At 36.0% G+C, this 72089-nt stretch overlaps 3 protein-coding genes across 3 annotated transcripts; all 3 read left to right on the top strand.

The window, feature by feature from the left end:
* Positions 1–29581: 29581 nt before the first annotated feature.
* LOC131857623 (replication protein A 70 kDa DNA-binding subunit C-like) lies at positions 29582–30784 on the top strand. The gene is made up of 2 exons (XM_059210310.1): positions 29582–30313; positions 30476–30784. The coding sequence occupies exons 1-2, from the start codon at positions 29582–29584 to the stop codon at positions 30782–30784; spliced, it is 1041 nt and encodes a 346-aa protein (XP_059066293.1).
* Positions 30785–33539: 2755 nt separating this feature from the next.
* On the top strand, positions 33540–34781 carry LOC131857622 (uncharacterized). The gene has a single exon (XM_059210309.1). It carries the CDS (start codon positions 33540–33542, stop codon positions 34779–34781), a length of 1242 nt encoding a protein of 413 aa, XP_059066292.1.
* Positions 34782–35727: 946 nt separating this feature from the next.
* LOC131857621 (uncharacterized) lies at positions 35728–36951 on the top strand. The gene is made up of 2 exons (XM_059210308.1): positions 35728–36051; positions 36247–36951. Exons 1-2 carry the CDS (start codon positions 35728–35730, stop codon positions 36949–36951), a joined length of 1029 nt encoding a protein of 342 aa, XP_059066291.1.
* Positions 36952–72089: the final 35138 nt, after the last annotated feature.

Below are 72089 nucleotides of genomic sequence, written 5' to 3'. Positions count from 1 at the left end.
AATTTGAATAGCATTGCAGAAATAGGGAGGAAAGCCAAAAGATTGGAGCATCATAATGATAAAATTCCACTCGACCCTATCGTAAGCTTTTTTGAAGTCAAGAAGCAGAAGAGCCACATTTTGATGAGAGCATTTAGCCCAATCCATGGCTTCCCAGGCAGTAATAAGATTCTCTAATATATACCTGCCTTTAATGAAGCCCGTTTGAGTAGCACTAACAATTTTAGGGAGAATGTGCACCAATCTAATAGCAAGAATTTTAGCCAAAATTTTATAAGACACATTAAGGAGGGTAATAGGCCTCCAATTCCTAATAAGAGTCTTATCTCCATCCTTAGGAAGAAGCTTAATAATACCCCTGTTAATCTCAGAACTGAGAGTACCAACCCTCATGGCTTCATTATAAATATCCAAAAGGTCTTTACTAATCCAACTAATATTAGCTTTGTAGAACTCAACAGAAAAGCCATCAGGCCCAGGGGCCTTATCGTCCTTAAGGGACTTTATAGCCCCAATAATCTCATCAACAGAAATCGGCTTAGAAAGGGAAAGAGAATCAGCCGAATCCAATTTATTAGGTATAAGAGCCTTGCATTGCATTCTAACAGCTTCATCTTCCTTAGTCTCTTAAGAAGAAAACAGGTTACTATAATAATCAACAAAAGCCAAGGTAATACACACAGGATCAGAAATCTCCTGATTGTTAAAAACCAATCTATCTATGGACTCTTTAATTTGCTTTTGTTTAAGAATATTAAAAAAGAATTTAGATCCTCTATCCCCATGCTGGAGCGAATTAGCTCTAGAATGAACTTTAGCTCCTTGAATTTTAACATACTGATGCCTACTCAGAGCGTCCTTAGCAGCAAGGACCTGCTCAAAAGCTCCGGGTTAGAAGAGTCAGACTAAACCTCAAGCTCAGCTTGCTGAAGATAAGAATTTAAGCGTTTTTCAGTGAACCTAAAGTCTTTGGCAAACTTCTGACCTATAGTCTGAAGGAAAGATTTCCAAGACATAAGGTTAGCCTTCCATATATTAATCAGGGAGGAGTCCTTGAGATTAATATGATTAAAATTTCTGATAATTTGAATAGCACACAACACATCCTCATCCTGAAGAAGCTTGGCATTCAAAATGAACTTATTACAAGCAGACCTTTGTTTACTAGGAATAGAATGGAAGCTAATACGAGTGAAAATGGGATGATGATCAGATAAAGTGGTAGCAGTAACCAAAACAACATTACCATTTTGATCAGGGAGAAATGAGAAGTAGTCTTTATTACCATAAAAACGATCAAGCCTAGAATAAATCCTATCAGAGCCTTGCTGGAAATTGCACCAAGTGTGCCAAATTCCAGGATTGCAGTCTTTATTGTTGGCAAGAGGGTCAAAAAGATTCTTAGAATATATAAATTTAGACCAGTGCATATTTTCACTGTCTTTCCATCTAAAGGGATTGCCCCCAACTTTATCAGTTTGAGACTCTACCATGTTAAAATCTCCTCCAAAAAACCAAGGAATATCAGGAAGGGTGCTAAGCCAATCCCACAGAGCGATTCTCTCTTTAGGATCATTAGGAGCATAAATAGAACAGAATCCCATGTGGGTATTATTAATGTTCATAGTAAACCAAACAGCCCTTTGACAGGGAGAAACACCGTGATCAGTAATGAGAGGTCCCCATTTAGGGTTAACAAGAACAACAATACCTCCCTTACCTCTGCTATGGTTAGAGCAAAACTTAATAGCATCATTCCAAATATAATTAAGATTGGTTTCGAGAGTGAAACTAGTAGATTTGATTTCTTGCATCATAAAAATATCAACATAATTAAAAGAATTTAACACACGTTTAACCACAAATTTTCTGTCAGGAGACTCAAGTCCCCTAATATTCCAAGATAAACAATTCATTGAGAACCAAAAATAGGAGTACTGCACGCATTATTTGCAGAGATAGTGAGGCTATTGGAAATTTCACCATTCTTCTTAGTCACAGGTTTGTTTTTGGAACCAGGAGGCCTCCCATGCCTCTTAAAAGCGGGGTCCTCGGGTTTAGGATCCTCATCAAAATCTGAGGACTCCATATCCACATTCTGAGAAGCACCCATAGCAGGAATAACCTCTAAATAGTAATCATCCTCAATTTCTTGAAACACCTTAGGTGGAAGCTTTCGAGTAAGCACAACTGGCTTAATGGAGTTAACAATAGGGGAAGGGCCATCAATAATGTCGACATTCTGCGACACAGAAATGGGAAGAGGAGGGACAAAAATAATGCTAGGGTTAACAATAAGGGAAGAGCCATCAGTAATAGCGGTAATCTGCGATCTAGAAATGGGAGGAGGAGGGACAGAAGAAACACTAGGGTTTTTAGATTTTGGCTTAGGTTTACCCGCAATATTCCCCTTTCATTTCTTTCTGTCCCTAACCAAGGTAAAACCATCATCACTATCTTGATCAACAACCATCGGGGGAGGAGGCAAGGACAAAATGTTGGCCGGCGGCGTATTGCGGAAAGCAATAGATGGTTCAGGTAAAGTCTTAGAAGGTTTATCAACAGATGAAGAGAAAACATGCATTTAGGCCACCTAAAATTTCGATAGGGCAAACAAAGCTTTCATTCAAAACATTGACATTGATTTCAAACGGCAATTCTTTACCAGGGAGGAGAGAAATAAGAACCCTAGCGTCCATATGTGGGACGAGCCTAACAGTGTCATCCATTCTGATAGTTTTACCCAGAGGCTCTAATAATTGGGGTAAAAAATGCCACAGAAAGGGAGGGACGTTTTTAACAAGAATCCATTTGGGAGCGGATAAAGCCAACACTTCTTCATGGATGGCTTCAGGCGTCCAAGCCAGCGCCCGAAAAGAGGTCGACCCAACCGCCCAGAACTATTTTTTTAAAACCTCTTTTTACGCTTCATGATTCGCAAAAAATATGACAAATAACCCTTTTTGAATTTGTCTGCAGAAAGAGATGTGAAAACCTAACTTAATGTTCCAAAAATTATGGAACCAGTCATCCAAGAATTTTCGAGGAGGACATTTATCTATTTCCACAGCACCAAAGAAGATGGTAGTGTCTTTCAACCTATTCTTTTCTTTAACAATTTCAACAATCATTTCCGAATTGGGATTTAAGGAAAATGAAACCGAGGAAGCCAAGGAGGTCTTACCAGTTGGGGCGGCCTCATCTTGCTTGAGACCGGCGACAACAAACCTAGCTTTGGCATCAACAATACCAGCGGATTGAGCGACCGCCTTCGAGAAGGTTTTAGGCTTGAAGGCGGTAGGGTTAGCAGGAAGATTAATTCCATCAGAAACGATGTGAGATCGAGGTTTTGAAGCAGCCGAAGCGGATACGGAGGACGTCGAGCCATTAATTGCAGCCCCTGCCGAAAATGCAAATTGAAGGTTTGGTTGAACAGGAGAAATACCACCTGTTTCGCTCGCACGCGTGGGGACACCCAGCTGTCCGCCGCCGACGTCATCTTTCCCTTCCGGCGACGCCACAATGTCGGACGAAGACCACAACAGACAGTGAAAAAAGATGAGAAAAAGACCTTGCGAAAATTTGCAGAGCAATTTACACTATTTGCCTTCTCATCTAAAAATCTATCAAACACCTAAAATTGATAATAAAAAAATTAAAAAAAAATTATATTAATGAAAGTATAAATTCATTATATTTGAAGTATATATTAAACCCTTGGAGTAGTATGACTAAGTTGAAGTATTTATCAACCTTTTAGTAAACTAGACTAAAGTTGAAATAATTAATGCATATCAAGTATATTCATCTAGAAAATGATGTACAAGGTAAAGACCCAAGAGCACAAACATTAGAAAGATTTTACCTAAAATTAGGAATGATGTTTAAAGATGAAATCTATTTAGTAATGCCAATATTTGAAAGTACTAATTTAAAAACTTTCATAAGTGAACAAAATTAATCATAATAATGTGTCTATAAGTATATGAAGAGTATGTAAAATATACATAGACATATTGCATATACAGGAAGGATGAGGAGGTGAGAAGTTGGAGTGAAACTATCATTCCCAAAATATTTAAACAAGGACACAACACAAAATGCTATTAACAATCACAATTACTTGACTAACTCACAAAAAAAATGATAGCATTGCATGCACAACGTTATAACATAGAAACCATTAACCACATGATCCTTAATTCATCTCATAAAATTTACTTAGATTAAAAAAAAATTATACATTATAGATAAATTCTAAATAGAAGTATAGACATAACATAGAAAATTTCATTCATGATAGAATAAATAAATATTCTTCAATGCTTGTTATAACCTAATCATAATTGTGATTCCTATCATGCAAAATTTATTCTAACAAGATAGATTGATAGTTTGAATCTACTTGAAATAATATTTTAATTTGTTTCCATATCAAATATAAAATATAATAACTCATTATATCTATCTATTTAGCATAACATAATGTATCTTTCTTCCATTACAATAAGTACTCCACACTAACACATTTGGGGTCGATTTCCAACAAACTGTCATCGTAATTTCGACATATTATTGTCGTAGATCCGACGAAACGGAGAAAATATTTTCGTCACTCAAATTTCGTCAGGTTATTCGACGGATAGGTGTTCGTCAGAATTTCGACACCTTCTTCATCGGAATTCCAACGCCTTCTTTGTTGGAAGTTGACACATAATGTGGTGGTCTAATTCATTGGATTTCCAATGAAATTGCCAATCTTCCGATGAACCATGCACTGGCTAGCAATGGTGCACCCGCAACGAAATGTTTCATCATAGGTACAACGTTCTTGTCGAAACATAGTGTCCTTTTTTGTCAGAATTAGGACGACAAATGCAAGGAAGCTCCGACGAGAGTGTTGTGCCTGCGATGAAATATTTTGTCGCAGATACAACACTCTCGTCGGGGCCTATGTTGGACATGTCCATCGGAATTCCGACGAACAAGCTATATTTTAAAAAAAAACAATTGCCATCAGGGAATATAAAGCATTGCAAATATGGAATATGATTTGGTAAGCTTTCTCAAATATTGAACTACCCCTATATAACTCCTTACCTCAATGACTAACTAACTATGGTAAATTATATATTCTAACAATATACCAAATCAACAATCCCATATATTCTAACAATATACAAACACAACCAAGAGGGACTATTTGGGTAATGAAGAAATTGATAAAGCATGGATATGAGAGTGAGATGTAAAGATTACAATCATAGCAACACACTAAGATTATAAAGATCTCAAACCACAAAGTGACCTCTCATAGTCCATAAGAAAAGATGTTCATATACAAGGATTGGATCAGAAAAAATTGTAGCAAGTTAATGACAGAGAGTAGAAGCAGTTAACAACTTTACCCAAGTAAGGATTTGATCCAATGCCAAAAGGGCCAAAGGCAGTTACAATGATTTAGGGTTAAAGGGGTATAAGGTTTAGATGAATGAGAACATGATAGTATCATAGCAGCAATATGAATAAATCTTTGATAGTCTCAAAGTCTGATAGACCTACAATACACAGTCAAAATAGTAACATCATTTAAACAAAAGGACAATTCACAGTTATATAGACTATTAAGAGTACCAGTCACAACAAAATGCAACCATTGTCACAAAATGTCAAAGATCAAGCTACATTTATAGTTTGTAAAGACGTAAAATATTCTAAATTCAATAATAAAACGAAATACTCTTTATTCTTAAATAAACTCATAAGTCCTTTAATAAGTCTATTTACTTCCACTATTCCATCCTTAGCTCTAAATGTTCATTCCATTGATATCATAATAAACACGAGATTTCTATAAAGAGATAAAGATTATTTATTCAATTAGAAAATATAGTAGTATCTCAATCATATCTACATACAATACTTAGGCCTTTCTAATGCCTTAAGTTCAAATAACAAGAAAAATATAAAGTAAAGGATGAGATGTGTCCATTGATCTGCAATCCAAGCTATCTTCAATGCAATCTTTAGAATGAAGATGAGAACAAGATTCAGGTACTGCTTTTTCCACCCAACCTTGAAGCTTACACTTCCTCGAAATTCTTGGTCAATCAAGAATACCCGACCTTGCACGAATTGCTTAGCAAAAAGAGTTCGATAGACAAGATGGAATCTGGTGCGTGCCTAGAATGATACATGCATTTTTGAATTTTCTAATTCCATAAAGAAACAAGAAAGATCAATCAAGGATATGGTAGAGAGCGCAAATAATTATATCCATCTATTTCAATGGTCAATAAGTTACTCAGCCAAGTATAATGCCATGCATAGCAATAAAATATAGTATGGAAAAGCAAACTATTCTCTCTATAATTCCACATTCGGCACCCGTCCCGAAAGGTAATTTTCTCAAAAACACAAACATATCTAGCTTTCCTATTGTTTGTATGGTATCCATAAATGAATATAAAAGAAGACAATCTTTTGCTAAATAGATATAAAAGAAACAATCTTTTGTTTACAAACAATACATCTATTAAGAATACAATCTTTCACTCCTATCTTTTGAAATAAATCAAGGATAAGAATTAAGAATAAGGTGTAACACATGTATGCATATTTAGCATATAAACAAAAACAAAATTCAAAAATAGAAATTATGAGTACACATTCTTTTATCTATTTCTCATAAAATCCAAATAGCGTAGTCATACATCTTATGGTTTCAAATTTCCAAGTTTAGAATGCATAAGTTCTCTATCTTTCCACTTGTTTTTTACTATCTATTTATTTTATCGAATAACATATTTAGTTCGATACTAACAGGTATTTTATGAATTCAACTAGCTAATTTTAGTAATTTACCAAAAATGATAATTCAAATTGCACATACCTATATGGCTTTTTCAAACGAAATTTCAAATAATCATCATGACTTCTATTGCAAGAAACTAATTCAGAAATTAAACTCTTTTCTTCACTAATGATCTAAACAAACAAATCTCAAGATAATTATGTTCTTATACTATAATTATAAAATAAACTATTGCTCGTTTAAGAGCATACCTCTGAAAATTTGAGCCAAGTCTGATATGATCAATGCCAATCTTCTCCAATTCCGATTGCAATACTCCTAGATTTCCAATGCTTTTCTTCCTCTATGTTGTTTAATCCTTTGAGTTCTTTTCTCTTTATTCTCTAACCTCTCTTCTCTATTCAATATTCTTTATTCTTTTTGTTCTATTCTCACCATTCTCTGCATATACTTACTGTCTTTTCCCAATACCATCTCCTCCTTTGTTCTCCTAATAATCTATATTTATGCAAGTCGCATGCTATGTTTTCTACTATAATTTAGCATTACTCCTATTTCTATTATTGTTTTACCGTGCCACCCATGCATATCCATTGGCACGTCGAGTAGTTCACATGGCCCATGGCCAGCGTATCATACCACGCAGTGCCTATTCCTATGGTTTTACCACATCTAACAGTCCGTCTGCAGTCCATTTTCAACACAAACACTAAGTGTTTGTTCAGTTGCATGGTCGATATACTTATCGACCTCCCTTTGCAAATCGTATTCTATGAGCCTTTGTGACATTAAAGACCATGCTAAGATGAGTTCAGTCATATCGACTACTCCTTGCAAACATGCAATATGCTTTATTAAGCATGACATGGCATTAATAAGTCTGCCAAACCATATCGGTTAATATGCCATTTAAATAAATTACTTTTCATATATATATAAACAATGAATTTTCATAAAACAAAATAATCAAATATATTTACATATATTATAATTACATATGGATATACATGTATATGATCGAGTTATTATTCAAACTCATATACATATATAATGTGTATCAGTATATATATAAATATAACTACAGTAATAAATCAAGTCAAGTTTAATTATCTTTTCTTTTTCAATACATTATATAAATCATAGTATATATATTTGTATATACTTATATATGTATATCGAATTCATATACACATATACATACATTATATATATATATATATATATATATATATATATATATATATATATATATATATATATATATATATATATATATATATATATATATATATATATATATGTATGTATGTATTTCATTATCTAGAAATCAAAAAGTGGAAATATAAGCACGATATTTCATCCATTTCATTATGAAATTTATTCATTATTTGCATACAAAATGCACATACAATCATCAAAATACACGTATAATCATTTAAAAACATTAAAATCAATCTTTCTTCGAATTAAAGAAATGTCAATTAAGACTACTCATACCAAATTCATCATTCTAATTTAAACAAACACACAAATAAAGTCATTTAAATCATCTATCTTTGCATGATACAAATTATGAAAAAATGTGGTGTGTGAGATTCCATCTATTCTAGCGAAGTCCAAGGGCTAAAACAACTCTACCTGAACCATGTTCTCGCCTTCATCCACGTTCACCTGTTTTTGCATTCACTTGCACTCAATTGCTCTTTAGCAATGACAATCCCAATTTCATAATAAAAATAATACTGATCATTCAATTGCATTTAAATCATTTCATTGCATTTGAATCTCCTATTTCATTATTATCTTATTTCACTAAAAATTCCATTTCCATTTCATTTCAATTTCATAAATGAAAAATAAGCTTTATTTTTCTAATAAAATAATTATAGATAAATATAGTTTGTGGCATAGTTTAAAGCCTCAACATAGAACCAAGATAAGCATTAAAGTAATTAAGAGGTGTATGAGCAACTATGGTAGTTAGGAAAGAAAAAACACAAGACAATGTATAGCATCACAGAATCCAATCATATGATAAAGGTATTAGGTGCAGATTTGAACGTCAATGAAGAAAATGCCTTATCAAGGGACAATGATATTCATAAGATTGAAAGTAGTCACTAGGATGAAAAGGTGACCCTTGGAGTTACCAACTGAGTTGAACATCTAGTGAATGTGATGGAACCAGGTTCCTAAACAAGATAGACTAAAACCTAAGATTGAACCTAATACCACCTTACCCAAAGTGGTAACTCAAAGCATACACCTGATGGACCAATATGCATTACTGCTATAACTAATTACACACCCACATGTAGGGTTCTTATTGATCCACTACATATGGCTAATATGAATACAAAAGAATATATTTTCACATATGCTTTATATCGAGACAATTATGATAAATCCTAAGTCTTGATTAAGGTGCATGATGGTTTCACTTGTCCCACCATTGGTTCCACCACCCTCAAGTTAAAGTTGAATTTAAAAGCTTAGATGTTCATTTTACCGTTATTTCTACCTTAGACCAATTTCATGTGAAGTCGGCTCATTTTTTAAGGCAGTGCCCTATGTAGTCCATTAAAATATTAAAGCTCTCAATTGAAGGACAAGTGTAAACTATATTTCATATTGGGTTCTAGCCCTGGTTTAGACAACTATTTGGTGTATTTGGTGACTCCTAATTGCTAATCTTTGATCTCAGACTTAGACAACTATTTGGTGTATTTGGTGAATGCCCTTTTAAAAAGTTAAATGAATATTTACCTATGTAATCAGCAATATGAATATAAACAACAAAATCTATTATTTGTAATCAGCAATATGAATATAAAAAATAAAGTCTTAATCAAGGACCTTACCTTTAATGGTCTCCACTATGTAAGTTCTTGTGTTGTTGTTCTTGTTGGCTCTGTTGGACCCTGCAATTAAGATTCAATACATATTATTCAATAAGATTAACAGTGGAGCATAATGAAATATTGAAAAGTGTGTTGCCTTATTGAGCTTCTCTTTGTTTCAAGAATAGTTTAATATTCTCTACTTAACAAGGCCAACCACGAAGGTGAAAGCTCATTTGGCCCTTCCCAAACCCCCCCCCCCCCCCCAACATCACTCTAAATTCTCCATTAACATATAATATTCATTCATTCTTTCATCCATTGATAAAATATAACATTAATTCATTATCACATAACATTCATTAACACATAACATTCATTAACACGTAACATTCATCAACATTTATTAACACATATCATTCATTAACATTCATTAACACATAAAATTCATTATGATGCTCTGCAAAAAGGATTAGATAATCTGTTTGATGGCAACACACACAAGAGCACAAGAAACAAACGTTAGTGTTAGCAACAAAAGATTATCCTAAACAGGCATATCAAGAGAGATGTTAAGCATAAAATATAAAGCATACAAAAATAGAATATATAAACTATACTCCTCCAAATGCTAATCAAGATGCTCATAGTTGCTCCTCCCTTGTTCCTCTCCTCTCCAAGTTCCACATGAGTGTAGCTCTCAGCTTTTAGCACTAGCCATGGATGCCATATGGAGATTCAAGATGGTTGAATATGATAAGCAAATGCTATGCAAGTGTAGATAGTGATGCTATGAAAAAGCTCTATGCTAATACCAGTATAACAACTATACTCTAATGCTTCCTCCTTTGCTTGAGGAGAAGGGTTCTATTTATAGAAGAAATAGGGAAATGAAGGGTTAAGATTGAGCAATCTTGACAAAGGTTAGGATTGAAAGATATTCAATCCATATGAGACTTTCAACCCAATCCCATGTTGATAAGTGTCGCCATGAGGAGGCTTGAGAGGAGAGATAAGGAGCATTAAATGCTTGAGGGGACATGATGGTTACCCTAGGGGGTTGGGTTAGGGTTAGGTTAATGGATATTCCTTTTATCCAAGGGATAAATGAATGTGCAAGGGTTAAATGGTTACCTTAGTCAAAGAAATAAATGCTTTGAAGAGACCCATGAGTCAAAAGGATGGTTAAGTTAGAGGAAAGTCTCTAACCAAAAGTAAAAAGGTGAGTTAACCATAAATGGTTATGTAAGAGCCTTAAGTGGTTTGGAAGACTTTAGAGGTTAATTTGTTGAACACACAAAACATTTAATGATTTTCAAAGACTTTGAAGTCTTTGAGAAGTGACTCTAAGTTGCTTAGGAATGTGACAATAATTAGGGGATGGATTAGGCTAATTAGAAGGAGTTAGAAGAATCTAGAAGGGATTTAGGCATGCAAGTGGATTTTGTAGGAGAATGCAAGTGGGAGGAATTTTGGGATTTTCAATTGAAATAAAATCATTTATTTCAATTAAATGGTGTAATTTGCATTTGAATAGATATTTAAATAAATATTAATTTATTTAAATGTGAATGTGAATTTTGGATTTTATTTAAATAAATCTTAATTTATTTATATGAGAAAAAGGAAGATAAAGCATTAAATGCTTGAAGACTTTGAGGGAAACCATTAAAGGCTTGAGAAGACTCGAGAAGGAAGCCATTAAGTTTGAATACTTTAAGGGAAACCATTAAAGGCTTAAGAAGACTATAGAAGGAAGCCATTAAGTTTGAAGACTTTAAGGGAAACCATTAAAGGCTTGAGAAGACTCTAGAAGGAAGCCATTAAGTTTGAAGACTTTAAGGGAAACCATTAAAAGTTTCAAGTGGGTGAGGATAAATAGGATTTTAAATAAATAATTTATTTATTTAAAATAGTTGTGCAACTTGCATTTGCGGGAAAATGCAAGTGGGTGGAGGATAAAGGTGATTTAAATAAATGTTAATTTATTTAAATGTGAGAAATGAGATTTTGGGGGATTTAAATAAATATTAATTTATTTAAATGTGAGAGAAGATTTAGTTAAACAAATATGATTTATTTATTTAATTAATGGTCTGAATTTGGTTAAGTGAATTAAATCAAATAAATTGAATAATTTATTTAATTAATAGGAGAAGAGGGTTAAGATGAATTAATTAAATATTAATTTAATTAATTATTGATTGATGGTTAAATAATCAAATAAATACTAAATAGTCATTTAATTAAGTGGACAGATTTATGTGACTACATTTGCCCCTCTTTGAGACGGTGTGATTTTATTGCATCGTTTCAAAGAAAGAAATAGGTGCAAAGAAATACGCCCCATAAATGTTAATTTAGTGGGTGGTATGCCCCCTCGAGAGATGGGCCGAATTTTTTTTGAAAAATTGGGCGATCTCTCGTAAAAGAACGACAAGTGGAGGGGAGGTAGAATAGAAGAAATTAGCAATAACGGTGAAATAATGGAAGAAAACAGAGTGAATATGGAGAAATGGCAAGCCAGTGAGTACCCGTAGGTTATGCAGGAGATACAGTGCAAATGTGGTGTTGTGGTTTTGATTGATGCTATACAATTGATCAAAATGGTTGGACAATCTGGTGCAATTGGTTAAACTGCCCCGGTCGAGTCAAAGCGTGACAGTTGATGTCAGTTATTCGCTTGGACAGGATAAAGTCTGAGTAAGTGAATCAAAGTGAGTTGTTGTGACTTAGATAATTGATGTAATTGCCTGATGAAGTCAAGGTATATGAAGCAAAATAATCGTTGAGACTTAGACAATTGATGTAATTGTCCATTGGATTGTGTTTGATTGGTTGATCAATTGATAGTGTGTGCATGTGATGGATGGTTGTGGTGAATCATTGCAGCCCCGTTGAGACTAGGTCATTATGATAAATTCCTGTTGTAGTCTAGGTTTTCCATAATCAATTACCTGTTGAGACCTAAAGATACTTGATCAGAGTATCTATTGATAGTCTAGGTGTGTGTGAGTTGATGTACCTATGCAAATAGAGTAACTTGCTTGATTGCATGGATGACTTAGGATGGGAAGCGCAATCCCTTCTATTAGAGAATGGATGGTGATGAATTTAGCTTGATTGAGTTGATGGGAAACGATGAAGGGATTATGATGATGTTGATTACCAAGATGGGGAGGGGGAGGGTGAGGGTGGCGTTTGATGTTAGATAGAAGAAATGGAGGACCTATGACACATTCCTATGGAAGAAGAGGAAAATAGAGTATCCATTGTCATTACTATGTATGCATGATATGCATCTATTATGAATGTATGGATGGATGGAATGCAACGTAATGCAATATATACAGATGAGATGGAATGACAAGTGCTTTATTTTTCATCATTGAGCATGGTAGTATGAATCTTGGATGAGGCAGTAGGAACCAAGGATGGAGCATTGTACTTGTAAGCAAACATCATATATAAAGAATAAAGAATATGGACCCTCGATAATGGTTCATGCTCATATGGTCGAGGTATACGATGTAGTCAGCAAGCCATACTGATCCATGACTTTATTTTGTATATGATCACGTAGCTTAGTGAACTTCCCACGTAGACACCATTAGTGCATGCCCCAGACATCATTGGAATAATTTGCAGAAGACATACAAACAATGCTTAGGAACCATCCCGACCACTCTAATCACTTGTGGATATCACGGAGTAGCGTAGGAACTTGATATAAATAAATAACTCACAAATCAAACCAAGTACTTGATAGCTTTAAACAAAAATTTCTTGTCAAAGAAAATGTCATCTTGTCTTTGTTTTGGTAAGGAAGGATGCATCCTTGTTCAAGACAGTTTGAGTGTTGATGTTGATTGTTTGGTCGATTTGATAAGTGATCATCATGTGAGTATTTTTCAAAATGTTTGTTTAGTATCTACTTGGATGAGGATGCATAAGGTGTTGCCATGTTTTTGTGTGATTTTCGATGTTTTCTGATGTTTTTGGATTTTGTGAGATAGTTTTGAATGTTTTGGTATTTTTTGAGACAATTTTTCCAATGTTTTTGGTATTGTGATGATTGTTTTCAATGTTTTTGGATTTTCTAAGATAGTTTTGAATGAAGATCTCAATGAATCACAAGTAATGTAGAATCCACTTCCATCAATAGGTTGAGAGTGTTGCCCCCAGTTTAGGCATGACTATGAAAAAGCGGGATGCAAGACGTATGGAGTACTTTTCTTGATTGTAGATCAATAACAAGCCATGATTTGGATGGATGGATGTGTGTATGTAATGAATGTGATCGCAACAAGCGTGAAAGACAATGGAGCCATAGCCTTTATGAGTGGCGCCTCTTTGCCAGGTTTTCACCATCACACTTACCCAAGGTGCCACCGGAATGGTTGTTCACCGTTTGGATGTATGATTTTTCTTTACTATTTTGATTTTTTTGTATTTTCTTCAGGACATTTTTTTGAATGTTTTTGGTGTTTTTCTGGTATGTATGGGAGCTTGACACTCTATGCAGCTTATGTATAAAACCTTTTGAGGTGCATGTTGTTGATCGGATCTTCTAGCGGTTCTCCTTCTGAAGTAGCCAATTGATATGCCCCGGACCCAAAGACAGTAGTGATAACATATGGACCTAGCCAGTTTGATTCAAAATTTCCCTGATGTTCTCAGTTGGGTTGGTTATGAGGATTCTCTCGAAGAACAAGATTACCTACCTCAAATGTATGAGGTCTCACTCGATGATTATAGCTTCAGCTCATGCATTACTAATAGGCTTTGAGGTGATTGTATGCAGCTTGTCGTTTCTCATCAAGTAGTTCCAGGTCTTGAAGACGTGATACTCTGTATGCTTCATCATCAATGAGATTATGCAATGAAACTCGCAGAGATGGTATATCGACCTCAATAGGTAAGATAGCTTTTGCACCATAGACCAATGAGTAGGGAGTTGCGCCTATAGGGGTTCGAATACTAGTTTGATACGCCCATAGTGCTAGATTTAATTGAACATGCCAATCACGACCGGCATCATTGACTGTCTTCTTGAGGATTCTCAATATGTTCTTATTTTATGCTTCGGCCTGACCATTGCCTTGTGGGTAATAGGGAGTGGAAAAGCGGTGTTGGATGTGAAATTTCTCACAGAGCTCACGAACATCTTGATTCTTAAATGGAAGTTCGTTATCTGTGATGATGGACATGGGTACACCATACTAGCAGATGATGTAATTAAGGATGAATGAGGCGATCTTCTTGTCAGTGACTTGAGTAAGTGGAACAACTTCAATCCACTTTGTGAAGTATTCGGTGGCGGTAATGATGAACTTATGGCCATTGGATGAAGATGGATGGATTTTACCCACAAGGTCAAGTCCCCATTGACAAAAAGGCCATGGTGTTGTGATTGGTTGCAATTCTTGTGCTAGTGCATGTATCAGATCTCCATGAACTTGGCATTTCTTGCATTTTCTGACAAAATAGTAGGAGTCTTTTTCCATGGATGGCCAATAGTATCCAGTGTGCAGGAGTTTCTTGGCTAGTGATGGACCGCTTGCATGAGTTCCACAAATTCCTTCATGTACCTCTTCCAAGGCCTTTGTTATCTCATCCTGCTCCAGACATCGAAGGAGAATACCATCAAGACTGCGTCGGTATAGGGTTTCAGCAATAATGATATATCGAAAAGTTTGGCGAATGAAGGTTTTACGTTGGTTATTCGATTGGTTAGGAGGAAGCGTGTGATCGTGGAGGTAGGTGTAGAACTCACCATACCATGGGGATTCAGAACCGATAAGGTGACATATCATCTCGGATTCGGGGATATCATAAGCGGGAATCCAAAGGTGTTCGACCAAGAACTCGTAGCATGTTGAATTCTGTGGAAGATCTAGGAGAGATGCAATGGTAGCCATAGCATCAGTAGCTTGATTATGATCTTTGGGTATCTGCTCAAAGGTGATAGTAGTGAATGATGTTTTTAATTTGTCCACCATTTGTTTGTACGACATGAGTTTGTCATCCTTTGTCTGATATTCATCTGTTGCTTGTCGAATGACCAATTAGGAGTCACCATATACTTATAGTTCTTGTAACTTCCATTGTATGGCTAGCCTGAGTCCTATGATCAAGGCCTCATATTCAGCTATGTTGTTTGTGCATGGAAATGTGAGCCTGTAAGACTTCGGGATGCTGTCACCTTGAGGTGTGATAAACAGAATGTCTGCCCCTGATCCATGCCTAGTGTATGAACCATCAAAGTAGAGTTTCCATGGTTGTGTTGTTGTGATCATGAATATCTCTTCATCTAGAAAATTGGAAATGAGGGGATGTTCACCTATGAGTGGTGCATCGGCCAACTGATCTGTAATAACTTGTCCTTTGATAGCCTTATGGTCCACATATTCGATATCAAATTCACTGAGAATCATTACCCATTTGGCCAAGCGGCCTGTCAATGCTACTTTGCTGAGTAAGTACTTTAGTGGATCAATCTTTGCAATGAGCTGTACTTTATGTGTCAAGAGATAGTGCCTCAGTTTAGTGGTTGCCAAGATTACTGCTAGGCAAGCTCGCTCAATAGGGGTGTAATTGAGTTCATAGCCAACCAGTGTGTGAGAGATGTAGTAAACATCACACTCTTTCCCTTCTACATTGTGTTGTGCCAATAGTACACCCAATGTTGTACTTGTTGCTGATATATAGAGTAGTAGAGGTCTACTTGGATCCGGTGGGATCAACAATGGCATATTCATGAGATAATCTTTAAGCATCTGGAATGCTTGTTGGCATCTGGTATCCCACTGAAAGTGGATGTTTTTGTGTAGCAGGTGTGTAAATGGGTGACATTTATCTGCTAGTTGTGCAATGAATCTTCGGATTGATTGTAGCCACCCTTGTAATGTCCTTAGCTGACTGATGTTCTTTGGAGGTGGCATGTCCATGATTGCTTTGACCTTTGCAGGATCGACCTCAATGCCTTTGCTTGAGACAGTGTATCCTAGAAGTTTCCCTAAGGTTACTCATTTCTTTGGGTTGAGTCGAACATGATATTGTTCTAGTCTATCAAAGATTTTCTCAAATATTTCCAGATGACCTTCTCTTGTGAGTGATTTTTCCAGTAAGTCATCAACATAATCTTCCATTATAGTATGCATCATGTCATGGAAGATGGTGGTCATTGCTCGTTGATAGGTCACTCCTGCATTCTTTAGACCAAAAGGCATTACATTCCAACAATATGTTCCCCATGGACATGTGAAGGTCGTCTTATGTTGATCCTCTGGTGTGATCTTTATTTGATTGTATCCTGAAAAGCCATCCATGAGTGAAAGCATGGCATGTCCTGCTATTAGGTCCACTATTATGTCGATGTTTGGTAGGGGGAATTCATCTTTAGGACATGCTTTGTTCATATTTCTAAAGTTAGTACAGATATGGATGCCCCCATTTGGTTTGCCGACAAGAACAATATTAGATATCCAATCTACATAATCAGCTGGTCTAATAAAACCAACATCTAGGAGTTTCTTAAGTTCTGCTTTGACTAGAACTGCAATCTGAGGATGCATTTTGTGAAGCTTCTGCTTGACAGGTTTGGCTCCTTTTGCGATGGTGAGGTGATGCATGACTAAATCAGGATCAAGCCCAGGCATGTCTGCGTATGACCATGCAAAGTTGATCTGACGCTTTTGGAAAAACTCTACAAACTTAGGTTGTTCCTCTGGAGTTAAAAGAGATGCCAGACGTATGTGGTGAGGTGTTTCAAGAGTCCCCACGTTGTATTCTTTTATCTCTTCAATGAGAATTGTTGATCTTTCATGCTGTGTACTAGAGGGGAGAATGTCAAACCTTTCATCCTTTGGCACATCAAAGAGGTTTTCACCATTGGATACGCTCTTTCTTTTTACTTTTGCGGGATCAAATAGTGCCACAGTGTGGTTTTCACTGGAAGATCCATGTTTTATTGTTATATTTTTGCAGCTGAAAGGTTTGGCATTTGCCTCGAAGTATGCTATGCTATTAAGTTCTATGGCGAATCCAGCTTTGTGATCCCCACTTGGTATGTTATCTCGTAGTTCCAAAAAGTCAATGATCACCTCATCATTTTGGAAAAGGTCAAGACATGGGGGATTAGGTTGGTTCCATTCGATGAGTTCAGGATGGATAATGGGCATTACTTTATTGATTAGGTTAAGTTCGTTAGATTTGTCAGTGAGGGTTAAGACATTGTGGTGAAGGTCATTGATGGTACTCTCCCTGTCAGAATCAGGCGTTGGATGTGATGTAGGGTCTGGGGAAGAAGTTTCCAGCTCAGGAACCTAAGAGGTCTTTATCTATGCTTCTCCATAAACAGGGATTTATTTGTGAGGTGGAGGGGGTGATGTGTCTTCCTCATCTGAAGTATTAAGCTATACCGAATCAAATTCCCACTCACGTGAGTTAGTTTTCGAGTCATCCTCCAGTAGCTGATTACTATACCGTACTAGGATATCTTTTGAGTTAAAAACTACAGGTGTAATTGGTTGATGTACCTTGGAAGATGGAATGATTGGTGCTGTAGGAAGGATTATTGGGACCAGTGAATCTGATACGGGGAGTATTAGTGTTGTTGAATTTGTTGCTTCTGATGGAATTGTCAGTGTTGTCGATACTCTTGGGGGTTTTGATACTGATAATAGTGCTATTGATGTTATTGTTGCTACTGACGGGATCGTTGGTTTGATTGGTGGGATGAAGGGTGTTGTAGATGGTTTTGCTGGGATTTTTAGCCTTAATGGAGCAGTTGGTGTGGTGCATGGTGTTGCTGATATAACCAAAGGTGACCTCTTTGTAATAGGCTGATATAGTGGTTTGCTGGGTTTCCCTTTGAATCTGAGTTTAGGAAAGATTTCCTTTTGAAATCCTAGTCCTATTTTATCTTTGGGCTTTAATTCCGGCTGCAGCGGTTCATGTCGTCCTTGCTTGCAAGGTCCCAAAGCACTCTGACCATCATAACCCATTATTTGCATAATGAGAAGGCCTTTTTTGTACTGATATGTGGGAAGCTTAGCTTGCAGAATATCGGCGGTGATGGGATCTTTACAGATCCATTTTGCTAAGTCCTCATCTTTGGTCTCTTCTTCTTGACTCTTTCCAAGGATGAATGGCATCAAAGTACATGCTAGCTTGTCTAGTGGCATTTGAAGTAACTGTTGAGGTTTTCCATGTGTTCTAGGAGAAGTGGGCATTTGTCCAACACAAAAGAGTTGGATGAGATTGTATTCCCCAGGACCTTCCTCTGCTATTTTCATTTTGAGCTTCTCTTGCTTGGGTATAGTGGTGTTTGAACTGGAAAGAGAGGCTGGACTTACGTATGAGGTGGAGGAGATGGATTCTCTATTGTTGGGAACGGTAATCTCTGGTTGATGACTTATATTATGACAATATGCAAAGGGATTTTCATCTCCTAGGATTATGATTTCTACACCATTATGCGGGAACTTGATACACTGATGGTAAGTGGATGGAACGGCTTGCATGACATGTATCCAAGGTCTTCTCAACAACAAATTGTATGGAAAAGGAAGGTCCAGGACTTGACAGATGATGTGTTTCACCATAGGGCCCACTCAGATTGGTAGTACAACAGCTCCTTTGGATGAACGATCTACATCATCATAAGCTTTGATTGTGATCTTCTTGCGGGGATCCACTGATTCAATTGCATTATCCCAATGCAGTGACTAATTGTAGTGTACAAATATTCAGGCCCGCTCCATTGTCGATCAAGACTCGCTTGATCCTATGTTGGTTGATAAACCCTTCAATGTGGAGTGATGCGTTGTGAGGTTGCTGGAAGGATGAGTTGTCACTTTCAGAGAAAGTGAGACAAGGTGATGACCTTAGGTTTCCAACCATGGCTTGGAACTGATCTGTATTTAAGTTTGTAGGGACTGACACCTCTTGGAGAGCTTGATCCAAGATTGTTTTATGAGATGGGGATAGGCGCAATAGCTCTAAGATAGATATCAGTACAGGCATTTTGTCTAACTGTTCCACAAGGTTATACTGCTTTGGGATAGATGTGGTGCCTTGTGGAGCTGCTTTTATGGTAATCTTGCTGCGACGTGTAACAACATTGCAAGTGGAGCTGGGATTTTTTATGGTAATAGTTGCAATTTGTTCACTGGCATCATATAGGTGATTCACAGTGTAATTATATGTGGCTTGCGTATAATTGGTGGTATCTGTGTTTCGCCCTGAAGTGGAAGGATCCCTTTGATCTTGTGATGGAAGTGGATTTTTAAACATGAGATGATCATTGTTTGTTGTCTTTGGGTCATGTCCTTCGATTTCAATTTCACCTTGGTCAATAAGATCTTGAATAAGATCTTTCAATCTGTGACAATTGCTTGTCTTATGTCCTTTCCCTTGATGGAAGTCGCAATGCTCAGTATCCCTCCACCATGAAGGTTTGACTTGAGGTTCATAATTTGATGTTTTGGGTAAGGTCACCAGATTTTGAGAAACCAACTGACGTAACACCATTTCAATGGGTTCCCCTAAGGGAGTGTATGTTTGTTTAGGTTTAAAATTTTGTTGACGTTGTTTGGGTTCCTCTTGAGATGTATTGTGTCCTTGACTTGGAGGAGCAACTGTGTTATTCTTGGGTGGGGGGTTCTGTCCTGCAAATCGTACCATAGGTTGTGCACTTTTGATAGTTCTTGCATCCACAACCCCGTCGTTGACGACGTTTTTGTTTTTGTTCCAGAAGTTAAGCTTGTCACTATTGAAGTGTGGGTGAGGGCCATCCTTTGGTTCATTATATATTTTGATAAGCCCTTTTTTGATGAGAGCCTGCTCACATTTTAAGCCTTTTGTGATCATGTCATTGAAAGAGTCTGTGTCTTTTACGTCTAGGTGAAATTCCATTTCATCATTTAAGTTAGAAATAAATATTTCCACTAGTTCTTGTTTAGGTAACTGAAGAGAACGTCTGCTAGACATTTGACACCATCATTGCAGAAAGACTGAAAATAGCTCACTTGGTTTTTGTTTAGTGTTACATAGATCAGCCATTGTGATATCACGTTCAATGTTGTGTGAGTAATGCACCAAGAATTTCTAGACAAGTTCTTCAAATGTTCTAATGCCACCTAGTAATCAGGAAAACCATGATGTGGTTGTTCCTCCCAAGCTTTGGGGAAAAAATCGCATTAGGTATATATCCTCATATGCCACTTTGAGGCAAGCTGAATGGAATTCTCTAACATGATCACGAGGATCTCCTTTTCCTTGATACTTTTCAAACTTGGGTGTTTCAAACCCTTGCAGAAAAGGTGGCATATGGAGATTCCTATCAAAGGGATAGGGACAAATGTCATTAAGTGAAAACTCATTAGTTTTCACACCACTATGAAGTTGTTGGGCGAGATTCTCAACTTGTTGCTGCAACATTTCTATCTCATTTGGAGGAGGAGGAGGTGGGGGATTACCTTGATGAAGGTTGTATCTGATATTTTCTTGACCTCTTTCATCCTCATTACGACTTTGGTGTTCTGATACTTGTCTTAGTTGTGCAACATCAAAGTCAGAGGGTAGTTTAGCCCCCTCTTGAGCAAGTCTTAAAAAGTGAGCATCGGCGTTGCTCCTGAGTATTTCATCAAAAAGTCTATTAAAGAGAGGGTTGTGTTGTGTCCTTTCTATTGCCGCTGGAGTAGGAGTGCCTGGATTTTCATCATTTATATTTCCTCCTAGGGCTTCTTGGAACTCATTGATATTTTCTTCCTCTTCCTCTTCAATTTCTTGTTGTCTAGATCTTGATCTAGTATGAGCCATTTTGTTTATAACTTTTTGTTGAAGTTTGGTGAAAATGATGATGAGTTGGTGATGAAATGAAAGATTGATGTTTGGTGAAGTGTTTCGCATATGAATCTCTAGCACTAAAGGTAGATGGTACCAAAGTTCTTCCTTGAATTGCTTGTTGTGTTTGATTGACAAAGTTTGATGTGATAAGGTTTAGAGAAATCTGAGATGTATTACAAACTCAACTACCTAGTAATGAGAGGATTGCACTCATAAACTAGTTTTAACCTACGTAGAAATGTCTCTTAGGATGAGTTTATCCTAGATGTAGAGACACTCTAAAAAGTGATGTATTGTGTTTGATTCAAGAAATATCGAAATAGAACTTAGGACAAAAACCTCTTTAATGTTTTGAGAGTTGGAATGGATTTGATGAGATGTGAATGTGGTAATGGATGAAATTTTAACTTCAATAAAATCTTTGTGTCACATATGGGACAAATTCTTCTTCTTCTCTTTTGGGAGTTGGTGGTTCTTCCCGAGCTACATTATATGTGATGCAAATATCTGGAAAGAAGTCAGGATTGATCTTGCCTCCTTTGTTTTTGTGATAACTCAAAGCGCAATATTGCATAAAGCTCGATGGTTTAATGACTCTTGATCAAACTCGTTTGATTTCCCTTGAATATAGAGATGCATGTGACATAGAAAAGCCTTATTAGAGACAAAGATTTGTCTATTAAGATAGAATAATTTCCTCCTTTTGATAAGAGCCTTTGAGCTCAATAGTCTTTTCTTCAAGTTGATGTGTTGATGAAGATTCTTCTTTCTCAAGATGTGAAGAATGGTCATATAATTCGACACTTTTGTTTTTGCTCTTGGTTTTTCGATCTTTTATTTTTTTGAAAATGTTTGTGCTGGATGATACTTGTTTTGGATTTTGGTTTTATGATGTTTCTTTGACAAGAAAACAAAGCAAGCACACACACAAAAGAATGTTGCCTCAAAAGGCACAAGTATGGGTCTAGATCAACCCAATCTTTTGAACTTTTTATGACCCTTCCCTTCAAATTTATTTTAAGTGTTTTCCAAAGCCTAAAGTTGGCTCAATTTGCACTGGTCTTGACTCAAAATGAAAACACTTCAAACACTCTTCATCCCTAAGGTCAAATGGCCACTTGTGATAAGTTCAGCCCATATCTTGATATTTCTTCGACTTTGGTACTACATACCTTATGAATCCCGCCATGGCAGGTAAGGATGTGATATACTAAGTCTTGCACGAGCATAACAAATAGATGATCCATATGATGGGGGAGTCACCACTTTTATCGAGCTACAAGTAACCTTTCAAAAAGCTATGTTTCTACTCAAGGAAATATGTATGGTGAGTATCTTGGGAGAAAAACCTTCTATGCTCTTGCACTGAATTTATCACAAATATCCTCAATCAATAGAACAGGTGGGCTACTACTTAAAGGTGTTTAGTAATTTTTGATGTTTTTAGACATAAGTCCATTCTGCAGTGACTCACTTAAGAGCCTTGTAACTTGTGGTGGGGCCCATTTGTCCTTTCGACAAGTTACACTATAGGAACAACTATACCCAAGGCTACATCTTTTGCTCTCACCTGATTTCTATAGCGACTCGAAGGATTTACCGCGTGAGGTCGTTCCCAAGAGTGATCGGTCTCTTGGCAGGCCTCTCTTAAAAAGATAAAACTTGAGTGTTACTAACATTTTTCTCTTGCACCTAGGACCACGAAAGCCAAGGGAGAGGATAGTGTGTGTTAGAAGTAGGACCACTCGACAAACTCTTTTTGCACAAGTGTGCTAAACACAAAATGCACTTGTTCTTTTTAACTTGTCATTGCAATGATGTTCTATCTAATTGGAGATGTTGCTCCAACAATCATGGTGTTCTTTTTATCCTTCAACGGCAAAATATGTTGTAATCTAGGAATTGGAAATCCTGGTCAACTGAATTAAGAGCATGTTTTGCTTGAAGTAAATCAATTTGAGAACAACTTTGACAAATTGGGGATTCTTTTTAACTTGTACAAAATGAAGTGTTGATTGTGAATTTTAGTTTGATGCAAGAAATAAAATTTGCCTTGTTGATTTTAAGCACCAAAAGATTTTGTTCCTAACTTTGCAAAAAATAATTTTGTGTGTTTGTTTTTGTGATTCTTTTTAACTTTGAACAAGTGTGATTCTTTTTAGAGCTCTAAACGAAAGATGTGGTTCTTTTTAAAACTCCAAATGAAAGCGTAGTTGATTTTAACCCAAAAGGAAAATGAATTTATTTTATCCTAACTTGAAAGACAAAGTTAGCAATATGAACAAATTTATTTCCTAAGCTAAAATTGCTAAAAAAATCCTATTGTAGGCGTTAGTTAAAACTTGCGCAAAAGATAATTAGTTAGAAAAATCCGCATGTTTTGGTGGGCTTCTACAAGCCTAAAAATTTTGGTTTTCGGTTACAAGGAATTTTCTTACAACTCTCTATTACAATATCTCTACTCTATGTGAAAACAAAAGCGCTATTTAACACGAAAGAGCAATAGTATAGACAATAGCGCTAAAGTATCAATTTGCAAAGGCGCTAAATTGAGAACAAAAGTGCAAGAGAATGACCTGTGTGTCAATTAAAACATTCAAAAGTTAGTAGTCTTCAAAATGATTGCTCTTTGATTCACGTCGGGTTCACCAAATGATGCTCTGCAAAAAGGATTAGAAAATCTATTTGATGGCAACACACACAAGAGCACAAGAAACAAACGTTAGTGTTAGCAACAAAAGATTATCCTAAACAGGCATATCAAGAGAGATATTAAGCATGAAATAGAAAGCATACAAACATAGAATAGATAAACTATACTCCTCCAAATGCTAATCAAGATGCTCATAGTTTCTCCTCCCTTGTTCCTCTCCTCTCCAAGTTCCACATGAGTGTAGCTCTTAGTTTTTAGCACTAGCCATGGATGCCATATGGAGATTCAAGATGGTTGAATATGATAAGCAAATGCTATGCAAGTGTAGATAGTGATGCTATGAAAAATCTCTATGCTAATACCAGTATAAAAACTATACTCTAATGCTTCCTCCTTTGCTTGAGGAGAAGGGTTCTATTTATAGAAGAAATAGGGAAATGAAGGGTTAAAATTGAGCAATCTTAACAAGGGTTAGGATTGAAAGATATTCAATCCATATGAGACTTTCAACCCAATCCCATGTTGACAAGTGTCACCATGAGGAGGCTTGAGAGGAGAGATAAGGAGCATTAAATGCTTGAGGGGACATGATGGTTACCCTAGGGGGTTGGGTTAGGGTTAGGTTAATGGATATTCTTTTTATCCAAGGGATAAATGAATGTGCAAGGGTTAAATGGTTACCTTAGTCAAAGAAATAAATGCTTTGAAGAGACCCATGAGTCAAAAGGATGGTTAAGTTAGAGGAAAGTCTCTAACCAAAGGTAAAAAGGTGAGTTAACCATAAATGGTTATGTAAGAGCCTTAAGTGGTTTGGAAGACTTTAGAGGTTAATTTGTTGAACACACAAAGCATTTAATGCTTTTCAAAGACTTTGAAGTCTTTGAGAAGTGACTCCAAGTTGCTTAGGAATGTGACAATAATTAGGGGATGGATTAGGCTAATTAGAAGGAGTTAGAAGAATCTAGAAGGGATTTAGGCATGCAAGTGGATTTTGTAGGAGAATGCAAGTGGGAGGAATTTTGCGATTTTCAATTGAAATAAAATCATTTATTTCAATTAAATGGTGTAATTTGCATTTGAATAGATATTTAAATAAATATTAATTTATTTAAATGTGAATGTGAATTTTGGATTTTATTTAAATAAATCTTAATTTATTTATATGAGAAAAAGGAAGATAAAGCATTAAATGCTTGAAGACTTTGAGGGAAACCATTTAAGGCTTGAGAAGACTCTAGAAGAAAGCCATTAAGTTTGAAGACTTTAAGGGAAACCATTAAAGGTTTCAAGTGGGTGAGGATAAATAGGATTTTAAATAAATAATTTATTTATTAAGCCGATAGGCTTTTTGTATGGGGGTTTGCTTGCCGGGAAATTGTCAGCCATCCGGGAAAAAGAATCGGAAAGAAAAGCGGTTGAAAACAGGGCAATGGCATTTATTTCACCGGGCATAAACTGGGCAATGGTATTTATTTCACTGGGCATACATTTATTACTACCAGTTGGAAAGATTACTTCGCACGTTGTAAACTCGAAGGGTTTATTTCGCCGGGCATAAACTGGGCAATGGTATTTATTTCATCGGGCATACATTTATTACTACCAGTTGGAATATGAATTAATTAAACGAGGAGGTGCCGCTATTTTTTGTTTACATCCTTGCTGTTTTTTGGAAACTAGTGTTGCGTTAAACGAGGTGTTGCTTTACTTGTTTACATCCTTGCTTGTTTTCCAGTCATTTTGGTCATTTTATGTGAAGTGTAGATCTACCTTCTCCACTACTGCGTTCGAAATCTTCTGTTGGAGACTTCTTTGCAATTTGCAGGTGAGTGAGATGTTTTTCTTTGTGGGATCTAAGCTTGGTTTTTTTTCCTATTGTTTTCTTTAGTTTTCTCATGTAATGTTTGCTGCCTGCTTGGGTTTTTGCAGGAAGAAGGTGATTTCTTTGCCCTGTTTACGTTTGCTGAATCAAAGGAGAAAAGGACAGAAGCTCTGAAGATTTGTTTCAAGTTTGCAGGTGAGTTCCCTAAAATGGTTAGTATTGTAGCTTATTGGCATGAATAGACTGTGAACAGGTGGTGGAGTTGCTGAGGGAATATAAGAACCTATTTCCTAAGAATTTAATACAGAAGGAGCTTACCCACTTTGTTCCTTATTTGTTTCACATCCAATAGCCTACAATAAAATACTAATTCATCAGTATAGCTGTTGAATAGGGGATTTCATATAAACACATTGCTTTTGGAGGGAAGAAAACATATCTGGTAATACAGATGATAGAACATAGTTAAATTTAGAGATATTTGTCAAACTCAAAGACATCCAGATATAATTGTTTTTTCCACACATATTTACAGGATTCACCGAATCAAAAGCACACTTAAGACAAATATGCTATACTAATATATTATAAATACATCACAAAATAACCAACAGGGACGTAGCCCAATGTTATTAACAAGTTTTAATACAGGGTCTCCATGAAGGCAACGGACTTCCATGAACTATTCTATCAGCCAAAAATTTAATATACTCTATTGTGATAATAAAATATGTATAGTTCTGTTTAACATCACTGTATAAGGGGCAAATTTAAAACATGCATGTTTAGTATTTTTTTTAAGTTGCATAACTTGCAGATACCTTTGTTCTTAGGGTTTTATCGATGGATAAATCCGCCAGTATTGCCCTGTGGTTTTAACTTCTATACCAATTTTCTCGTAGTTTGATTATTATTTTATTTTGTTTGATGATGGTTATCTTGATTCTTATGACTTTTAAGCTCACTAAATTTTAGAGAAACACTCAGTACCACAGAACTTAAACATGATAATGGGTCACTTAGATGGTAAGATGACATCATATTTCAATTCTTCTGTACATTGTTTTAACATAAGCTTTTTTATGGTTATTCAAGTGGGTTACACCCCTCTCACCTTAAAAAGTAAAGATTGCGAGAAACCAATCTGATAAAACATCCAATGCAAAATCAATTCATTGTTTGTGAAACCCAAAACTCACACACAATTTTTTTTGAAGTATTTGTGTAGTTTTTTTTTGCAAATTGATAGTTTACATTGATGTGGTGTATACATTTATTACCTTACAATGTAAGAGCTATTAGAAAGTTCCCTTAAGAGTGATACCTCCCTTAGTGTACTGACAGAAACTCCCTCATCATTATTCTCGATCTTGAGCTTCTTAAGCGTGAAAATCTAACCTGTGTTAATGTCCTTCACTTTGTATACCTTACCATAAGTTCCTTCTCCAATCTTCTCAATCTTCTCCAAGTTCTTGTAAACTTCCATTTTCTTTTCCTTCTTCGAAATGGGCATAACTCTGAAGATTGCAGGTTTTAAATTATGAAAATCTGCTTAAGCTAAAGCATGAAGGAATAATTCTATAGAAGAAGAATGGACAAGGCATTAGGAGTTTTAGGGTTTGCCACTTAGAGCTCTATAGTGTTGAACCGTATGTCTTCCAGTGAAAAAAAAATAAAGAATATCAAAAGACGCATTTATTGACCATTTAAATTTAAATTGGGACAACATAGCAGGTCTTAAGATTTGTGAATTAATTATACCAATCGATCGCTACTAAACTGACCCTCCAACTAAATACTCTGAACATCGTACATTTAGGAAGCTATGAAATAAATTTAACTTGGTTCGCATTTAATGTACAGCCTTAAATGGCCGGCAAAACCAAATACAAAATTCATTCTATTTCATTAATTTCATCTAATGTAGCTTATCACGTCAGAATATAATTGTTTTTTTCACACATATTTATAGGATTCACCGAATCAAAAGCACACTTAAGACAAATATGCTATACTAATGTATTATAAATACATCACAAAATAACCAACAGGGATGTAGCCAACTAAACCTAAATATTGAACATTTGTGCATATATAAGTAATTAGAAATTTACTGGAGTCTAAAAGGCATTTATTGTATCTATGCAGCACTTGTTTTATCGCTAATTAGAGCGTTTTCTATTTTTCCTATCACTAAAACTCTTTGAAAGCAGACGAGGATATTCCAAGTGTTCTTGATAAGTGCTTGTCTTCTAACTATACATATACATTGCTAATTGTAACTTTGAAATTTCATTGAGATCTCATTGGACTGAAGATTTTCTCTTGATCCCAAGTGCAATATGTGTTGTGCTTACCGTTGAAATATATTCACTTATTTTAATTGTTTTGACATAGACTCACTATTTCACCGTTTAAAACCCCATTCCTCATCTCTCAAACACAATGGCCACCATGTCATTTCCGATGGCCTCTCCTGCTGCCTCGCAACAACCTTCTACAGAAACTTCGGTGAGCTTGTTTATACATTTGTTTTCTCTTATTCATATTATTTACAAAGATTATATCTCTATTTGTTCTTTAGTTTTCCGTAGACTTCTCATCCATCGATGCAAGTGCATATACCAACATATGTCGCTGCTTGAACTATTTTTTTGCATCTGTTTATGTATTTATATATATAAATAAATTGAAACAGATGTTCTCTGCATTGTCCTTGTGCATTTGCATGCTTCAATACATCAATCTATAATCTGTCCATGCACACAAAAATAACACCTGTAAACAAAAACACACATAGATAGTAATACAAATTGGAAGCTCCAAAAAAAAAGGGTTGCTGTGCCCATGCCAATGCGTATAAATTTACATGACCTTGTGTATCTATTTGGTTGTCTTCTATTATCCTTGTAGGAAGCAGAACCACATCTACAATTGACCCCACATGCACTGCTCTGCATCAACGCTGGGGATGATGTCCCCTCTCCAGTGCTTCAGCTTTTGTCTTTTGAAAAATTGATAGACGATGAAAATGACAATGCTCGGTATAAGGTTGTTTTGTCTGATGCCACGCACATGAAATTGGCGATCCTCCCACCTAAGTATAGTGGTTTGTTGCTTTCAGAGACATTAAAGATTGGCACTATCCTATCATTGACAACTTATGCTTGTAGAAATGTTTGGAACTCAAGGTATGGCCCTCTATATGTTATGCTGGTTTGTTCTTGCCTTTTCAAATCTCCCTTTCCACACTATCCAGATTATTCAACCTCTTATTTTGTTCATTTTACAGGACTATAATAATATTCAGCCTTGCTGTCAAATTTACCAATTCTCCATTGCTTGGGAAACCTAGATATCTGTTTAAAGAGCAAGAACAACAAATGTTGGGTCGAGACACACCTGCCACAACTAAACGATCCCTTAAATTTGGAATTCACCTCCCACCTGTGCAGCATGAATCTTCTATTAATATCAGCCCGATTAAAGCCTTGAACCCCTTCCAAAATAAATGGACGATAAAGGGGCGTGTGACAAACAAGAGGAAGATGCATTAGTATAGTACACCAAAGTCCACTGGCCAAGTATTTAGCTTTGACATGATAGATGATGAAGGTACTGAAATTAGAATAACTTGCTTTGGCGATGTAGCAGAAATGCATTATCATAGGGTTGAACCAGGAACATATTATACTGTGTCAAAAGGTTGCGTTAAAGAAGCTAACACTAAATGGAATAAGCTTAACAACCATCTTGAGATAACTTTGGACAACAATTCAATATTGAAGTGTTGTGATGCTGTTGTTGAAAGTGAAGCAAATAATTCTCAATTCACACCAATCAATGAAATTACATACTGCACCAACAACACTTTAGTTGATGTTATTGGTATTGTAGTTGCTGTTGCAGAACCCTCATTAATTCACAGGAAGGATGGAAGCGAAGTAACAAAGAGAACTGTAAAAATAAATGATGCCTCAACTTTTACTATCGATGTTAACTTATGGGGAGCAACATGGCAAGGGCTAGGTGAAGATTTGAAGAACATGCACACAACCCAAATAGCTGTTGTCCTTGCAGTCAGAAATGCTCGTGTTGGTTATTTCAATGGAAAGGTGATCAACACAACCATAGAAACAACTCTAAATATAAACCCTTCTGTACCTGAAACAGAGACACTTATGTCAAGAGGAAAGATTCCAGATGCCCTTTTACCGCTATCGTGTGTTGCTGGACAACTTAACTCACAATATAGTAGGATGACAATCACAGCTATTTTAGAGCGTACAAGTGTTCTCTCTGAAACAGTTGAAAGTACTATTAGGGCTATTGTGAGAATCATTAAAACTGATTCTTTTTGCTATCTAGCTTGCCCTTTGAAATTTAATGGAAAAGAATGTAAAAAGAAATGCGCCCAGCAAAGTGATAATCAATGGTTTTGTTCAAGATGTCAAACTGTTGTGCCCGAATGCAATTACAAATACTTATTGTAGATGAAGCTCCAAGATCATACAGGGGCTCTTTGGGCTACTACCTTTGATGAGGTTGGCACAAATATACTACAAATATCTGCCAAGGAGCTTTACATGCTGCAATACGATTTGACTACACAAAAAACACCTCAGTCCATTATCAAGCATGTGCTTTTGTCTTCCTTTGTTTTCACACTCTCTATTACAACAGACATGTACAATTCAGAACCCAGGCTCAAAGCAACGATAACCAAAGTTGCCAGAATTGATTACCAGGCTGAAAGTGCTCTTCTGCTTGCAAAGATTGCTCGGATGACTACAACTGCATAGTTCCAAACCAATTAGATAGTGATGCTTTCCACGAGCCTTTTGATCTTCATACAATAGATAGCTTGTTCCTAGTTTTTAGTGGTCATCGACAAACAAAACTAAATTATCGGTCATTGTCTATATCAACACTATCTAAAGTGTTTTTTGGGCTGCCTAGGACTTTTGGTTTTTGACATTGCTTTTGTTCTGTCATGCTTCCAATCATACAAAAAAAAATCAAATGCAGTTTTCCTTCCTTCCAGCTTATTATCTTAGATCCTTTTGTGCCTTTTTATGTTATGTAATTATTGAACAACCATGTTTTCCAAAAAAACTTATTTTTTATAACTATATTTATACTATGTTGTACAAATATGATAAGAAACAAACCATACAGATTACACATTGACACAAATATTAAAACAAGAACCAATAGCTCCAACCTATGTTGTTTTAACACATTTCCTGATCTCAAAATCATGATTTCTATATTGTACTATTTCACCACGCTTTCCCTGCCCATTTCAAATTATAATCTGCAATGTCAATATCTTGTACAATGTTCTTTTATGTTTATTGTTATTATATATTCAAAGCATTTTGTTGACCCGTCTCTTTCTTTTATTGTAATATTTTGAATCCTTTTAGATATGTTTTGATGCTTGGTCCAGACACACTTGTGCTTCTCATTAATGTTGAACTGTAAATTGAAATGCAAGTTTTGAGCATCCAACAACTTTCATATTCTTCTTTGTATTCATTCAATTTATGTAAATGTCTGTTGCCTTATATGTTCTCTCCAATATTTACCGCCATGCATTAAGATAAATATCTCCATTTATGTATCATGATATACAAAGATACCTATAGATTTCTATGTGCATTTACATATATTTCCATACACATACATGCATACATATGGTCCTCCACAGCTGCATACTCGCATACATACAACCATATATGCACCTCTATACATGTACATACAAAGGAAGGGATTCACAATAGATATATATATATACATGAACAATCTTATATATCTTGAAAGTTATGTGCCTGCATACGTAAGTAAATCCATCTGCAACATCTTTTTTATGTGCATGTATGCACCACTGCATAAATGATTGTATGTATGTGTTTGTGCTTCTGTATAGAAATACGTACACATGTATGTGTATATCATGGAAATTGGTATATACATTTATAAAGAAAAACCATACAAACACATTTTGACATAGTTGCAAAGTACCATGCACCTATAAACATGCTCACACAAAGGAAGCCACTCACAGTGCATAGATATGAACATGCACAACATTGTGTCTCTTGAAAGTTATGTACCTACATATGTAAGTAACCTTGTCTCTAGCCATATTCTTTTATGTGCATACATGTCTCAATGCATGTATAGTTATCTGTATGGTCATGTGCTTAATCTTTGTGCAAAAGTATTTAACATGTGCAATTCAAAGATTGCATCAAATAGAAGTTTCAAATGTAACTATATAGATTACAACATAGACACTATCTTTACCAGTTGTTTCTTGCACACTCAACATCTTATATGCTCTGTTCATTTAAATTGTCTTAAATATTAATGCAGAACACACCACAAGGATGCAATCTTAGGAAAGCGAAAAAAAGAGAACAAAATTGTCGCTATTATGCACAACATAGAGAAGAAATCTCTAAAAAGCGTCGCGTGGAGCGAATGAAACACAAAATGCTCTTGCCTACACCTACACCATGCGACATCCCACAGATGATGGATTCGGATTCGCTTATTCTGAATCAAAGCCTTCCTTTCTCATCTGGCCAGAACAATATTGTATCGCAGCAAATACAACAACCTTCATTGCATAGTAGCAAACTACAACAGAAACATGTAGCACAAAACATGCAACCTCTATACCATCAGACAATATTGTAGCCTACAACAACACAACAAATTACAACAAATTGTTTCTGTTCTGTATAGTACATTCAAACATTGCAAGCCTTCCGCCATCACATTGATTCATTGTCCATGCTTCAAACATGTAGTATTTGTAAGGAAAGATATATTGGAATGCTGCTACGCGGGAACCAACAACATATTATTTGTTCAAGATGCTTTTCTGAAAATGGTGTTCATCATTTCTCCTTGGCAAATAACTTAGACCCAGGTGAGCAGCTTGTTGTGTTAAAAAAACTTACCCAAGTAGAAGAGATGCTTATAGCTAGGGTTGCTCTTGTTTTGCAAGTCAGACATGGAAAAGGTGGCCAATACAAATATTCTGATCACACAATAAGTTTTCCCCAAGATATTTCAGAAATTGCAAATCTTTTGCCACGAAAACTAAAAGACCTTGAAGTTCTTATTGTCCATCGAAGTAATATACAAGGCACAAAATATGATTGTTATGTGAATAAATTCCATGTTATGGATGCATTGAGCTATAAAATACAACATGACCAGTACTATAATGATGTTGTCATAGACTTTGATGTTGTCAACCTGCTTCCTAATAATACAACAGATATATCAAATATGTTGTGCTCTTTAGAAGAACATACTGTTGTAACAGGTATTCCACCAACAGAAGACCTTCTGGACAATTGCAATGAATATGATGCAGATATTTCATCGTCTTTTATTCCAAAACTGCCTACTCCACCCCGTGAACTAGATACAGTTAAGAGAACCTTGTAGTTAGATGCTAATACTAATAATAATATGCCTTGGCCTGAAATAAACTTGTCTCCGATAAATGAATATAATACAATAGGCTTGTTAAGCATGGCATTCCCAACCCTTTTCCCATCTGGAGTTGCACTTCCACTGCAGCCATGTATCAAGCATGTTCATTTACATGAATATGCTCTCCACTTACTGAGATATGCTGATCAAAGATTTGGGCAGCATGTTAGATTCCGGTATTATATTTACAATCTAATTATGAGACATCGTTCGCAACAATCTGCAGCTATCTTCATTAGAACTAATTTGGGAGAGTCTTTCCCAACCACTATCGAAGCACTTCATGAACGATTGCAAAACACTCCTAATGATCAATTGCCTAATCAATTGTTGCGTTTTGGTGCAACACTTCGAGGCACCCGTGCATATTGGCATAAATCTAGAAAAGAGTTTACTGCAATGCTCTTCCAATTGGGGCCCCCAACACTGTTCTTTACGTTAAGTTCAGCTGATACCAAATGGCCTGATTTGCATAGGCTTTTCTCTGAAAATGATGGCCAAACCACACAGTTTACAAGAAAACAACTTACAGACCATGTGATCTGCAATCCACATATAACAGCATTATACCTTCACAACAGATTTACAATATTTCGTGAAGAAGTTATTCAAAAGTTGTTCCAAGCAAAGGATCATTGGTATAGGTATGAATGGCAACATCGAGGCTCAGGACATATTCATGGCTTCTTATGGCTCCCTAGAGCACCAAATATGGAGACCATTAATTGGACAGATGATAATGAGGTGCAAATGGCAAAAACTTTCTTCGACCAATATGTTTCTACTTGGAATCCTCGCATTGCAGCAGACCGCATGAATGCAATGCACTACACTGCAATGGATGACCCTTGCCTAGCTGATACAAAAAAAATCTTCACCATGGACGCTGCATTGGATTATGAAGCATTGCTTAATACTTTACAGAGACACACAAAATGTACAGAACATACATGCCTCAAGAAAAAAGGTCCCACATTTGAATGTCGTTACAAAGCTCCATGGGTTCAACAAGAGATGTCTACGTTGACAGTTGACAATGACAACAACCCATGCTATAAACCTGCAAGGAATGATGATCGTTTGAATATTCATAATCCTTGGATGCTTTCACTATGGAGAGCTAATATTGATTGTCAACCAGTCACTTCAAAAAAAGCTTTCCTCCAATACATTTCAAAGTATGCTTCAAAATCAGAAAACAAATCGCAATCCTATATTGAAATGCTGAAAACAATATTGAATACAAGTAAATCTGAAGATAGCATTTTATTAACATATTAGAAATTTATGATGGGCATAGTAGTAGACCGTGATATCAGTGCACAAGAAACTTGCCATATGTTACAGAAATTGCCTCTTCTAAGTTGTAGCCGACACTTTGTCTCTCTAAATGTTGGCAGAGAAATACTGCACCGTGTCATAAAATCAGACAATGGAGCTGACCTTTCCACAACTTATATCCATGCTTATATGCAGCACCCTTTTGAATTAAATGCAACAAATTTGCTACAATCAGCACAAGGGCTTTCGTATAATTCTCAACGCAAAAAAACAAAATGGCACATCAGGGATAAAAAAGCAATTGTGACTGTATATCCTCAGTTTATAGAGCCTCCAGATGAAGATACCAATCAGTTTGAGATTTTTTGTTTGTCTGAATTTCTGCTATACAAACCGTTCCGTGACATCCCAACTAAAATAGGAGCTTCAAAGGAACAAATTATAAAAAATTGGAAAAACTTTAAAAAGACAAATTACAGCCGTTTGGGAAATCAACAGATTATAGATGATTGCAGCCTTCCAAATGAAGATGACAGTGACAATAATGGTTCCCAACATCAAGATGATACAAATCTGTACGAGTGGGAGTAGCTCTCACAAATGGGAGCTACAAATAACTTTGTCCAGAATGATCTGCAAATGCTAGGCCGTCGTGATTACGATATTAGCCACTTTTGGGGAGCAACTGTTGTGGTTGATCAACTAGACTGCACCGCCCTTCAGTTCATAACTACAAGCAAGCTAAAATCCCAACACGCTAGCATGCAAATCTCCAGCCAAGACACAAAAAAAAAACTAGCTATCACCTCAGCAAAAAGTTGCGCTCAACATTATTCTACAACATCATAATAATCAATCTGCAACAACACCTCTACGAATGATTGTTCAAGGCACTGCTGGCACTGGTAAATCATTTTTAATAGATTGTATTAGAAAATAATTAAACATGTCTCCACCTATGACGGCAAACCCATTGCTTGTTTTAGCACCAACAGGAGTTGCTGCATTTAATATACAAGCAACAACAATCCATGCAGGGTTGCGCATACCTATAAGAGAAATGCATCCTTTGACAGGGCAGTCATTAATGACATTGCAAGAGCAATTGAAACATATCAAATATATTCTGATAGACGAAATGAGCTTTTTGGGCCCGAAACTACTACTTAAGATAGATAGCCGTTTACGCCAAGCATTCCCTAACAATCAACATGACAACTTTGGTGGTGTGTCCATGATTCTTGTTGGTGATCTTGCTCAATTTCCCCCTGTAATGGATAAACCTATATATGCTTCGCACTCTACAACCCTCATTTTATGGCATTCTTTTACTATTGTCATAACATTGGACACTATTTTCCGCTAGCAAGGTGCATCTATAAGACAACAACAATTCAGAGCACTTCTTCACAACTGAAGAAACGCTCAAGCACTCCAACATGATTGGCAGTTTCTGATGTGCCAGACAAATGCAACATTAACTATTCAACAAAAGAAAGATTTCGACTCTTCGATCCACCTATTTGCAACAAATGAATCTGCACGCTTGCATAACAGGAAAATGCTCAGGGAATTAAATTTGCCTGTTGCTCTAAGTTTAGCTAAAATTGCTAAGCAAACAAATACTGAATATGACACCAATGAACAGCTACCATTGGAAGTATTACTTTCTATTGATCAGCAAGTGATGTTAATAGCTAACTTGTGGATCAAAGTTGGCCTTGTCAATGGCGCTATTGGTCTCATAAAACAAATTGTATATGAAAGCAATACAAAACCACCAGACTTGCCAAAATATGTGGTTGTCCAATTCAACGATTATAATGGACCTCCATGGGATATAACACATCCAAAAGACATACCCATTTTGCCAATAACGCGAGGCAGGCATACGCAAGTGCCTTTAACAATGTCTTGGGCCATCACTATTCACAAATCCCAAGGTCTTACATTAGACAGAGCTACCATTGACATAGGTAATTCTGAAAAGCAAGGGCTCACATTCATAGCTATTTCAAGAGTGAAGACAATTGATGGAATACGGATCGAACCACCATTCTCTTTTGAAAGGTTTTCCAAACTGCAAAATAATGCTTATACAACCATTAGAAAGAAAGAAGTAACTCGTTTGCAGCTGCTCTCTGCCCAAACAGATATCTATTCACCTTAAAATCTTTTGCTCCAAAAGCATCTTTGTTACATTCCTCTACTTTCAACAAGGTAATTACAATTTTACATTGTCATACCTCTTCACAACATGTACTTTCTTAATCGTCCCTCGTACTAACTCTTTTTCCCTCATTGTTCATTTTAGATTGCATTCATTCTAAGACATCCTCCATGCTGCATTGAACACCACACACAAGTCTTCCTATATATACAATTTGCAATGATTGTCTAAAGATATATCAAGTATAATATAGCTGCAATGCATTGCGCATTCACATCGCTCATTGCTCCAACATATACAGCTATCTCAGGTATGATATGTCACTTTTATTGCTTCAAATATACTCTGTTAACAAACTTTTATACTCCAACATTGCTTGATGTCACTTTTATCTAACTTGCCTCTTTCTAATACAGCTACAAAACATTGCCTCTCCACTCAGCTTTACCACGTCACTTCAGTTCTTTTAGCACATGAATTGTATATATGTTGAATTTAACAAACTAAACATATTTCTTCTTTTTCTTGTAGACATACACATTAACACAAAACAACATACCCATGCTTGCACTCTTCTCAGTTTTTAAGTTAGCACTCGTTGTAGCTGAAATCTCTTATCAATGTCAATTGTACAAAGTTATACACAATAAAAACAATGCTATGCTTAGTCTGTTCTTTTTTACTGCAAAACATGTGTTCCTCACCCCATAATTAACTTTCTAAGTCTTTTAACACTAAAATGAGTATATTTCTAATCAGTTTAAAACTTTATACAACTCGAACTTTGTAACAACTTTTATGAATCTCATTGTTAGAGGAACTGTGTATTATACCTCTGATAAGTTTTGTACAAAAGTGTCTATTGCATTCAAAAGTCATTGCTGCAACATAAACAACTCTCCTAGGTATGATATTTACGTTTTTTTTTCTTCAAGCATACTCTATTGACACCTTTTACTGGTCTAACATTGCTCTCTATCACTTTTAACTAACTTCCCTCTTTGTACGCCAGCTACAGTACATTGCCTCTCCAGTACAAACCTTCTCAATCAACCACTCAGTCTAGTTTTCCTACTGCAAATTGAAGGTATGCATACCTACCCAGCACATATAGTTTACATTCTCTTCTTTTTATGTGGCCATGTAATTCTTTCAAGGCATATTCTAACAAATCTTCGAATAAAATCAATTAATAAACAAACTTCTCTTTGCCACGCCACTTCAGTTGTTTTGGCACATAAATTGTATATATGTTGAATTTAAGAAACTAATTCTATTTCTTCTTTTTGTTGTAGAGATACATATTAACAGAGAACAACATACCCATGCTTGCACTCTTTTCACTTTTCAAGTTAGCACTGGTTGTAGCTAAAAAGTCTTCTCAATGTCAATTATACAAAGTTATACACAAAAAACACAATGCTATGCTTACTCTGTTCTTTTTCTCTGCAAAACATGAACTTTCTAACTCTTTTAAAACTAAAATAAATATATTTCTAATCAGTTTTAAACTTTACACTACTCAAACATTTCTAACAACTTTTATTATTCTCATTGTTAGAGCATCTGTGTATTATCCTCTGATAACTTTTGTTACAAAAATGTTTGTTCCATTCAAAACTAATTGCTGCAACATAAACAACTCACCCAGGTATGACATAACAATGCTATGCTTAGTCTGTTCTTTTTCTTTGTTTTTTTTATATGCATAGATAGAAAAGAGAGAAATAATAGTATCTAAGTTTCTATATATGCTATGAAAAATTTGTTTCAATGTATACCACTATTAAGCTCCATCTCACAGTATCAGAAATATTTATTTGTACAATTTGACAGTTAAATAGAAGACGACATAAAACTCGTGGATGACTGCATCTTTCCCTCTCATGTGAAACTTTTGTTTTACAAATACTTTCCAGGTGTGATTTCAAAGGAAGGATGCAAGGCCTGCAACACACTAGGCACCCTGAGCCAATCTCAAAGCCTCCAATTTCCATATGCCAGTTTTGAGGATTAGCGCATAGCAGGTAAGGGCTTATAATATAAAACCATAGCCCAATTTTCTGTTTGCAATGCAAATGCATTATTGTAACTTGTTAATTATTAAAACCTTCTCGTACGTTATTTCATTAGAATTTATGTTTCATAATGTACATTGCTACTTTTTGAATGATAAAAGATTCTTTTCCTGCTAATGCATATCAAGATATGAAGTTATTATTACAAGATTCTCATATGTTATTTTATTAGAAATTATGTTTCATAGTGTACATTGGTACTTTTTGAGTAATAAAAGATTCTTTCCCTGCCAAAGCATATCAAGATATGAAGGTGACTTGGTGGCAAAATGCTACTTTACAAAGCACAAGTTAGTATGGGATGCATTCCATGGGGCCCTGAAGAGAAAGATACAGATACAATTAGCTTTCTAACTCTTTTAACACTAAAATGAATATATTTCTAATCAGTTTTAAACTTTACACTACTCAAACATTTCTAACAACTTTTATTATTCTCATTGTTACAACACCTGTGTATTATCCTCTGGTGACTTTAGTTACAAAAGTCTCTGTTCCATTCAAAAGTCACTGCTGCAACATAAACAACTCACCCAGGTATGACATTTACTTCCCTTTGCCATGCCACTTCAGTTCTTTTAGCACATGAATTGTATATATGTTGAATTTAAGAAACTAACCATATTTCTTCATTTTGTTGTAGAGATACATATTAACAGACAACAACATACCCATGATTGCACTCCATGTCGATTACAACCAAACATTTTCTGGTCATTTCTAAATTTATACTTTATATCTGCTTTCCAACTTTACCAAATTAATCCTTCTGACGTGGCTTTCTTCAATGCAGGAAAAACCTTTGACCAACCACACTAAATCACCTTTCCTATTTCACCAATATCCATTCATTTTGTTCCCCATATTTCAGTTTGTCTTCCTTTTACTTTCTTAGAATAATTCACATTTGACCATTATAGCTGTTGACCACTTTTCCCATTCTTTATTCTAATGTTTTATCTCCTCATTACAAACAGATTTAAATATCTGAAATCTATGACTATGTTGCCCTTGTAAAAATTGCAAACAACAAAAAACAAAATTTAGGGTGTTTTGAAACTTCACTGCATTCCAGATTTATGACACTAATCAGGTCAGTTACAAATTTCAATCCTTCTTTTTGTTGTATAGATACATATTAACAAAGAACAACATACCCATGCTTGCACACTTCTCACTTTTCAAGTTAGCACTGGTTGTAGCTAAAAAGTCTTGTCAATGTCGATTATACAAAGTTATACACACAAAAAAAAAATGCTATACTTACTCTGTACTTTTTCTTTGCAAAACATGAACTTTCTAACTCTTTTAACACTAAAATGAATATATTTCTAATCAGTTTTAAACTTTACACTACTCAAACATTTCTAACAACTTTTATTAATCTCATTGTTAGAGCATCTGTGTATTACCCTATGATAACTTTTGTTACAAAAGTGTTTGTTCCATTCAAAACTCACCACTGCAACATAAACAACTCACCCAGGTATGACATAACAATGCTATGCTTAGTCTGTTCTTTTTCTTTGTTTTTTCTTATATGCACAGATAGAAAAGAGAGAAATAATAGTATCTAAGTTTCTGTATATGCTATGAAAAATTTCTTTCAATATATACCAATATTAAGCTCCATCTCACAGTATCAGAAATATTTATCTGTACAATTTGACAATTAAATAGAAGACGACATAAAACCTGTGGATGACTGCATCTTTCCCTCTCATATGAAACTTTTGTTTTACAAATACTTTCCAGGTGTGATTTCAAAGGAAGGATGCAAGGCCTGCAACACACCAGGCAACTTGAGCCAATCTCAAAGCCTCCAATTTCCATATGCCAGTTTTGAGGATTGGGGCATGGCAGGTAAGGGCTTATAATATAAAACCATAGCCCAATTTTCTATTTGCAATGCAAATGCATTATTGTAACTTGTTAATTATTAAAAGCTTCTCGTACGTTATTTCATTAAAATTTATGTTTCATAGTGTACATTGCTACTTTTTGAATGATAAAAGATTCTTTTCCTGCTAACGCATATCAAGATATGAAGTAATTATTAAAAGATTCTCATACGTTATTTTATTAGATTTTATGTTTCATAGTGTACATTGGTACTTTTTGAGTAATAAAAGATTCTTTTCCTGCCCCGACATATCAAGATATGAAGGTGACTTGATACCAAAATGCTACTTTGCAAAGCACAACTTAGTATAGGATGCATTCAATGGGGCCCTGAAGAGAAAGATAGAGATAGAATTAACTTTCTAACTCTTTTAACACTAAAATGAATATATTTCTAATCAGTTTTAAACTTTACACTACTCAAACATTTCTAACAGCTTTTATTATTCTCATTGTTACAGCACTTGTGTATTGTCCTCTGGTGACTTTAGTTACAAAAGTGTTTGTTCCATTCAAAAGTCACTGCTGCAACATAAACAACTCACCCAAGTATGACAATTACTTCCCTTTGCCACGCCACTTTAGTTCTTTTAGCACATGAATTGTATATATGTTGAATATAAGAAACTAACCATATTTCTTCTTTTTGTTGTAGAGATACATATTAACAGCCAACAACATACCCATGATTGCACTCTGTGCCGATTACAAACAAACATTTTCAGGTCATTTCCCAATTTATACTTTATATCTGCTTTCCAACTTTTCCAAATTAATCATTCTGACGTCGCTTCCTTCAATGCAAGCAAAACCTTTGACCAACCAAACTAAATCAACTTTCCTATTTCACCAATATCTGTTCATTTTGTTCCCCATATTTTAGGTCATATTCCTTTTGCTTTCTTAAAATAATTTGAATTTGACCATTATAGCTATTGATCACTTTTCCCATTCTTTACTTTAATGTTTTATCTCCCCATTACAAACAGATTTAAATATCTCAAATCTATGACTCTGTTGCCCTTGCAAAAATTACACACAACAAAAAAAAAAATTAGAGTATTTTGAAACTTCGCTGCATTCCAGATTTATGACACTAATTAGGTCAGTTACAAATTTCAATTAAGTGTTTTGCATTGCTCGATTTTCATTTCTTGCTATTATTCAATTTCACTTGAATAATTTATTGCTTTCCAATACCTTTCTTCCATTTTAAATGCTATCATTTGTTTAATTTTTCTTCACACTGCACGAACAATTATCCTTGCAAAATTTTCTTGATCCGCCCTCCACGATAATCCTTTCCTACATTCAATACAATCTACAAACTTTCTAAGGTTCATCTTTTCTTGTCTTTTGCACTTTTTTACCTGCCTTTTGCTCTTTTCCTACCAACTGTTCTCTACATTTAGCATTTCTTACAGCTCCATGTTTTTGGCACCTTCCCATCTTACATACTTCTCTCTGCAGGATTGCACTTCATTCAAGTTGCAATAGTTACAAATTGCCTCTTACAAATCTATGAAGGTTGATCTGCTTGATAGGCATAACCTTCCTCGCCATGATAAGCAAAATATATATTGCCAGTTCCTCTTTCTTGTCAGATATTACTTGTTACTCTCATTTTCACATGCCAATTTTTTTTTGTATTTATTAAATTATTTTATAAATTGTAGCATTGTACTATTCAATAAAAGTAACACTTGAAAAATTCCCAAGTTACAAGCTTTAAAACTCTTTCTATACTGCAATTTTAATGTATATTTATTCTACTTTACCAGGTCATTTGCTCACTCCATACTACTGAACATGACGTAAATAATATATTTAACTCTTTCATTCATTGAAACACAAAATTCACTTTTAAATGTGCCTAACACTTTGATACACAACTTTAAAATTTACCGTATTCCAAAATTTGCAGGCTTTAAAACTCAGCAGGCATTGTAATTTAAAACAAGTTGATCGCATTGGCTTAATGCTATTGCTCATCAAGAAGTAAGTTGTTCTAATTTAGGTTTAAACCTTGCATATTTCATTCTCTATAACACTTTCTATTGCTGACAAATGTATTTACTTGATTTCCATGCAGTGCAGGTCAATCCGTCATCAGCCATTACACATCTTGCAGCTTTCAACAACTTTCAAATTATTTGATTCTTTAAAACCTGCTATTTTACATCTCACAGCCCTATGTTCTCAAATATGAACATGTTCAAGATGACCACGCCGTTACCGTATCATGTTTTTAAGAGTCGTTAAGATCTAGACTCCCACAACGACTGCTTACACTTATTGACATTGTAACATTCACGTTTTCTTACTTGTGTTACTCTCTTCCATCATTGCTACATTTAATTCAATGTTCTCCTTTGCTGAAATCCACTATGTTTAACAACTGAATTCAATGAATGAGCATAACTTCCTGCTTTCTCTTCACCCTTGTACAAATTTGTCACTCAAATATTAATATTTTCTATACAAAGTTTTGGTTTCTGCTACGATGCATTTTTTTTTGGGTATTTTGGTAAAACAGAGGTAAAAAATTTTTGGAAAATTCACGCTGCCAAATGCTTATTAAATTTTAACAACTCAATTTAATTGTCCATACTTAAAAAAATACTGCACATATTTCTGCTTCCTTAACCAAACCAGTTCCCCGAACCATTTTACCTATCGGCTTCCCGTTGTGCGCACAATAGCGTGCAACTGCTAGTTTAAAATAGTTGTGCAACTTGCATTTGTAGGAAAATGCAAGTGGGTGGAGGATAAAGGTGATTTAAATAAATGTTAATTTATTTAAATGTGAGAGATGGGAATTGGGGGATTTAAATAAATATTAATTTATTTAAATGTGAGGAGAGATTAATTAAACAAATATGATTTATTTATTTAATTAATGGTCTGAATTTGGTTAAGTGAATTAAATCAAATAAATTGAATAATTTATTTAATTAATAGGAGAAGAGGGTTAAGATGAATTAATTAAATATTAATTTAATTAATTATTGATTGATGGTTAAATAATCAAATAAATACGAAATATTCATTTAATTAAGTGGATAGATTTATGTGACTACACATTCATTAACAAATAATACGATTACAATCATTTATTTTTTTAAATTTTTTTTGAAGATAAGTAAACACTAATTGCAACATCGTTTTCTTCATCATTTTTTCCCTCTTCAATTGTTGTGCCCTATGCTCATGATCTTAATGTATGCCTAGTCCTGTAGTCACGACAAGGACGCCTAGGCAAAGGGGGCTCCACTGCAATAATAAAGAAATGGGTTAAATTCTTAAGTTTTTTATTATTGTTACAAGTATTTCATTAATTAAAAAAACATTACAGGGGTGCTCTTTACCTGATGGGGCCACATCATCTTCTTGATCTTTTTGTCTAGCCTCATCCTCAACATCCTAAACACCCTCTAAATCCTCTGGAGTTGAAACACACACGAAAGGTTACATTAATCAATACACCAATTGAAATTAAATTCGTTTAAAGGAATAGCAGTGGTCCTCTTTACCTGATGGGGGAACATCACATTCCTGATGTTTTCTACCCTAATCATGCTCCACTTGTTCACCATGCTCTACATGCTCTAAAATAAAAACAAAAAAGGTTACATTAATTACTACACCAATTTCAATTAAAGATGTTTAATTGTATTAATAATTACATAAAAAAATTGTATAGCACATGAAAACCTCCAGTACCAGGATTCACACCACAACCTTCATCATGTGCAGGTTGTGTTCCACCCTTAGCAGGCTGCATTCCAATGCCATGTGTATTGTTATCATTTCTTGCTTATTTAAAACAAATATGATCACTTTATGTTGGAAATTAACATCGAATAGATTATTGCTCAAGTATTCAATTTTGAATCATTTTCATTTAGCTTATTTACCTATGTGATGGATGCATCAAAATCTTGTGTTTACCCACTCAATTATATTAGGCATTCAACCATGACTCCATAGCCTTTCTGGAAGGCAAGTTTGATGTCATCTTTTGTGGGTGCTCTATTGAATTCAGAGCCCTGCATTTTTCCTTAATATCATGAAATTTTCTTCTATTGCTTGATTAAAAAAAATTGTTTGCAATTTATTATTTCGATGCAATATTTCATTTATTGATACTTACAATTCATGCAACAACTTCCATATAACCACCAAAGCCAAGTTTGTGCTGCCCCTGCTTTTCGAGTCTTGCTTTAGTTTCCTTCAATGTGTTGGACAACCTATGAAAAGTTTTAAATATGTTAGATTATGTAAATATAAAGAGTAATTAGTACATAATTACATTGTTAATAGTATCACATACCTTCCTTCACCTGGTGGTTTATGTCCTTTTCTCTTTTCAACTTTCTCCTTTCCATCCGAAACCAGGTCCTTTGATGCAATAAGGGCAGGGAGATCCAATGAAGGGCATCCCAACCTTGCAGCTAAACACATAAATCATGCAAAGCATATCGGTAACCGGTAACAACGTACCGAAAACAACAGAAAGAACAACTGATAACAACACAGAAGGCATAACCGGTAAACAATGTGAATGAATCTTATTATAGTCTAGAAAATTATGCATGCCACGTGCTAGATCACAGTCCAAGATATAAACAATTTTTACAATGCAATTATAAGATCTGCAGATCATCCTCATGAAAAATTGGCCTTTGGTAATAGTCTATCGATTCTCTCCTAATCCGAATCTCAGCCTTCCGGCCTCAGTCCTACCAGATTAGAATCATGTTGGTTCTACATCTTAGCTCAATCTCAATGCTTTATCTTCAATCCTCTAACTTTGTCATTTTTCTCAAATGATTCACAAGCTTCCATATATATATTGCCCACAAATAATTACAACTTAATCAAGTCGACCCAAAGACCAACCAGTTTAGGAAACGTGCAATGGTAACATGTTGGCTCAAATCACTAAGAACAATCTCCAAATGATGCACAAACCTCCAGGAATACCAACCAACACCCAAATAAACACCTCAAATGATCCGCAAGTCACAGAGATCAACTGCAACCTAAAATCATCTTCGCTCAACATACAGCCAGGCTAACTGGTAAGAACACACCAACTGGGACAATACCAGAATCCACATCTTACCAGAAACAAAGCCAAAAGCTATGAAACTCAAACACAACAATGACCATGAACATAAGGGAATAAACCCAAAACCATAATGCTAAACACTCAAACATGAAGAAATGTCATGCTCTCAAGCAATTCCACTGAAAAACTGCCCAACCGATAAGAACTAGATCGGTTCTCCTGCATCAGACTCTCGATGTTAATTGAAAAGTGAGTCCCATCACTTGCTATGGTTCGGCGATCGGTTAGTAGGTACTTGCAACTGCCTCAGGGATTTGACAATCTAACCACAACTTCTGGTTGCCTCTCCATGATGATCTACTGGTACAAACTACAGCCTGCCTCAATCGGCAATCTATTCAAGTCTCCACCCACTAACTGCCTCGAGCTCAAGCTCTAGGATCGACAGTCTACCTGCAAACCTATCTCTTCCTCACATTCAACAATCTAAACAAGCCCACAAGTTGACTCAATCTTCTCTCCAACCAACCGGTGCACAAACAACACTTTGTCCAATAACAGGTTCACAAACTAGCTTTGATACCATTTGACGCAGTCAAGGTGGGGAGATCCAATGAAGGATAGCCCAACATTGTAGCTAAACACATAAATCATGCAAAGCATACTAATAACCGGCAACAAGGTGCCAAAAACAACAGAAAGAACAATCGGTAACTACACAGAAGGCATAACTGGTAAACAATGTGAATGAATCTTATTATAGTCTAGAAAATTATACATGTCACATGCTGGATTGTAGTCTAGGATAAAAACAATGCTTACAATGCAATTACAAGATCCATAGATCATCCTAATGAGAGGCAACTCATGAACATCCAAAAGGATTTGGAATGAAGATCCCATTCTCATTTCCGATCCAAACATCTTCTTTATCTGCCAACCTCTGTTTTAGCTCCTCTGGTGCCTCAACCGGCTTCTCTAACCTCTGACCCTCTTTGTTTCTCTTTCTTTGCTTCTGATCAGTACATTGTCTCTATTTCTGCAACTCTGATTTGGTTCTGCCACAAGACTTCATCCGGTATGTCACCATCAACTCTCTATTGATCGGTTCCATTTGTCCATCTGACTCATCTGTCAGATCCTTCTGCAAGCTCATGTCACCCTCCGGTATAATCTCTGCAACTGGTTCTATCAAACCTTCTGGTATAACCTCTGCCACTGGTTCTTTCAAACCTTCCAGTATGACCTCTGCCACCGGTTTCCTGCAACTTTTTTCAAGACTCAGATTCTTCACCTCCTTCTCTTTCTCCTTCAAAGAAATCAATGTGAACTTTTGCCCATCCCTTCCAATAGTAACTAGGTTTCTTCTAGAGTCATAAATATCTCCTCTATCATACTGCCAAGGTTTTCCCAATAAGACATGACAAACATTCATTGACACAAATATCACATAAAACTTCATCTCTGAAAGGCCCAATATTGAAACTCACCCAAAACTACTCCTTTATCTCTACCTTTTGATCATCTTGTAACCAACTTACGTCATAAGGACAAGGATGCTCAAGCCTCTTCAACCCAAGCTTCTCAACCATCTCCTCAGATACTAAATTATCAGTACTTCCACTATCTACAATGACCTTGCAACACTTACCACCTAATTTGCATACAGTCCGGAAAAGACTCCTCCTCGGAGTAGATCCGGTATCCTTTCTTCTGAACATAAGGGATTCTCCTTGCTTTGGTGCATAATTAGATTCGATACCATCTGGTTCTTCACTTTCCACACAACTTATTGTCATTCCTTGCTTACATTCATAGGATCTATGTTTGGTTTCTCCACACTATCATTCATCTTGAAATTCTCCTTTCCCTTATTCGGTTGTCTTCTTCTCACCTTCTCCTCAGCCTTCAAAGCATACTGGTAAGCTTCTTCAACTGTTGAAACCTTCAACATACTCATCTCATCTTGAAAGTTAAAAGCAGTGAAAACTTTAGGGGCTAATATTCGCCAATTGGCTATTTTTTGAAATTTGGGAATCAAATTTTGCTAATAATTTCAACTTTTAAGGTGACCCAAATCGCCACATTTTTACAAATTTTTATTTTAATATTATTTAAATCGCCAGAGAATTTATTTTATTAATTTTTTTAACTTAAAGATTCGCCACAATATTTGATACATGATTGGATCAGATTCGCCAACATTTTATAATTTATTGTAGAAATCCAAATTAATTCACCAATAATATATCATAATTATTAGTTCCGATTAATTAAGAAAAATAGGTTTTCAGGACTCGAAACCTGTAACATAGGAAATTAAGATAAGTCATCAAAGAGTCCAGAGCATATAAACCACTTACAAAACGACTGGCAAAAAAGCCAGCAAACCAAAAAGACAACAAAAGATAGAAACAACAAAGAAACTAGGAAGGCACTACACAGTTATAGTTTTCAGAAGGTCCTCCGCCTTTTTCACCAATTGGTCATAGGTGGCCGCAACAACTTTGAGATCATCCAGGTCCTTATTAGGCTTCTTTTCTTTCTTTTTACCTCTGGTTCTTGTTCTGGGTCCTTGAGCATCTCCTGTGCCTTCAGTGTGAGGGTCAATATCCAAGGTATCCTTCTCCTCGTCCAATTTGATGATGAGAGTTTTAGTATTGCCAGCAGAAACCTTCAGGATGTTTAAACTTTGCTCTGCAATACTCTTGAGGCAGTCCTCAATTTTGCTGACTTTACTGACAGTGCCCGATATAGTTTGATCCATAGCATCAGCAATAGTTTTCCTTTCCAGCAAGTCTTTCTCTATTTTCTCAAATTTGGGGTTGAAGGAGTCTCTTATATTTTCAGCTTTTGCAATAGTATTTTTCAGATCCTCAATATAATCAGCCATAGTCTTCCCTTCCCCAGTGTTGATAGTTTCCAGAATCTGAATTCTGTGGCTAAGCTTCTTGTTGTCATCCACAACTTTCTTGTAACTAGTTATTAACCACTCCATGGTGTCCATAAAACCTTTCATACCCTCAGGAGGAGGGTTTGGGGGAAGATCAATCTTACTGGAGTTGTCTTGTTCCTTTTTTGGAGTGTCACCAATAGTAGCTGTGTCGTCAACCCTATGAACCTCTCCAGTGGTCACCTTATCCAGGTTTTGTTCAACTTCTGAAAACTTTTCCTGCTTATGAGCCTCCAGCTCCTTCACATTCTCCTTCTTTCTCTTATGCTTGTTTCTAGTCTGAGTATGGACTTTAGTTTTCTTTTTCAGAGAACCCTGAGGTTTCTCCTTCTTTGAATCTTCAGATACCTCCTCCTCCAAGGAGGAGCTAATCTGGAGGATTTTGCCTTTAGGTTTTATACCCTTTGAGGAAGAAGGTCTGGTTTTCATTTATTTCCTCTTCTTACCAATTTCAAATTTCGAGTCATCTAAACTCTCCTCAGAGTCACTCGTTGGGTCACTATTGGAACCCTCATCCACAGAAAAAACAGAGTCCAACCCATCCTCCTCAGACTCAATAGAGGGCTGCGGGCGGGCAATCTGATTAGCCTTGATATTGTCATAAATAAGAACCATTAAGCCTTGATGCATGGCAGTGTCCCCCATAGGGTTCTCAACTTCTCTTTATAGGCCTTAATGGTGGCATTCATAGAGCATAACAAAAAATAAGGAAAGTTAACCTTCTCGTCATGCCTAAAATGGTTCAGCAAAACAAAATGGTAGCCGTATGCTTTAGTAAATCTACCATCCAATGTAATGTAGCGCATTATAACAAAGAGGACCTCCCGCCATGGTTTAACAAAATCCCTAGGGGGATAGTAAGTTTTACTTGGCTTCACCAGGCGTTTTTTCTCCTTTTTGGTTTCAGGATATCTGTCAATGGCCTCCTTACTCACTTTTTGTCTCTATAGAAGTTGCTTCCTTCCCTTCGGAGACCCGTGGTGGTGTAGGTGCACCCAAGCAAGCTATCAAGACCATGAAGAGTTATGAATCAAAACAAGTGAATTGGAGTGTTTTGAAGCCAATAATGGAAATTTGTAATGATCAATATGATTTTAAAGTTAAATGTCTTGAAGGTCTTAATAAGGGCTTTAGGACCAAAATTATGTAAGGGAGGCCAATAGTGCCTAAATAGGATTTGGATGGTTAGATAAGTTTGTTTGGATCCTAGGAGTAATAAAACATTAAGTTTGATAGGTTAGACTTTAAATTATTCAATAAATTGTAAGTTAGAAATTCAATTTTTTGAATTCTAACGGTTAGTTGTTTTTAGGTGGGAAAAAGGATTTTAGAGTCTAAACAAGTCTATAATGACAAATAACTGATTGATTTTGGTTTGGGAAGTTGGGGGAAGGTCTTATAAAACCTTGGAACTCCATTTTGGTGGGGTTGGATGCTACAGTACGGATGTTGTACGGATTTAACAGAAAAAGTGAATAAAACCTTCATTTTCTTGCAATTTCTTGTGTTTTGTTGCTTGAAAGTGATTGATCTTTCATGGTATAATCCTTGGGAAATAATTAAACATTGTAATAAGTGATTTGGAATGATTTTGTAGCAGGTTTTGCTCAGATTTTGTCATTTGTGCTGACTGTCCTAAAATTTTCTGAGTTGTATCATTGGCATTGAAGGCCCAAAATGCAATTTGGAGCCCTTCTATGGATGTAAGGTCCTGTTTCTCATAGAGGAGGCTCTATCTAACATGTATAATATGATCCTAACCAAATAAATTGCAGGAAGTGTGGTTTGACAGGTGATCACCGTGAGTTCGATGAAGGAGAAGTGAGTAGGAAGCATAGCAAGCCTATAGCAGCAGAAGATCTACCTTAACAAAGGGGTAGTTTAATGATTGGATATGTCTAATATGGTCTAGGAGAAGGTGTATGAACCTTGATTAAGTTGCAGCAGTGCTGGGAGAGTGATTAATCAAGAAACCCTTGGTTTTGGGAGCCTATTGGTGAGGGCTTTGGAGTTTGCACATTAAACAAGATCATAGAACCTAAAAAATTGGATTTTCCTTGGTTTGGAGTCATAGAAAACTACTATTGAGAGTTTAAAGGTTGGGGGATAAGTATTTTATATACTTGCTTTGTAAAAGTGTGGGTTTTTGCATAAAAAATAGATTCAGTCTTAGGACAGCAAAGGCATGGTCCAAAAAAACCATACCTAATTTTGATATATGTTGTAGTAAGCCGAAAAGGGTATCCAAAAAGCTATTTTTTTTTGGAAGTTATTTGGGAAAAATTGGAGAAACTGAATTAATTCAGCCTCAAGTGGGCTAATTGGGGCTCTAGGGCTAGTAGCAGGCATAGTGGGGTTTAAGAGCACGGAGAAGTCTTGAAACCTTAAAAATAATTTAAACTTGTTGAATTGGGTTGGAATAAGTGGTTGAAGACACTAGGAGTCATAGTGGAGAGTTGGGTATTGTTTTGCCCCTTTGAAGCCTTAAGGTGCCTTGGAAACACTAGGCAAATGCAAGAAGTGTGAAGCACTTGAAAACATATTTTATTGAAGTCACCTAAAACCCTTGAACCTCTAGATCACATGGCTTTGGCGATAAGGTCTTCATCTACGACAACAGACTGGTCTCCCATCTTCAAAGTGCCCTTTCTCCAGTTTTTGCAGAAGAAACTGGTGACCGTGCCACCCCATCCATGGAGTCTCTCCATAAATTTAGAAAACCCACCCTTCTACAAAATATTCCAGACCTCCTCCTTCTGCTTCCATTGCTTGTAGCTGCTAGGTTCGTATCATAATTATTAGTTACTTTAGGGTTATATCAATAACCTTTTGTTTCCACCATTGATTTAAAATATAATCTAATGACCTTCATTGTATTCCATGAGGTAAAATGTACCTACAAGTTGTAATGCTCATGGGGTTTGAAATTGCTTTTGAATTGTTGACTTCAATGAAAACCAATGGTCTAAAAGCAATTTTTGGCCCCATGAGTATTACAAATTGTTTGTAAATTTTATCTCACAAAATAGAAAGAGGGCTATTAGATTATTTTAAGTTAATGGTAGAAACCAAATAAAGTATAGTCTAACCCTTAAACTCGTTAATGATTTCAACCTTCATGCCTTTACTTTTTTATAAAAGATTGTTTTTAAATGAAAGGAAATGCGATAGTAATTAATGCATACAATGATAATTTTCCAAGATTCGCCAATATTTTCTTCCAAAAGAAATTGATATAAACAAATTCAATAAAATTAATTTTTTTTTATAAAAAGGAAAGATTCACCAATAAACATTATTATTATTTTTTTTTAAAATTAAATATTCACCAAGATTTTATACATTTTTTTGAGGGGGGGTTTCTTAAAGTTATCACTGGTTCAAAGAAAGCCCATTGATGTACCTTGCCACCTTTTCTTTGTCCATCTTTCTATGTCCAGATCTGATTACCACCTTGTAGAATTCCTCAGTATATTCCTTCACAGTCATGTTTCTCTATTTCAGGTTCTACAACTTCTTGAACAAATCTAGTTCATAGTCTCCTAGTATGAACTTGGCCTTCAACCTTGCAACCATTTGTCTCCATTAGGTGATCTTCAATTCACCATTCTCCACTCTATCTTTCTGCAACTCTTTCCACCACAAGGCAACATGCCCTTTCAACTTGGTTTGTGCCAACCAGATTCTCTGTGGGTCCTTGACATCCTCAAACTCAAAGTAGTCCTCCAACTCTCTCATCCAATCGATCAGATCCTCTGGGTTCAGCATTTTGGAAAAGTTAAAAACCTCAACTTTATGCACTTTACTTACTTGCACCACTACTCTTAGGAATCTTTCCTCTCTCTCATCTTCTGCTCCTTCAACTTCCTCAAGCTCTTCACCAGCTTCCTCATACTCATCCTCAAAGTCAGGGTTTCTTTGAAAACCAACCAAAGCATTCGAGATTTCATTCTTCACTTAATTCTTGAAGTCTTCCATCATCTGTTCCACCCTGCGGGGGTTTTTTCTCCTTAATGACATCTCTCCTTCCACTTTGATGAACTGCCTCAACTTGGCAATTTGACTACCAGTTTCAATTGCCTCCCCTCGAAGATTTATTGAACACCCACACAGCCTGCCTCCAATCGGCGATCTTTCCACCTCAAGGAATGCCTCAGACAATTCTTCCACCAGTCGATCTATAGCCAGCTTTGATACCAATTGATGCAGCCATAACCAATGAAAACCCTCAAAAGAGTCAACTGGCTTATGCAACAAGAGAGACACAATGAAAGCAGTAAGAAAACATAATAAATTCATATTAACAGATCATATTCAAGCCATAGAACTTCCAAAAATCATCCGATAATCATCAGATTATCATCAAAGAACATCCAATAATTAATCGGTTACATGCAGGCTTCAAGCCAGATACAATCCAACCGGGACTCTAAGAATCAATCGGATCACCACATGTGAATCTCAATCCTTATTCTAAGTTCTACTTCCTTTTCCCCTACAAATGATTATATAACATCATATTTATACCCACCAGAACATATCTGGGTTTGCCTCAAAAGATATTCACCAATGCAAGAAAATGAAACATGTAATTAGGTCAGCCCTAAGATTTAAGAAATCTTTTCGGAAAATAACAACCAAGTGATGCAGATCAGCAGGAAGGTCGGCCACACACCAAGGAACATCGGACAAGACCCAAGATGGAGCCACATGCCAAGAATCATGCCAGTAATGAAGGAAAACCAACTGGTAAGTACAAGAACTATCACAGGATCCCAAAAATAGCCAATCAGAAGCAATAATTGACCAGAGAAGAACCCGAATGAACTAGAAATATGGAGTCAACCACATGAAACCACTAGGAAATCACCAACAAGATCTGCCATGAAAAACAAGCAACTATTGGTACATACCGATAAGAACACATTAATCTGCACAAGAAACTAAGCAATAACAAAACTGAAAGGAAATATTTTTGGTTGATGCAAAATTTCTCATTGACCAGGGATGCTCTTGCATCATCCTTCCACTCCCTCTTTGGAATTTTTTTTTCTTCTCTAAATGTGTCGTATATTGGTCCCTCACATACTTTAGATTTGTGCCAGCTTTCTGAAGGACCTTGGTTTTGTTGAATGTGTCATTTCCGAACAACACAGCCAAACGGTTTATGAGTTCATCTTTTAATTGTTGATTTTGGGAATTCCACTGTGGACGTATGGTAGGCCCGAAGATGTCTAATGTAATATCATTTAGATGTTTATAAAAAACATCATTGCATGCAAAAAAAATAATGGAATCATTAGTCCAAAATGAGTGATCAATAAGTAATTTATAATTTGACTATATATAATAATTATTTTAAAGTACCTAGAACCTTCTCTATCTTTATGAGAACAAAATCATCGGTCACCACAAATGTGACCAACAACGTTCCCGTACTAGTAATATGGGAAGATCCAAGAAATGCTACTAAAATATCACCACTAGTGGCCTCTGCATCCCCTATGGCATGCCATGTTGCACAAGTCGGTACAATACTCGATGACTGCATGTTGCATGTTGCTGACATTGAAATCGGCAATATATGTGCCGATGATGGGGTCAGATGAGGTGGTGAATGCACTGGAACATGGACACAACCTAAAGATTAATATATTAAATATACAATACATTAAATATAAGAGCAATAACACATTAACAGAAGGATAGGAACATGTAAAAATATGAGTTGGTGTATGCACAGAACATGGTCATCACTTGAACCACCTAGAGTACCCTGGTCATGGCCACTAGCTTCATGAGGACGCATATATTCCTATAAAAACAATACGTACATATTTTAGTTCATGACATAAAAGAGTATAAAATATAAACCATGAATGAACTTATATTATAATTAAAGATTTCATGACTGCTTACTTGCAAGTTTTGTGCTCTCTCTGCCAATTTTTTCACCCTCTTTTGTATCTCATAAGTTTGAGGGACTATGAATAACAATTTAATAACTCCTTTATTAATTTTTTTTTGCATCTTTCTTATCATTTCAATAGGGTTTATGGAATATGCGATGTGATCATCGCATAATAGTGAGTCCACCTCTGTATCAATGTTCTCAGCTATTGCAGGTCCCTTTCTCCGAACATCCGTCTGTGACAAGAATATTAGTAACATTATCAAAATTAATCCAAAATCCTAAAGAAAAGAACATAATAATATAACATTTTGCTTGTATCTAATTTGTACAATTACAATGAGATTTACTTGCTCGGTAGAAGTGCCCGGAGCTACATCCTGGTATGTGCTATGTGTCGGATCAATGCCACGCTGTGACAAACATTACCAAAATGAAACCAATAGACTTACCAAAAAAAACTTAATAATAAAATGGTATATTGGAGTCATTAATTGGAGGTTGGTTTAAATGGTATATATAAGTATGCACCACCCCCACGATAGTAACTTTTTTTGTATCTATGCGATTCAAGTTGTAATCGATTAGCAGCTCTTCCCCTGCACTTATTGATTTTATCACACATACGAATACATGGTTCCCCTCGCACGCCTCATATATGCAATTGGGTTGCCTATAAGTTGACCCAAGTCATGTACTGTTTATAAAACCTGCAATATTCCCTATTGCTTTTGGCCTTCCGTTAATGTACATAGCCACTCTTTTACTTTGATCATTATCTTTTAATTGCATATAATTTGTTGGTAGTGCATACCTACGCATACTTCATGTATATTGAACCAGTTGCATCCAATTTTTGTAATTATAGCAAGGTCTGACATACTCCATCAATTCAACAACTTTGTTGTAATAGAACTTTATGTTGTCCATGGAAAATAGGCCCAAACCATGTAATGACGATGGTACTATGCGAAATATCCTCCCTTTAACACAAAAATTAGTGTTTATTGGAGGAAGTTCCTTGGGTACCCATTGTTTATGTAGATGTATGTACCTCAAGGGCACCTCGATGTTGCCTATGATCTTGTCATCTGTAATGCCCTGCCAGGAAACCCCAAAAGGGTTTAAGTTAAAAACACTCAAATAGAGTGTAAATATTTTTATTTTTTTTTAAAATAATATTTAAGAGCGTTAATGATAAGTTACAACATTAAGATAATTTGGAGTTATCTGAAACTTAGATAACACAGCGGAAGGCTAAATGAACCTAAGGAGTTTCCCAACGCGATTACGTACCTTACACCTAACTCAACTTGCGTCAAATGATCCAATAAGATGGATAACTTAATTATGAGATAATGCATACGACATGGTCATATGTATGTTCAATGAATTGACGTCTTATAATTTTAGGAAGCGTTCATTTACTTTGGGTGGTTAGGAGGCCATCGTGAGGTTATTTACTCAATGCATTTTAAAACATAATTAAACTAAGGGGCCACCCATAAGATTCAATACGACTAAAATCACGTAGTTCATTCATTTGGGTTTAAGGTAACCACCCACAATTATTATCATCCTTTATAATTAAAAGTATGGTTAATAAGATGTGATTCATTCATTAAGGATTAAACTTCCATCAGTAGAGTGAGGTCCCTTCATTTGAACTCAAGCATAACCAACTAATGAGTCGTAGTTCTTTTATGGAGGATAAAATGTCATTAGCCATAGGGATCATTCATTGAAGTTTTAATAATGCTAATAGAAGGAGCTCAATTCATTAAAGTGAAAATGTATTAGGAACACATGAGTTCATCCTTTAAATTAAAATATAGTTAGCAAGATGATATTCATCATTACAGGATTAAAATATAAGTTCATAGTGACGTTCTCCCATTAGGATTAGAATATAATTATCTTATTGCATGTCACTCTTTTTAGTAAATGAAGTTAATATGAAGAGATACATTTACTAGGATTAAGATATAAACAACTCTATGAATCCTTCCCTTTCCAGTCCAATTTTAGCAATCATAAGAAATTCATTCATTAGGGTTATAATTATGGATAAATAGTTGAGTTCACCCAATTTTCAAGTTAATTTTGCTAAGGATTATTTGTTGAGATTAAAACATGAAATAACTAAACAAATTTATCCAATATAGTGAAGCATAATTAACATGGCGTTACTCATTTACTAAGATAAAAAGGTAGATATCTATATGGTGTTCATCCTTTGGATTTCAACTTAGAAATTACAACATTAATTCTAACTTTGTTACCCATTCACATTCGTTCATTTTACCAACTTATATCAAGCTAAAACAATAATGGTAACCTAGAGAGATTCTTTCCACTATTACTTCCTTTAATTAACATTAACCAAAATACTTTTCCATTATCAAAATTTCAATCTTTTATGACCCTAATTATTACATTTATCAAGATGACTAAATTTATACACTTTGATTTAGTTTCATTAAATTTCCATTATACACTTACAAGATACAACCATACATGATAACTTAAAGTATGAAACAAAGGAGGCTAAAAACATCGCATAACACAGATATGATCTCGGAGTTCACCCCTAACGGGCTACATCTTCGGGTCTGCTCAACTGCAAGACCCCTCTGGTATTAATATCGTTAGGAATACACAATTTATAAGTCTTTTACATCTTTGCCACTTGGGCGAACACAACCAATATACAATGGACACCTCGATCGGAATTTACATAATGATCCCTTTTGAAGCGGATCCAACTGAACACTTCAAAGCAATTATAGGTTCTAATGACTGACGATACTCTGACTAGGGACGTAACCGGCTATGACCAACACAAGTAACCAGATGACAGGGTCCAAACAAACCTAGCAAAGCCTTGCCAGTACTTAACACAAGCGAAAAACATAAAATAAACCTGCCATCTTTTCCATTTTCTATTTCACATCATCGGGGAAGAAATAACTCAACTATTTATTTTACTAAAAGGAGGTATCATTTCCTTCCAAACTTCCAATCGACACATTAGTAAGTTTCTGATGATCTTGCTAGCATATTATTTGAGTTTTCAAAATTTCCATGACGAACTCAAAATACTTTAACATTCTCGATTTCTATTTCTAAGTTCACAGAATGCTCAGATAAAATCACTATGTGTTTCCTGAATACTGTATTGTTGTTTTTTTTTAAAAAAAATCACTAATTATAAAATACTATTCAACATATAATTATATATAAATCTCTTTAAAAATATATATATATTAATAGCATGGTTCAATAACGTACGATTTCAAATTAATTATTTATTGATACAAAAATTAACCTTCACGTTAAATATATGCATCAATAAAACAAATTAATTATTAACAAAAAAAAATACTATATTAAAAAAAAATCACTATCATTAAAACCAATTTTCTTTTTTTTTTCATTTTATTGTACTATTATATATATATATATATATATATAATTTTTTTTAATGATAAAAAAAATAAAACACAATAAAAAAAAACTAAAACTAAAATAAAAAAAGGAGGGGACACTAGGGGGCCCACCTTCCAACACGGAAGAGGCGGGAACCCCAGCTCCCTCGCTGCTGAACAGGCACATGGACTCCCCCTGCGGCCACTGTGGACGCAGGGTTTCCCTGTGGCCACTGTGGTTGCAGGTTTTACCCTGCGGCCACAGTGAACGCAGGGATCCCTGCGGCCCACTTAGTGGCTGCAGGTCCTTGCGGCCTGTGGGGAGGAGGGCACGGGTAGAGCCCTCGGCTCCTCTGCCCTCCAACCCTAGCCGCTAATTTTTTTTAATTATAATTTATATATATATATATATATATATATATATATAGATATATATATATATATGGAAGATTAACAGTTTAAGACTAAGACAAAAAAATTTTGAATGAGGATACTGAAAGAAAAAACCATACACAGTCACAGCCATAGTCATTTGTTTTATACATTTTTTTTTTGTGTTTTTCTCTTTCTTTTTCAGAATGTTTAAGCAATAAAATGGGGAAGATTTTCTTCTTTCAATATGTTCAAGAAATCCATAACAAATCTTGAATCCAAGAACAACCCAAATCTCAAAACTGAAACTAAATCTTAGAAACATTCATGGGTATTATTATTTCTTTTTCTTTTCTAGCATTTCATGGAGAACATTCAAACACCAATTTTTTCTCGATTCAACAATAACAAAAAAGGGTAGGTTGGAATCCTACCTCATAACGCATTCCGGGCATGACCTGAAGGAGAGCTCCACCTACAACTCAAAGCAAAACTCCATTTTCTCCAAAATTTCCCCACCTCCATTTCCAAAAGATCCCCAAAAAGAGAACCCCCCAAAAATATTTCAAAACTAGGTTAAATGAGAAACCTCTTTTTTTTTAACCTAATTTTCAATTTCGAATTTAGGCATTTATTTTTTTTTAAATAAAAGAGAATCAGAATGGAAATCATTCCTTTCCACTATTTAATACATCTTATTCACTTTTCTAATTAAAATTAAAATGCCTCTATTTCTTATTTAATTCTAATTTTAATTTCTCCATATTACTTTAGCCAACATTTATATTTTGAACTATTAACAAGGGTAAGGTATTTAAATTAATTTAAATTTCCAAAAATCAATCATTTATACTATATCAACTCTACAAGTAAAAAGAATAATAATTTCTTTTAAATAATAAAATTTACCCTTTCTCTTCCAAAATGCGAAAATGATTAATTTATTTCTATTTCCCAATGACTTTAAATCTTTCCTTTCTAAAAACGCATAACTAATTGAGCTCGTTATTTAAAATTAACTATTAAATTAACTCGCTACAACATAATAAAGCGACCCTTTTTAATAAATGACTAATCTCATGAAGGAACCTATTTATTTTAATTCTTCAACTATTAATGCGTAAATGAGCACATTAATCCAAGTTAAATACTTTAAGCTTGCTACAATTCTAATTAAAGCGATCTCTTTAAATTAACGATTAATCATATAAAAGAAACTACCTATTTTAAATTTTCTACATTACTAATGTGTACATCCATACATTAAATTGAATTGAATACTTAGGATAACAACTCCACTTACCCTGCGCAAGGCACGCAAATTGAGGAAGTCCACCAAATCACACGACACGTAACCCAACGAAAAGAAAGCCCCACGAACCACACACGATGCTCACCTGACCATGGCTAAGGCAAGACGAGAGTTTTATGACCCCCAAATCCGAATTTTGAGGATGGAGGAGGTTTACTCAAACCTGCGAATCCTGAAGGAGATGAACCTCGCCCTAGGTGGTGTTGTACCTGCAATCTCCTGCACCCATGAATCATGCAAGCATACATATACATATACATATTCAATGAAGGCATTAGCTCGAAATTTATCACAAGAGTTAGGAAACAATTACATTTACACAAGAATCGATACAAAAGCACAATAATAGGTATGCATGATTATTTATATTATCTAAACTACACATTGCACCACGGTTAACCTACCATTCAAGAATGCCACATAGGAAGTCAACCAAGGTCAAACGGGTTTTACAAGTCCGACTAGGGTAGGGGCATTACATCATCATAAGAACATGACCCCCCTTGAGCAAGAAACAATTCCATTCGTTTATGGAATTTTTTTCTAATCTTTTGACCTCTAGTTGATCTCTCTCTTTTAGACCTACTACATGTCTCATTTTCCTCTTCTCTTCTTGAATTTCCCTCTCTTGAGGAAGACACATTTGACAAATACCTATTTGGTAGTACCTGCACTCCATCAAATGAGAGAGATAGTTGGGAGAGGGTTGATTGTTATTGTGAGAGGAAATAAATTTTAGGATTCCATGAAAAGAGATGACAAGAAGTTGTAATAGATGGTTCACCATATTTGGTTGATTTTTTGCAAATGTTGCAAATATATTTGAGGGCAGGTTGTCAAAGGTCCATTGCATGGATTGATAAGAATGGCTCATTCTTTTCCCCCAAATTCATCATTGAGGGTAATGTTGATGATGAAGTTGGCCCTAAAGTTGATGTTGAGATTTAAATTCGAATAAGGCCAATTGGGGCCTCAAGTGCTGATAATTGTATTAGAGTTGCTGCTAATGTGGAGGTTTCAAAAACTGAGCAAGTTTGTTTTCCTGGTAATTTTGGAGACTCAAAAACTCATAAAAATAGTCTTCCTTGTCACTTAAATCAAATAGGAGGGTCGAGAAAGGGGAATGAGCTATACCATGTGGATGTCAAGGTGGTTTAGGTGGGAAAAAAAATCAAAGTTTTGACAAAATATAGTTGCTAAAACCTGGCCTATTATTAAACCACTCCAAGATGGGTGTAAAGAGAAAGCAAAGAAATAATAAATGGTTTTTATAGGGTGTATTGACTTATACCTGTCGATCCATGAGAAGAACTGTCGCCTTTCCTTTATGTAGACTTTGTAGATCCTTGTCAAAGGGGTTTAGGTTCCTGCATATGTAATTCATTTATCTTATGTTAGCTTACATCTTATATGAAGGTAAATTAAATGGTTCACTACCTTGCATAGACAAGGCCATGAACTATTTGAAAAAATGTCTCAAAGAAATGTGTTTTCATGGTGATGGAATGCCATGACAATCCATAGTAATTTGACTGTCATGGCATTTCATCACAATGAGACCACATTTCTTTAAGTCATTTTTTCTAACAGTTCACTGCCTTGTCTATGTTACCACATTTTTCATACATTGCTTATATTGGTCAAATAGTGCAAAACATATATTCAACATAGCTAGGCAATGTTCATTCGGATCACAAATTCTCTAATTACATATAGTAAAGTTTAATATCCCATAGGTCAATTTTGATTTTTACATATAATTACATGTAGAAATGTATAATATCCCATACCTTGGCAATGTTTACTTATAATTTCATATAAAAATGGTTCATATCCCATAGGTCAATTTTAATTTTTTACATATAATTATAATATCCCATATAGTATTCCATTTAATTATAATTACCCATTTAATATCACATTTACATATAATTATAATATCCCATAAGTCAATTTCAATTTTAAATTGTTCTGCAAAGCAAAAGACTTCGAAAAAATTCATTCCTGCAAGGCAAAGCAGAAGACCTTTGGTGCGCGTAAGAGAGGAGATTTGCATGGTTAGAGACGGTGGTGAATGAAGACTTCATTCATGCGCGTAGGAGGAGGAAATCAGTTTACAGGTGAGCAATCACTTAGCTTCATCTTATGTGCATTTTATAATATATATGAGATATTATATGGGATATTTCAATTTCATAGACATATGTAAATGGGATATTATAGTTATAAATAAATGGGAATCTATTATATAATCAAATGTAACAGTTTTATTTTACAAATTTGTTGTGTTTGATCCATAAGAGATTTGGTAGAGCCGATTCATTAAGTCTAGCAAGAAACAAATCGAGTCTATAATAGGTTTGTTTGTTTCAACACCCGACCCTTGCTTTGTAACAATCTTATAGGCTCGTATATACCTTTTCCTAGCTTCATCTATAGCTACTATATTACTAGAGGACTCAGACAATGTGTAAAGAAGGGTTTGAACTTTATACTAATAGAAGGTTATGCATAGATACTTATCAATGCTATTAAGAATAGTTCCACACCAAATTGGAAAATACAGAGGATTTTGAGGGACATTATGGATTCTCTAAATAAAGTTTTGACTACGAGGTCAGACATGTTTTTAGGGAGGCGAATATGGCTGCAGATTACATGGCAAACATGGGAATAAATTTAAGGAGAAAGGATGACCAGGTTTTTGAGGCAATCCCGAGTGAGCATTTGGAATAGATTCTAGTGGATGACTATGAAGCCTCATGGAGGCAGAAAAAAGAAGGCATTGGATAGGTATGACTAAGAGAGGGTACTGATCTAGATTCCAAACCACAAATTTGGATCTGCAGTGACAGAGGTGATCATGATAGATGAAAATAAGGCTCTGATTATCGTGAATGAAGGGACATTGGGAGAAGGTGGCAAGAGATTAGGACACTTCAAATCCAAAGATGGATTTGGCTTTCACAGGATATCATATTTTTTTCTCTTTTAGACAGAGCCTGATGTTCAATAAGGACAAGAAATCATAAGGCTGAGGTTAAATAGGAAGGTAGATCGAGCAATGAATGTAGGAGGAGAACTGAGGGAAAATGGTCCATCACTTTGGGTTGAGCTGCTTATGTACGGAGGAGACATTTCAACAATAATGCATGAGACTTTTTTACTATGCTGAGCTCACTTGGGATGTGTTGTGGCATCTGGCCAGGGATATTTTGGGTGGGGATAGGTACTAGTGTGATGGTTTCATCTATGAGGCGATTATGTTCCCAATGGTTGACATTCTTGATTCTAAAGAAGCATGTATACAAATGATCGATGGCTTCGCAAGATCGGTTGATGGGCAAGCAGTAACAAGTGCTATTCTAGACTTGGATTCAGGGGCTGGACTAGTGTTCTAGGTGTGTACTTCAATCCAGAACATTACATATGGGATCCACCACAGGAAGAGTCTGAGTCAAATGAAGAGTCTGAGTCAGAGGACGAGGATGCTCGGGAGGCTAGGGCTCTGCGAGAAAGGAAGAAGGATTTCATGGTAGAGGTTTGGGAGGTGTTCCGGGTGGGTGTCAGAAACCGTGACTTGGGCCCTTCAGGAGATTCCTGAACTCAAATGATAACTAGCTTAGTGCGGCCTTGGTTATGTATGTGGTGGACATTGGTGAAAGGCTCACTGCAATTTTCCGTTATTTAGAATAGTTTTTTTTCTATTTCTGCTACTATGTAGCCTGCATATGGGATGTAAGGGAGCTATCCCCTTTTGATATCACTTAATAATAAATAAAAAATTTATGTAATTGCAATACATGTTTGAGTTCTGATCTTCTAGTACGCTTAAGGTTCCTAGTGACAAGACGCGTTGGTTACCTCACACATCACATACAATGTCTTCCCCTAACATTCAATTTATTGTCCATATACAAAAGAAGTACTCAACACAATCCCAACATTCAAAGAACATCCTTCAAAGCCTTCATAAAGCATACAAACCCTTGCAATACCAAGAACAAGTCCCTAAAAAACCCTAAAAGATCATTGAAAAGGGAAACGAAATTTTGATTATGTTTGAAATGCACATAAGATGAAGCTAAGTGATTGCTTACTTGTAAACTAATTTCCTCCGCCTGTGAATCTCCTCTCCTATGCACGAATGAACTCTTCATTCACCACTATCTATGAATCTGATCCTCTCCTATTTTGCCTTGTGGGAATGAAGTTTTTCGAAGTCTTTTGCTTTGCCTTGCGGGAATGAATTTTTTCAAAGTCTTTTTCTTTGTAGAGTAATTTGAAATTCAAATTGACCTATGGGATATTATAATTATATGTAAATGCGATATTTCAATTACATAATTAAATGGGATATTAAATGGGACATTATATGGGTAATTATAATTAAATGGGATATTATATGGGGTATTATAATTATATGTAAAAATTAAAATTGATCACCTAAGTGTCGATCCCAATGACTCAGTCGCATGGGATAATATTTACAAAGAAAGCGCCCCTTGTCCCTTATCCCGGGGGTGTTTCAATGCGATTTTCACCCTCATGGGATAAGGAAATGATAGTTTCCAAAGAGTGCATATTATCCCGCAACACATTTGCATCAATGATTTGGCACCACAGGATAAGAAGGAAAGAATTACAAAGGAATCCTTATCCCGAGACAACTACAAGGTGAGCAAAGAAGCAACGTGGGATAAGGAGCGGCTAAAAGAAACAAGCAGTAGAGGCCTATCCCATAATGATCCAGGAGAACTATGAGAGGCCCACGAGATAAGGGTTGTCTTAGGCACAAAGGGGAAATCTTATCCCACGGGGTCTCAAAGTTACCATAATAGCATTACCAAGCAATGCGGGACAAGTCAACAAAGAAGGATGCTATGCTTTTCTTATCCTGTGCATTCCCACGGGGATAAGAAAAGAGTCGCGAGATAAGAAAATAACTAAGAAAAGGGTAAAAGGGCTTATCCCGCAGGGAGAAGAGATCCACAACAAAGGTGAGTGAAAGATCAACGGGTAAGACTCAAAGGTGCACCGTGGGATAAGAGTGTTAAAGGAAAGAAGAGGAATTCTTATCCCATGATGTGTTCCTCTTATTCAGAGATGGCCATGAGATAAGAGTTATAAGCTGGAAATAAGGGAAAGCTTATCCCACGCATTCTCGCAGAGATAAAAGGAGTATTGTGAGATAAGACAAAGCTAGTCCAAAGGCTTATCCCATAGATGGTAGGAACATAAAGGAAAAGGGCTTGTAGGTGGAAGGCTAGGAGTAACACAGGATAAGGCTTCCAAGGTAAAACACATAAAATCTTATCTCGCAAGGATAGAAGAAGGGGTAAATGACATGGTAGGATAAATAAAACAAGGGAAATCTACAATAGAGGATTATCCCACGGAGATATCTTAGATGGTCGAAGGAGCTTTAGAGAATATGAATTTCTAAAGTAACAAAGGGGACTTAAGTATTGCTAAAAAACCTCGGGTCTTAAGTCCTTCATTTCCTAGGAAGACCCCATGCATGACCACTTAACCCATGAAGTTTTCCACGTGTTATAAATGATCACTTAAGTGCTGACCCAAAGTAACTCAATCACGTGGGATAAGATTTCAAAAGGAAGCGTCCCCTATTCCTTATCTCACAAGTAAGAGGAAAGAAAAAATTACAAAGGAGTCCTTATCACGTGACAACTACAAAGCGAGCAAGGAGCAATGCAGGATAAGGAGTTGTCAAAGAAAACAAGCGGTAAAAGCTTATCCCGCAATGAACCAGGAACACTGTGAAATAGCCATGGGATAAGGGCTGACTTAAATATAAAGGGAGTCTTATCCCGCAGGATTTCCATGCCACGAGAATAGCATTACAAGGCAACGCGAGATAAGTCAACAATGAAGGATGCAATGCTTTTCTTATCTCGCGTGTCCCTGTGGGGATAACAAAAGAGTCCCAGGATAACAAAATACTTAAGCAAAAGGTAAAAAGTCTTATCCCACAGGGCAGCAAAGATCCAAAACAACAATGAAACTCAAAGGTGCGTCGTGGGATAAGAATTGTGAAGGGGAAATAAGAGAAAGCCTTATCCCGCGCGTCCCCACGGGTATAAGAAAGATTGTCTTGGATAAGAAAAGGCTAGTTCAAAAGCTTATCCCACGGATGATAAAAACACAAAGAAAGGGGCTTGTAGGCGAAAGATGAAAGGAAGGGTTAAGATCAACGCAGGATAAGATCTCCAAAGAAAGTAAATAGAATCTTATCCCTCGAAGATAGAAGGAATGGCCAGTGACACCACGGGATAAGTAAAACAAAGGAAAATTACAATAGAAGCTTATCTCGTAGAGAAAGTTAAGATGGCCGAGGAGGCTCCATGGAGTATGAAAATCTAATTTGACATGAGGAACTTTAAGATAATGCCATGTCATTATTTAGGGAATGCCAATGAGCAATCCTGATCGTCAACTCCTAGATCGACGGATGAAATTCAAAATTAGCACCAACAATTACCTCTATCCAACACAAATGAATTAATGGTGTCGCAATAAATTGAAAATTCAGTGGAATTCTTTCTTACCTTGCATCTAGAGAGATTTCAGAGCAGCATAGAGCGAGAAAAAAGGCAAATTCTAGCATTCTAGCATGCTTCCCAACATTTTCAGTTGAAGAGAAAACCAGTAAGTGTTTTTTTCCCACTTGTGTGCATTATCAAAATGTTATAAGTAATATCTTGAGTTGCCTGTGTGTGTGCCCTAGAAGTCGGTAGATTTTACTCTTGCATTTGCTTTCCAAGTTTTTAATCAGTCCAAATTGTTAAGATGGCATCCCCTACTGAGCAATCTGCTACCCATGCTGCCAAGAAAGCCCATGTAACTGAGACAAGTTCCTAAATTCTCATCACTGAGGCTACACCTCTAGATATGGTCCACCCATGAAATAAATTGCAGGTGCCCCTTCTATGCAACCAAGACCTAGAACTGCCTTGCAAGTATTAGAGGAGGTTGAAGATAGCTCTCCTCCAAAAGAGAAAGCCACAAAGAGAAAAATAAAAAACCATCTAAAAGACTGTCACTATCGTTTTTGATAGTGAATCTTCAGATGAGCCCTCTCCCACTCCTAAAAAAGGGAAGCTCACTCCAAAGAAGAGGAAGAGAACCAAGAAGGCTTCAGCTGAAGCCGCCTCTACTGAAACCCCATCCCCTACACATGATGCTCCTGCTCTAGTTAATCTATCTGCTGAGGAAGCCCCAATTCCTCAAAAGCCAATCCCACAAGGAGAAAACCCTCAGGAGCCAGTCAAAGAGGTTTCTCAAACAAAAGAAAAGACCCCCAAGCCTGCAAACTGCTCTAGGAAGTAGTCCAAAGGGGAGACATCAGCTAAGGTGGAGTAGCCACTAGTGCAACCTACTCCTCCTCTTGCTCCTGCCATGACCCCTGAAGAGTTGCAACAAGAGGTTAGATAGAGATTGGAAAAAATCGCACGAAGGGCAACCATACAGACTAGGAGCCTATCCAAAGAACTGCTGGAATTATTTGAGGGATCCACAATACAAGATCATCTAAGGACTATCTTTCATGACAAAGAGGCAGGGTGAAGGGATGCCTTTACCAAGGAAAGGAGCTGGGACATTTTTCATTCATTCTATGGAAACAGAGACAAGGCCATCCCAATGTGCAACCCCTGGACACTAAAACTTGACAAATTGGTGGTGTCCAATGTTTTTGTAGAGCCTATGCTCATAAGGGAGCTAGAAAAGGCATATGATGTTCCAATTCAGACGGTTAGGACTACTGAAGGATATGTCCTACTAGACATCTCTCCCGGGGCTATCATTCAATGTTTTGATTTAGATAGGTCTGCCCTCACAATTATAAACAGGGATAATTTGAAGAGGAACTATGAGAACAAAAAGGATCGGTACATGAAGGATCTTGTTCCTCATTTCATGAGGAAACTTTACAAATATTCACGGAATTATGTCCTGCCATCTAAAAGGGAGCCCTTCAAGCTTGACTGTTTTGAGCCCTATTTTGTTAAAACCTATTATGCACTAGGGCAAGCCCTTGGATTTGATTGTGGGCTCACCAAATTGCCCATTGATTTTATGATGATGGCCATCAACATTGAGCACCCCTCAATAAATGAATTGTATGATGTTTTAAGTGTTATTCATGAGAAGATTCATGAGGGATTGGTGAGAGATGAAAATAAGGATGAAAATTGAAATTCTTGCACTATTGTTTGGTGTGCCACTTAATTATTTATCAAAATAGAGCATATTGGGGCCCAGAGTTGAGAATAAAGAAAAATGATCCCTACACGGGTCTCCCTTGGCCGGTGCAAAGATGGACCCAAGTTTGGGACAAGGGATCTAAGTTTGGTGATTTTTGTGTATTCTTTGATCATTTTGTGATGAACATTTTGACAAGACTTGGGGTAGTACTGCCAAGGCTGCCTAAAGAGATAATCAAAATATTGAGAATAAGGAGTTGCAGGGTTGATGGACATGTCTACCCTGAGGGTGCATTCACCCACAATTTTGGGGATTTCTTCTTTTATGGCAATTGTACAATAATACAAATTTATGGATGTGAGCAGGGACCCCATGTATTGCCTATTGTTGTCTCTCCAAGGTTAGCATTCCTCAAATTCATCTGGCAAATGATGTGGATGGAGAGGGAGCAAATCAAATCTGATAGAAAGTGAAAATTTCTCCCCAGGGTAACAGTTTTTGATTAAATCAGTGTAGGTTGTGAGACCTTGGAGAAGGTACAATATTTTTTGGTGAAGAATTATTGGTTGTGGGTTTCCCAAGCCAGACATTTTGACCCTGAAGGTTGTATAAATGATATTAGAGTAAATAAATTGAAGGAAAAGGGGTATTTTCATTCTTTTGTAGAAATAGAAGATCTGATTAGGAATGCTAATCCACATGAGGCAGAGCAAAGGAGGAAGAGTGAGACGTCATGAATAAATTTAAAAGGGAAAGGAAACAAGAGGGTCCAATTTTGTAGATTCCTTCTGGCACTTCAGGGATGATTTTGCTAGAATGTCTTTCATGTTAAGAAAGATAGATGATATATTAAATGAGGAGTTGCAGAGAAGAGAGGCCAAGGAAAAGGGAGTGGAATACAAAGGAAAACCAATTGATCCAGCTCCCAAGGCTTAGACTGAGGAAGCACTTGCAGAGTCCTCCAAAGGGGGTGTACAGAAGGATGAGGGGGTAATAATAGAGCAGGTTAGGAAGATTGAAAGAGGAAAGGCTAAAATATCCGACTTTGTAGATATCTAGGAGGATTTTGATACTTTGGTGCGGCCACCTTCTCCTCCAAGGGAAACATTCCAAGATGATGCAAATGTCAAAGATTTCAATGATCTAGACAGGGCTCTCATTCCATGCACAATCCCTATACAAGAAGCAGATGATGAGAGGATTATTGCTTCAAATAACTTTATGGTGGATGAAAATTTTGTTAATACCCTCGAGTTTAGATCATTTTGGCTAAGGGAGAAATTGAAGAACATGTCTGATGAAGAATTCAACAATTTTGACAAGAATAATTTTGATTACACTCCTCAAGAGGGCAGAGAAATGGTAGTGAAAAGTGGAGTGCTCCTTGTCCTGGGGTGGAATTTGGAGAGAATTTTCTTGTTAGATCAGATCATGCAGCAGAAGGACCCCAATTTTGCTAGAGAGTTTGGAGATCATGGAACCGGTGTAAATATAAGTTCAAAAGATTTTTCTTTATGGTCAAAGGCCCCTAGCACTAAAAAGCCCATAGTTTTGAAAGGGGTGCAACACAAAATAGAGAATGTTGTTGTAAGGACCTTAGAGGACATTACTTCTTTAGAGGCTATAGCAATTTCCAAGCACGCAGTCCAATTTTCTCAGCTAGCAATAAAGGATTTAGAGAAATAGAATATAAAGCTAAAGGATATGCATGTTGTTTTGAATACGAAGTACAATGAATTATTTGTTGAGAACATTTCATTGAAAGAGCCAATAAAGAAGATGGCAACTGACTTTGTTGGCATTATGGATGAATTGATTATGTGTTGCATTGATGTTTTGTCATTGATGTCAACACTAGCTATTATGGTTGGTTAATGATAGATAGGTTTTGGTTACCGACATATAGGTTTTGGTTACCAGTAGAGGATCTAGTGTTATCGGCAAAAAGGACTATCCGTTGGACACTTACGGCATGTTTGGATCAATGGAGTATGTTTGATTTTTTGTGTTACATGCTTCTGGAGTATGTTCTGGTCAGTTGGTATCAACTTGGTAATCTATCACACACTCTTGTAAACCCTTACCGACATGGGTTTAAGGTTTAACCGATAGATATTTCACTGAGAAATCTTAATAGGATGCATAAGTGATGTTGGTGCGGCTTCTAGATGGATTTCAGGATGCAGAAGATGTTCTTTGATCGTGCCTCAACTGATTGAAGACATTGCTTTGGAGTGGTGGACCCAGATTAGGTTTGGTACCTATCTAGGTTATGGATCGGTATCTTGTTAATGTGTTCTCTACATGCTACTAGGATGATTTATGGATTGGTTATTATTGTTTTGGTCTTAAGCCGACATGGCATATTATTGTAATATGGATGTATGTGATGATCTTATTATAATATCTTTTAGGTGGCTGAACTAATTGGTTTAGGCCTTAGGGTTGGTATAAATTGATGTAAGATCTCATTGTAGATCAGATGTTTATGGTCATGAAATGTAATATCATATGCGAAGGAGATTTGGTCGATCATAAGTGAACGAATTGGGATTAAGGAAGAGGTCAAAGGCCTCCGGTATTGAGCTTAACTGGGACTGTAATTAGGCATGGTAGATACTATCTCTGACTGTTCATTATTCTGGATTGTTGTCCATTTATCTTGAGGTGGTTATAACCTCTCTATAGTCAATGAGACTCTTTTGTAATGAGCAGTACACTCTAGGCAGTGTGCCTTCCTGCATGTGCAGGCCCCTCATTGTATCACATACTTTCTGCAAAAGTATCATCTGACTGTGGGTAGGCTTCCCATCGTGGTTTTTCCCTTTCCGAGTTTTCCGCATACAAATCATGGTTTTTCCCTTTCCTATTTTTCTTAAGTTGTATTGTTTATCGGTATCTGTTTCGGCTATTCCGATACTTAATGTTTATGTGATCTAGTTAAAGGTTATAAAGTGGTTTGATTGACATAATCTGTTAACATTTGATTCACACCCCCCCCCCCCCCCATCTCATTTGTTCACCAGTTATCCTAACAATTGGTATCAGAGCTTTGGTCCTCTTTTGTAGAAGCTTAACCGCTTGAGGTAGATCCTATGGCAGCTAACACTTCAAACCCACCGACAACTATTTTCAGAAGAGAAATCCCTAAGCTTGATGGAACAAATTATGGGATATGGAAAATTGAAATGGAGACTCATCTTAGATATCTTGGAAAGGATATTTGGGAGATCAATGAGAAAGGATACACACCTTATGATCCGACATCTGGCAATCTTGCTCCTGCAGATCTAGACAAGAATATTGAAAATGACTGCAGAGCTAGAGAAGCCCTCTTGTGTGCACTTGCTGATTAGAAAATCATGGGATTGACTGATAAATCATTGGCAAAGGTTATGTAGGATAAATTGCAAACTCTGAATGAAGGTGATCCTACTGTCCAAATTGCTAAACTTGATGGTTACCGAGTAAGATATGAAAACTTGAAGATGGAAGATAATGAAAGAATTGTTGTATTTATGGAAAGAGTAAATGCGATTGTTATGGGAATTCAATGTTGTGGAGGATATCTGAGTGAAGATGAAATAGCTTCCAAAGTCTTGAGAGCCCTTCCACTGGCTTACAAGATGAAGGCAACTGCAATTAATGAGCTCAGAACAATGGCAAACACTTTAGTTAACAGAGACATTCTGATTGGAAAATTATCTACTTTTGAGCTTGAAGAATTTGGACCTTCTGGAGCTGTAAAGTCTGAACCTTCTTTTCATGCATCATCATCATCTATTGGAAAAAGTGATTGGAAAGCCTTATATGCAAAAGAATTGGAAGATATGAGGAAAGAAGATGAAGAATTTGAGCAACATGAAGCCCTATTTGCTAGAA

This window comes from Cryptomeria japonica, chromosome 8 (assembly GCF_030272615.1).
Source record: "Cryptomeria japonica chromosome 8, Sugi_1.0, whole genome shotgun sequence".
Classification (NCBI taxonomy): Eukaryota; Viridiplantae; Streptophyta; class Pinopsida; order Cupressales; family Cupressaceae; genus Cryptomeria; species Cryptomeria japonica.
Note: the sequence above shows the minus strand (reverse complement) of the source record. Positions and strands in the feature narration are given on the sequence as shown.

What these genes read in the sequence shown, in the direction of transcription:
- LOC131857623 (XM_059210310.1), top strand. Translation starts at nt 29,582, where the DNA reads ATGATAGATGATGAAGGTACTGAAATTAGAATAACTTGCTTTGGCGAT. An exon ending in AAAGTACTATTAGGGCTATT is followed by an intron (nt 30,314 to 30,475) that starts GTGAGAATCATT and finishes TACTTATTGTAG; the next exon opens with ATGAAGCTCCAAGATCATAC.
- LOC131857622 (XM_059210309.1), top strand. Translation starts at nt 33,540, where the DNA reads ATGGCATTCCCAACCCTTTTCCCATCTGGAGTTGCACTTCCACTGCAG.
- LOC131857621 (XM_059210308.1), top strand. Translation starts at nt 35,728, where the DNA reads ATGTCTCCACCTATGACGGCAAACCCATTGCTTGTTTTAGCACCAACA. An exon ending in ATCTTGCTCAATTTCCCCCT is followed by an intron (nt 36,052 to 36,246) that starts GTAATGGATAAA and finishes CTGATGTGCCAG; the next exon opens with ACAAATGCAACATTAACTAT.